Consider the following 71,422-nt stretch of genomic DNA (forward strand, 5'->3'; position numbering starts at 1 on the left):
GTGTGACGCAAAAGCCAATGCCAAATCAGCGTGAACAGTACGGGGATACTGTTCACCTATTTATAGGCACGGGTCGCAGCCCATGCAAAATTACATTAATGCCCTTTACGTTTATCAATAACTCTATGATAATTCTTCGAGGTCTAATCTGGTTTTTCATCTTTAAGTCGGTTTCCTTTTCCGTCGTTCTCCCGAAGCTCTTCTACACACAGCTTCGGCTCTGCGCCAACCTTCGTGTTCCTTGTGCTTCTTCATACTGTGGCTCTGATCCAAGTCCGAAGATACCTGTTAATGTACTTTACTCCAGAAACATTGTTAAATCATGTTTTTGAGGACCTTCGGAAGTCGAAGGCCCCCAACAGTAGCCCCTCACAATATTAATTTGTTAGAATAATAAATTCAGATTGCAAAATGGACGAAGGCTATGAGCCGAAGGTCCGAAAAAACACCTTCCTCTTGCTAGAATAGCAACAGTCATTGGCAAATGGGACCCTCCAGTCTCCGACATAATGGGTTTATAAATAGGGGCTCGCCACAATTTATTTGGCACGCTCTCCTGCTATCTGTTTTGCCTGCTCAACAAGCTTTCTGCCCACAAATATTTGGTTTTCTCCTTAGTTTTAAGCTTCGGAAATGAGAGGCAAGAATTCCGAAGAGATGTCTGAGGAGAAGAAGGTTGCTGCCGAAACGAAGCTGAGCCTTTCTGAAGAGATGCATCTGGGTTTTCTTGAGTCAATAGCGAAGACGAACACGGACAAGATTACAAGGGAGATTTTAGAAGGTTTATCTGAAGATACTGGTGATAGTGACATCTATGACGCAGATAGTGGGGGTGAAGATTCTGAAGATCGGCCATGGCGACCAAGTCATTCAGTCTTCGGGAAATCAACTATCGGGCAAAGTCACCTTGAAAACATGAGGGGGAGATATTTTCGGGATATGTCTATTGTAAGAGCAGATGCCGGGGAAAAAACTGTGCCGACTCCCGGAGATGATGAAGTCGTTATCTTCCGAAGCTTTTTGAAAGCTGGGCTACGATTCCCTATAAGCAGATTTGTGGTGGAAGTTCTGAAAATATATCAAGTTTACCTTCATCAACTTACCCCTGAAGCAATAATAAGAATGGGAATCTTCGTCTGGGTTGTGAAGAGTCAGGGCCTAGAGCCAAGTGCAAAAAGTTTTTGCAATATTCATGAGTTGTTATACGAAACGAAACCCTGGGGTAAAGAGCAATATCATAACAACTTTGGTTGCTACAGCTTCGGCGCTCGATCTGGGTCAAGCTGCCCCGTGCCCACCTTTCGTAAGAGATGGCCCGGAGAATGGATGAAAGAATGGTTCTATGTAAAAAATGATTTGAAGGTTCGAGAGGATATTAAGGATGTCATTATGTGCCCCATCTGGCAGCGCTTCGGACTCCGGAAACCGAATGTAGAAATGGATGAAGCAGCCGAAGAATGCCAACGGGCCTTCGGCGTAGTCTGCTCTTTTATTGGGACAAGGGATTTGACACAAGAACACATTGCCTTCAGAGTATGGCCTCTTGCAGATAATTGGGAAATGCCAAAAGAAACTGTTAAAGAAACTAACGAAGGTGGGCTGGTCAGGCTGAAGTATACATTCAAGTATGGAGACAAATTCGTTGAACCAGATGATGATTGGTTAAAGAGCATTGAAACTGTAAGTGATGAATTGCTTGGGGCATATTCGAAGGCCGAAGATACTGCAATGTCAGCAGCCTTCGGAGGCCGAAGAAAGAAAAGACTGAACCGAGTTTTTGATGCAATTGGGTTCGTGTACCCCTACTACCATTATCCGGTACGGGGGCAGAAAAGGAAAGGTACGGTTTCTGCGAAAGAAACTGCTTCAGCTGCTCCTAGCGAGCCAGCGCCGAAGAGAAAAAGGGTGAAAGTTCTCACACACCGGCCACGTTACATTGAACTAGCCACAGTGCCTGAATTCGGCAGTGAAACATCTTCAGCCCCCAAAGCTAAGGAATCAACTCCGCTGCCAGGAGCCAAAGAGCTGGCCGAAGTGCCAACAACAAAAGAATTGGAGGAACCAAAGACTCTGTTACCAGAAACCAAAGAGCTGGCCGAAGCGCCATCGACAGGAAAGATGGAAGAAGCAAAAGCATCAATTGAGGGAGCGAAAATATCAGAAATTTTAAGTCCTCCAGAAGAAATTAAAGCAGCAAAAATTAAAAAGGGGCCAACAGTGACCCCAAAAAGAAAAAGAATGGTTAATGTGTTAGATGTTTTGGAAACAATTAAACTTCCAAGCGCAACCCCAAAGAAGACTGCTGAAACTTCTGAGGCGCCTGCTGAAGTATCCGTTGCTGAAGCTCCGAAGCAGCAGACTGGAGTTGAAACCGGGCCTTCAGAACCGGCCAAGGTAATACCTTTGAAAGCAGAAGAAGCAAAAATTGCAGAGGCAACCAAAGAAATAAAAGTACCAGAACCAATTTTGGTTGAAGAAACTAACACTGGTGCCCCCGAAGCACCTTCCAAAATGTACGATTATATTGTACGGCATGCTTCGGGGAAGAAATTGTCCGAAGAAGAAATCTTTGAAGCTAATCACTATGCCAGAGAATTGAAATATCCGAAGGGGGCATTAGTGTTCAATGGGACAGACGAAGATGACTTCCTATACTGCCTCCCAGACAACAAAGAATTATTCGTTTGTCGGGAAATGGCTAGAAGTATGGGGTTTCCAAAGCTCGAAGCTGGATTATGTGCTATGACGAAGGAGGATCTTGCGGATAGTCTCGCGTACAATAGCCTGAAGGTATGGGAATTGGGCGTTTGGAAATTTTATAATTCGTAACTCATTCTTTTATTCTTATACCAACTTTCTTACATATAGGGTTTAATTTTAAGCAACGCATTGAGAGCACAAAAGAATGCCGAAGATGAGAGCTATGAAATTGCGTTCAACAACCTACGGTCAGAAGTTATTAAACTGAGAAACGAAGCTCTGGAAAAGGATAAAATTCTGCTTACATTGGTAGACAAGGTAAAAAAGGACGAAGCTGCCTCAAAGGTCCAGGCCGAAGCCCAAAAACGTGAGATTAAAGATCTTCAGAAACAGCTAGCTAGAGCTAAAGAAGAACGTGTGCTTGAGGAAACAAAACGAGAGCTTAGTGATCAATTGGCCAATCATTTAGAGATAAGTGTTAAGGAGCTTCGTGCATCCCAGAGAAAATGCTATGTTAAATCCATAGAATGCGTCAAAAAGATAAAATCCAACTTCGCCAGCGTTGGCGCATTCTCTAGCGAAGAGAATTTCTCAAGAGGCAATCCCGAAGGTCCAATGGAATGGATCAGTCACGAAGCTGAGGCCTTCGAGGAAATCCTGAATAGCCGTGGTGACATCTGCGCTTTTTCGGGTGCTAGAGGAGTTGCTACTGTTTTGGAGAAGAGAGGTTGTGAGCACGTAAAATCCTTAGCTCAGTCTAAAGCTGCCTTGTCCTCCGAAGACATCAAAGACCCCTCGACCGAAGCAAGCATGGTTGGCGGAAAATTCTTTACTGATATCTGGGACAACGGCGGCCGAGAAATGGCGCAAGAAATTATTCAAAAGAGTGAAAAAGGCATCCATGATGCTAGGAAAGTGACAGAAGTTGCCGAAAAAAGTACAGAGCCCGAAGGACAAATAGGTATTAATTAGTCGTTCTTATTGTGTTGTAATTTTTAATTCCAGACTTTGTTCGCGGTTTGTAATAGTAATGTAGTCGTATCTTCTCTTCCCTTAGAACCTGCTGAGGCATCTCCGGGCCCCCACCCAGAGGGGGACGATGAAATTAGAAAAATGGCCGAAGCCATTATGGACAAGGTTGTTGACCAGCTACTGAACGAAGCTGCAGAGATAGTTCTCAAGGAGAATTAAATCGTTATTGTAGAAACATTTGAAACATAACATGTGTAATATATTGTAACTTTGAATGCAATATATAGTCTATTTATAATTTAATTCTTTACGATGCATGAAACTTTGCATACATACCATTTTTTGAGCCTTCGGCGAAAAAACACCTTCCCTTCTTTTCATGCTTCGTGAAGAAAATCTTTTCTATATCACAAGAATTTGTTTACTTCTCTGAAAAAAAAACATCCAAGCTTCGTGAACTATTCTCCGAAGCCATAAAAAAGTTTTGTGTTGCCTCTCCAATGAGGCTACTCTTCATCTCGATTCGTCTTGTGCCTTAGCACGATTTTCTCTTTTCCAAAATATGTTCCGAAGATTAACACTGTATCCCCTTCTTGTTCCAGATGCAGTATGTTGTATGATGCTTATGTTATGCAAAAATGATGTGATGATGTTATGTTATGCAAAATGATTTTTGTGTCGCAGATACATATCCCTGTAATAAAGCACACACACTTTTTATATCAGCGCTGACTTTTCGCTGTATGCCTCCCTTAGGAGCTTCTTCGCCTTTTACTTTCAGCGGAATCAGCGTTTATTTTTCGCTGTAAGCCTCCCTTAGGAGCTTCTTCGCCTTTTACTTTCAGCGGAATCAGCGTTTATTTTTCGCTGTAAGCTTCCCTTAGGAGCTTCTTCGCCTTTTACTTTCAGCGGAATCAGCGTTTATTTTTCGTTGTAGGTTTAGAAAACTTACACTGCGCTCCCTTAGGAACGACTTTTTACTGTTTCGAACAATTTGTACTGTGTCCGTTAGATCAAATTTTTGATAATACAAAGGTCCTCCAAATCAGTATAAGTTCGTATGCTTCGGCAACTCAAGCCTATGGAAAAAACATATTTTTATTATGGTAAAAGACGAAAGTATTACAAGGAATTGAAATTCAATAAAAGACATTTAAACTCTTCATAATTGTTCCTTATTGACAAAAGGGTAATAGTGAATGTAGAAAATGCAAAAGAACTGTTGTTGAGGTAGGATATTTGTCAATAAATGTGCTTCGACTCTGGCACAGTGCTGTTGACTGTGCGAGCTTCGGACTCCTCTCTGAAATCCCTCTGAAGATGATTGTGCTGACTCCCTTCTGGCTGTTGTCCTCGCTAGGTCGACGGTGGCGGTGGAGGTTGCTGCCAAGATGCTTGGGGTTGGCTCGCTGAAGCAACAGAAGCTGCAGGGTGGTTGCCTACATATTCTGGAATATAAGGTGAGTGATATGAAGCAGTATGCATGACCTGCTTCGGCTGACTCTGTTGCGCTGCTGCTTCCGCTATTTCCTTCTGCTTCTGGATGGTAACATGGCACATCCTGGTAGTATGGCCCTTGTCTTCACCACAGAATAGGCAATATATTTTTCTTGGCTGGTCTCCAAACCTTCCCCCGAAGCCCCTGGCGCCTCTGCCCCTTGGCGCTGGCGGCCGAAAAGAACTCTGCTGTTGGGCCGAAGCTTGTGAAGAGTGTTGTGGCCTTTGCTGCTGGCTCCCTCGATCATCAGTTTGAGCAGAATTATGGATTGACCTAACATGCCTCGGGTGAAATCTTCCTCTGAAGCTCCTGGTCATTTCAGAGAACCTGAATGCTTCCTCCCTTCTTTGGCGGAAGTCATTGTCAGCTCGAATGTATTCGTCCATCTTCTGGAGCAGCTTCTCCAACGTTTGTGGTGGCTTCCTGGCAAAGTATTGCACTGATGGTCCCGGCCGAAGCCCCTTAATCATGGCCTCAATGACAATTTCATTGGGCACTGTTGACGCTTGTGCCCTCAGGCGCAGAAACCTCCGGACATACGCCTGAAGGTACTCTTCATGGTCCTGGGTACACTGGAAGAGAGCCTGAGTAGTGACTGGCTTCGTCTGAAACCCTTGGAAGCTAGTTATCAGCATATCCTTCAATTTCTGCCAAGAAGTGATTGTCCCTGGCCGAAGAGAAGAGTACCAAGTCTGAGCAACGCTCCTGACAGCCATGACAAAAGATTTTGCCATGACTGCAGTATTGCCACCATACGAAGATATGGTTGCTTCATAGCTCATTAGGAATTGCTTCGGGTCTGTGTGACCGTCATACATGGGGAGCTGGGGTGGCTTGTAAGACTGTGGCCATGGTGTAGCCTGCAATTCTGTTGAGAGAGGAGAAGCATCATCAAAAGCAAAGTTTCCATGATGGAAATCTTCATACCAGTCATCCTCATTGTGGAAGCCTTCCTGATGAAGCTCTCTGTGTGGAGGCCTTCGGCTTTGATCATCTTGAACAAGATGATGAACCTCTTCAGAAGCTTCGTCTATCTGTCTCTGAAGATCAGCTAGACGAGCCATCTTCTCCTTCTTGCGTTGCACCTGTTGCTGAAGGATCTCCAGGTTTTGGATCTCCTGATCCAGGTCATCCTTCGGAGGTGTTGGACTAACAGCCTTCCTCTTCTGGCTTCGGGCCTCTCTAAGAGAAAGGACATCCTGATTGGGATCTAGCGGCTGTAAAGTACCAGCCCCTGTCACTAAAGCTTTTTTCGGCGGCATGACGAAGGTGATGCTTGCCGAAGGTGTTCAAAACTCAAGAAATGGAAGTGAGTTCACCGGAGGTGGGCGCCAATGTTGGGGACTTGTTCTCAAATGCTATGAATTAAGAACAAGGCAACACAAAATGTTAAATGTTACTATCCTTCGTCCTTCGAGACATTATTTCCCTAAGGGTATAATGATTTTCGGACGAAGGTTACGAAGGACATACCTTCATCAGCATAAAATATAATAATGAAGAAGGAATCATATGAAACATATAAGATAACATAAATGGTTATGTATTATTGACAACTCATTTCTATTTTATTATGATAGAAAAAAGGAAATGATATCAAATTACAAATGTACCTTCAGTTCGTGAGAAGGTAAAAGCACAAGTGTGACGCAAAAGCCAATGCCAAATCAGCATGAACAGTACGGGGATACTGTTCACCTATTTATAGGCACGGGTCGTAGCCCATGCAAAATTACATTAATGCCCTTTACGTTTATCAATAACTCTATGATAATTCTTTGAGGTCTAATCTGGTTTTTCATCTTTAAGTCGGTTTCCTTTTCCGCCGTTCTCCCGAAGCTCTTCTACACACAGCTTCGGCTCTGCGCCAACCTTCGTGTTCCTTGTGCTTCCTCATACTGTGGCTCTGATCCAAGTCCGAAGATACCTGTTAATGTACTTTACTCCAGAAACATTGTTAAATCATGTTTTTGAGGACCTTCGGAAGCCGAAGGCCCCCAACAGAACCCGAACCGAACTCGAATACACTACCGGAATTCGGGCCTTTGCCGAGTGCCAGACTCTTTGTCGAGTGCCTTTTGTCGGGCACTCGGCAAAGAAGGCTTTGCCGAGAGCCGCACTCGGCAAAGTCCGGCTCTCGGTAACGAGCTGGTTTACCGAGTGCAGGACACTCGGCACAGGAACACACTCGGCAAAGACATGTTTGCCGAGTGTCAAACACTCGACAAAGGTGGCGCTCGACAAAGGGCCGTCAGCGGCCGTCCTAAAGCTGACGGCCGTCAGCCTTTGCCGAGGGCCGAGGATTAGCACTCGGCAAAGAGGCTTCTTTGCCGAGTGCCAAATACTTGGCACTCGGCAAAGAACTCTTTACCGAGTGTCTTCTCTAGACACTCGACAAACCATATTTTTATTTTTTACATTTTGTCCACCAAACTTTTTGTGGTATGTTCCTACACTATGTAGACCTACATGTATCATTTGTGGACAATTATAACAGAGTTTTCAATCGTTAGTAGATTTAGTTCGTTTATTTGAATTTCTTCGGAAAATTCGGATTTGAACTACAGGTCACTCGAAACTTAAAAAACCGTGCATGCAAAAATGATATCCATGTTACTTAGCATAAGTTACAACCGATTCTAGGAGCGGACCAGAAACTTCGAGCAACATGCTCACTAAACATGGCCGTGAACTTGCCATCCACATGTTTAAAAATTGTATAAAACACAAACAAAGTCAGAAAATAATGAAACTTGTCCACGTGTCATGATATCATATGTAGAGGCTGTAATAAAAATTTGAAAAAGTTTCGAGAAAAATGTGACGCACTATGTGTAGAAACCTAAGAGATCCACATTGAAACTCTATGATTTCATGTGTAGTTCTCTTAGGTTTCTACACATAGTGTCTCACAACTTTCTCCAAACATTCTAAAATTTTTATCACAGCCTCTACATATGATATCATGACACGTGGACAAGTTTCATGATTTTCTAAGTTTGTTTGTGTTTTATAAAATTTTTAAACAGCTGGATGGCAAGTTCACGGCCATGTTGAGTGAGCATGGTGCTCGAAGTTTCCGGTCCGCTCCTGAAGTCGGTCGTACCTTGTGCTAAATAGCGTGGATATTATGTTTGCACGCATGGTTTTCCAAGTTTCGAGTGACTTGCAGTTCAAATGTGAATTTTCCGAAGAAATTGAAATAAACGAACTAAATCTACTAGCTATAGAAAACACTTTTTTAATTGTCCCAAAATGGTACATGTAGGTCTACATAGTGTAGGAATATACCAAAAAAGTTTGGTTGGGAAAATAAAAAAATAGAGGTGGGCATTTTAAAACCGAAAACCGAACCTGAACCCGAACCGAACCCGAATATATAGATCGAATTGTCGGTCTATTCGGGTTTTCAGGTTCGGGTTCGGTTCCTATATGTGCTATATTTCGAGGTATGAGTTCGAGTTCGGTTCCTAACCTGTAAAACCCGAATAGACCTAATAACCCGAAATATAAAAAAACTCTTAATATGTGATGATATTATTATATGATTTATGAACTTATTAGCTAGAAATAATGATATCATCTGAACGATAGTATATATATCTTTGTATGCTAATTTTTATAGTCACTTGTTGTGGTAATAGTACTTTCAATTAATTATTCATTATATATATTTTAACAAAATATACTAGTCTCTCTACAATTCGGGTCTATTCGGTGGACCGAATAGACCGAATCGAAATTGTGAGTCTATTCAGGTTCGGTTCCTAAAATAATTTTGAAAATTTCGGTTCTCATTTTTTCAGAATCCAAAATTTCACAAACCCGAATAGACCGAACAAATTTACCCTAATAAACCGAATGCCCAGCCCTAGATATCAAAGCTAGCTTTAGCGGACAAGTACGTGCCGCTTGCTGGCTAATTAATCCATAGTGCACAACCTGTGTCTTAATTAGTGTTTCAAACAAAAAGATGCCAGTCTTGTTATGTAGTAGTGATCATGCAGCAGCATATAAAGTAATCATAATTAGTAACATCACTTAGTTGTGATTAAGTTGACTGGCAAATTGCATAGACGATAATACACTCTATGCTTTTGAGATAACCACTGTACACCAACCGACTTGTTGTTTGAAGGCTGATCTTTAACCATTACTACTGTAACTAACTGTTGTTGAATAAACTATTCATACGACTTGGAGACTTTGATGTATATTATGTTTTGTACCTATACTATTAACTACCGCAGATACGTATTTACATCTCGGTAACATCTGCCAGTCGCACAAATGCACTAAGGTGACTGACAGACTGTAGCGACCGATAGAGCGCTGCCTTGTTCTAGTCAAAATTCAAGCCTGGTGGTCTTCTCGATCCCTCTGCGCGCGCCCTGCTCTTTTATCCTGTGTGTCTCCTCCACGAGGGAAGGCGTCATGAGAGGACGACACGACGACCATGCAGTGCTGCGCAACCGCGCGCGTCTGCCTGTTCACTGAGCCCCAGGCGGCCGGTCCAAGCTATTACCACGTCGCCCCCCTCCAGGGCTGCGGGCAGCAACGTGTCGACCGGTCCGCCTCTGACGTGTCCCTCCCGTCCTCTGCATAAAAGGGTGCGGCTGGCGGGGAGCCTCAGCTTCATATCGTCGCAAGCTCTCCGTGTTTCTCTCGTTTCTTCACTGCTGCCAACTGTGCTGTGCAGTAGTTGCAAGAGCTGATTGGTAGCTAGGTACGCTAGGCAAGTAGGCATGGCTCCCAAGCGGCGCGGAAACAAGGTGGTGGGCTCCGTGGTGAAGACCAAACTAGTGCAGGAGACCGTGGAGGTCATCGTCGCCGACGACGATGGGTTGCACGCGGAGAAGCAGCAGGTCCCGGAGGCTCTGGCCCTGGCGCACCCCACCGTGGACGTCTCTGGCTCCACGGTGGTGCATGTCGTCGAGGTCACTGCCAAAAGAGGCCGTGGTGGTGGTGGTGGTGGTGGTGGTGGTGGCCGGCGCAACGAGGGGAAGCCGCCGCCGGAGGAGGATTCTGCAGCAGTACCCGTGCCGCAGAGCCAGGAGACGCAGGACCCCAACGAGGAGCTGGAGTTTGAGCTGGAGGACGAGGAGGAGAAGCAGCCGGAGACTCCGCGCGTGGCGTCGGAGAAGAGGAAGAAAGCAGCAACACCAACAAAGAAGACGAAGACGCAGCAGCCGCGGCGGCGGCGGCAGCGGCTGGGGCAGGCCAGCTCCGGAGGCGACGCCGGGATGGGCGGCGTGGGAGGGTACAGGCGGTACGTGTGGCGCGTGCTGAAGCAGGTGCACCCGGACCTGGGCGTGTCGGGGCACGCCATGCAGGTGCTGGACATGATGATGGCCGACATGTTCGAGCGCCTCGCGGAGGAGGCGGCGCGCCTGTCCAAGGCCACGGGCAGGGCGACGCTCACCTCCCGCGAGGTGCAGAGCGCCGTCAGGCTCGTGCTCCCCGGGGAGCTGGGCAGGCACGCCATCTCTGAGGGCACCAAAGCCATCTCCAAGTACATGTCCTATGCCGCCTAGGTAGCTACCGTACATGTTTTCTGTACCTTGGAAGTAGTGCGTACTGCAGCTGATGTATTTTCATGCATGCCAACTAGACTAGCTAGTAGTTACTGTACGTATGTAGTTGATAGTGTAATCAGGCCGGGTAGCAGCTAGCTAGACCAACTTAATTAGCTAATGTAGTTTGATGTACCTGTCTGTCAGTCTGTGTATGTTTCGTTGTTTTAATCGACCAACTTGTTCCGTGTCCTTTTTGTTGTCTAGTTCTGTCTACTGTTCTGTTTGTCTGATTGGATCCATCAGCCCATCCATGTACCGCCTGGCTAGCTTATCAGGTATTGCAATCCAATTCAGGAACTCACCTCTATCTCCTTTTCTCAGCTTTTTCTGTAAACAGGATCCGCACTTTTGCTACAAAACAAGTTAGATTCACTACAGTAAACTAACAAACATCCGACTGCCGCCTTATCTCCGACGGGTGTGTACGAGGCTGTCGGAGGCACTTTTGCTACAAAACAAGTTAGATTCACTACAGTAAACTAACAAACATCCGACTGCCGCCTTATCTCCGACGGCTGTGTACGAGGCCGTCGGAGATAAGGTTATGTCAGACAGCCACAACAGGCGCTCGGAAATAGTGCTTATCTCCGACGGCCTCGTACACAGCCGTCGGAGATAAGGCGTTTTAACGCGGATCCAACCCGCGCGCCGTTTCATTTTCACCCGCGCGCCGTCCGTTTCTCTGCCCGTGCGTCGCCGCCGCCCACAGACCCGTCGCCGCCACGCCCGTCGTCGACGGCTGCCGCCCCGTGCTCCGGCCGCCGGCCCGTGCGCCCGTCGCCGGCGGCTCCCCACGCCCGCTAAGTGAGTATCCTTAACAATATTGTTTATTAGAATTGTATGCATCTATTAATGTATTTGATTAGAATTGTATGTATGAATGCATTTGAAATTTGATTACGTAATTAAATTAGCTTGTTTTAGTTTATTTAGTGGTGCTTTAGATAATTTAAATTTTTAATTTCCGAGGGTAATTATTATGCCCTCGGAAATAAGGTCATTTTATATGATTTGTCATCCATACCAATGTTATTTCGTATGTAATATTGTATTGTGGTTTATTAGTTTAATTATTTAATAATGCACGATGATTATAGTTAATCATAGTGTATCGTAGTGTGAACAAACGAAACCTAGGCGTCACCCGTTTGGGCCCAACACACCTTACAAGCGACGCATGTGAGGTATGTTGGGCCAGAATTGTCCCTTTATTGGACAGCCTCGGGGTGACCGACAGAGTCCGTGTTTATGACAAAAGTATGTGCTCCTGCTTAGTTTCGGCAGCATAACCTCTCTGTTCTCCAATTGCACCATTTTTAGGCGTGCGATTGGAGAACAGCGGGGTTATGCTGCCGAAATTTCGCACGACCACATGTCTTGTCATAAACACGGCCTCGTCGGTCACTCATGGGTGGGTTTAGGACATATCCTTTCCTACAGATGTAGGGGCGTGATTTCTTCGTAAAAACGGATGGTCCGTGCATTACTTATCTAATTAAGTTAACGTCTCGTATCTAGTATGGAGGAGAATCGTCGATGGATGTATGAAGGTTGGAAGAAAAGAGGTGCTCTATCAAGTGAGTGGGTTGCCAAGACTGATGTTTTTCTCGACCATGCTTTTGCTCGGTCAGAGACTGGAACCGATGTTAGGTGCCCTTGTAGCAAGTGTCGGAACATTAATTTCCTCGACAGGAGGACTATGTCGATACATATTTGTAAGAACGGTTATATGTCAGGCTATGAGGTGTGGGTGCACCACGGTGAGGACCCACCTCCTCGTATTGTATCGGAAGTTCAGTCACATGAAGAGGAGGACTACGATAGGATGGAAGAGATGCTTGACGATGTACGCCATGAGCTTCTAACCGTCGATTCGGAGAACCCCGGTCAACCCACCGAGTTTGAGGATCCAGCTACACCTGAGGTTCAGAAGTTCTTCGAGCTCCTTAAAGCTGCCGAAGAGCCGTTGCATGAGCACACAAAAGTGACCGTCCTTGTATTTGTGACTCGACTTATGGCTATTAAGTCTAAGTTTACATTCTCAAACAACTGTTACAAGGAACTTTTGAACTTGATCAGTGATGTACTTCCGGAGAATCACAAGATGCCAAAGGACATGTATCAGTCTAAAAAGCTGTTATCTGGCCTCGGTATGGACTACGAAAAAATCGATGTCTGTGAAAATAATTGTATGCTTTTCTGGAAGGAGACCGCAGGTGAAGGTCGCCTAGAGGGGGGGTGAATAGGCGGAACCTGAAAATTAAAACTTTATCCCCCAACTAGATCCCTTGATTAGTGGTTAGAACAAGATATACAAATATCGGAGAATAGAAACTAAGTTCTTGCTTGAAAAGAGTATTGCTAAATAATGCGGAAGTGATAAATCAATACAACTAGTAAGTTATAGAATAACAAAGCAAGAAGCCTTAGATGAGAAGAGCACTAGGACAAGTTCTTTCTTGCAACGTGTTGCTTCACTAAATGGAAATTTAACTTGAAGCAAAACTGAATGATATTAGCAAATAAAGGTGCAAGAAAACTTAGAGCAAGGGAAAACAAACAAATCACAAGTAATAAAAACAATGGACACGGGTGATTTGTTTTACCGAGGTTCGGCCCTCGAAGGCCTAGTCCCCGTTGAGGAGTCCACTTAAGGACGGGTCTTTTTCAACCCTTTCCCTCTCTCCCCCGATCACACAAGGATCGGTGAGCTCTTCTTCTTCTCAAGGATCACTCTTGATCCCACAAGGACCACCACAATCTTTGGTGTCTCTTGCTAGCTTTTACAGGCATCCAAAACTTTGGAGGAAGTTCGATGGGAGTCAATACTCCACGCACAAATGAACACAAAGATGTAGCACACACTATCTCTCAATGAATCTCACAAGGCGCTAGGGCTAAACTCAATTGAGTAGCTCTCAATTGCTTGCTCTCTCTTTTGTGGCACTTGTGTTGGTTGTAGTGGACTAAATCTTGTGTATAGGATGGATCAATGAATATATGTGGTTGGGAGGGCTTGAGTATGTCAACTAGATGACTTGGAATGTTGCTTGGGCTCCCACACCTTGAAGTGGCCGGTTGGGGTGGTATTTATAGCCACCATCCAAATTTGTAGCCGTTGGAGAAGCTGCTGGCGATGGGCGCACCGGACAGTCCGGTGCACCAGCCACGTCATCCTATCCGTTGAGATTGGAGCTGGTCGACCGTTGGAGGCTTTGTCCTCATGTGGCACCGGACAGTCCGGTGCAGCACCGGACAGTCCGGTGCCCCTCTGACTTCTGCTCTGACATTCTGAATTCAACTGTACACTTTGCAGAGTCGACCGTTGCGCGCAGATGACCGTTGCTCCGCTGGTACACCGGACAGTCCGGTGTACACCGGACAGTCCGGTGAATTTTAGCGGAGCGACCTCCCACTTTCCCGAAGCTGGCCAGTTCAGAGTCGCTTCACTCTGGAGCATCGGACACTGTCCGGTGGTGCACCGGACAGTCCGGTGAATTATAGTGGGCTGCGCCTGAGAAACCCGAAGGTGAAGAGTTTGAAGGCAATCCTCCCTGGTGCACCGGACACGGTCCGGTGGTGCACCGGACACTGTCCGGTGGCACACCGGACAGTCCGGTGGTGCACCGGACACTGTCCGGTGGCACACCGGACAGTCCGGTGCGCCATACCAGGGAGCACTTCGGTTTCTCTTTGCTCCTTTCTTTTGAACCTTGTCTTGTTCTTTTTATTGGTTTTGAGTTGAATCTTTGGCACCTGTAGAACATGTAATCTAGAGCAAACTAATTAGTCCAATTGTTTGTGTTGGACATTCAACCACCAAAATCATTTAGGAAAAGGTTTAAAGCCTATTTCCCTTTCAATCTCCCCCTTTTTGGTGATTGATGCCAACACAAACCAAAGCAAATATATAAGAGAATAATTGAACTAGTTTGCATAGGATAGGTGCAAAGATTGCTTGGAATTAAACCAATATTCATTTCATAAAATATGCATGGATGCTTTTCTTTGTTTTTAACATTTTGGACCATGCTTGCACCTCAAGTTTTGTTTTTGCAAATGTTTTGGAAATTCTTTTTCAAAGTCTTTTGTAAATAGTCAAAGGTAAATGAATCATAAGATTTGGAAATTTCTCCCCCTGTTTCAAATGCTTTTCCTTTGACTAAACAAAACTCCCCCTAGATTAAATCCTCCTCTTAGAGTTCAAGAGGGTTTTAAGATATTGATTTTTGAAATACTACTTTCTCCCCCTTTTGAACACAATAAGATACCAATTTGAAATTTTCAATTGAACTCATTTTAAAATTAGGGTGGTGGTGCGGTCCTTTTGCTTTGGGCTAATACTCTCTCCCCCTTTGGCATGAATCGCCAAAAACGGAGTCATCAGAGCCCATTCTATAAGTTGTCTCCCCCTTTGGTAAATAATATATGAGTGAAAGATTATACCAATGTGGAGAGATAGTATGGAGTGATGGCGAAGGGTAGATAATACCAATAGAGTTGAGTGGAAGCCTTGTCTTCGCCGAAGACTCCATTTCCCTTTCAATCTACGACTTAGCATAGTAATATACTTGGAAACATATTAGTCGTAGTCATGGTACGGGAATAATAGGATATATGCATTTGTACCAAAATGAAAGAGATATGATCAAGAGATATGTCAATTAAGCATGATCATAGTTCTATATAATATAGATTTCTCCCCCTAAATATGTGCCTTGAGAGGAATACATATTTTGGCCTTAAATGCCAAGTGCACATAATTAGGTTAATGAGAACAAGTCTATATCATAGAGAAAGTGAAGTGCATTGTGTCATAGTATATGTGTGATGCTCAAGACAGTTTATGCACTTATGAAAGCATGTTGCAAACATTTTAAGCATTTTCCTTTAAAGATTTCAAAGAGACTTAAGGACCATCCACCTTTGGAACAAAGGTAGCTTATCCTCGTTACAAGGTTAAGCTTTAAGCTCTTTGACAATAGAACCACTTCATCTAGTTTTAGCAAAGATGCAATAATGCATGAGTGAAATTTTAAGAGGTTAAACTAGGTATGAAGCAGGGATAAATGCAAAGGACATGCTTTCTCTTCCTTTTATACAAGATATGCAAAGAGTGTATATAAGAGGAAGATTTTAGGTACATATGTAAATGATAGAAATAAGTTTTACCCGTTTTGTACCTTTACTTGTAGACGCTCTCTTCATTGTGCTTTCGTCCTTAGTCTTGTTTGCTTAAGACCTATGCTCAATGACAATGTGTGAAAATATTTTGCACAAGAGAGAGTTCTTACAACTAGTGATCCTTTTCTAAGTCATGGTTAACATATATTAAGTGGATCACAAATTGTATAAATGAATCATGAATTCTCCTTTTAACTTAGTGCATATCAAGAGAGGTATCGATTGGAGAGAATATGAGGCACTAAGTGTCATTTCATGTTATTCTATGATCAAACAAACAATGGATGCGATCAAGAGAGTAACATATTGGAATAGGAATTAAACTTAAAATAGGAGAATCCAATAAGCATGCTACTTTAGTAATGAGAGCAATAATCCTTGATAAAAGCAACATTATTTTAACAAGATGGATTGATGTGTAGTAGCATACTTCATGAGAAACACTATTCTCATGCAAGAGACTATATGAAATTACTAAGATAAAGCAATAGTCTCAACATAATCAAAATATAAGAATGAACTCCCCCTAGAGATATGCATCAAGAAATTGAAAGAATTGATTTTGATGCATTCACCTTTAAAGACACAAAGGGAGACCCATTACACACCTTGATCGAGGCTTATAAAATTTGCAATAATCAACTTAAGCCTGGTAATTCCATAATGAAAAGGATTTGGAATGCTTACAACCACACCATCGATTGTTGTGAAGACCTTATTGTCCTTGATGTTCTTCCTTTTTCATTTGAGTGTCCTCCCTTTGTAGTTGTCTCTTTTTCCTTCCAAGCTTATTGAAAATACTCAAGAGAGATGTTAATAGCGCAAGGGAGTATATGGTGAAAGATGATTACTTTAGATAATTAACATACATGATTCATCATCCACAAATCACACAGACATGAAGTAAGATCCTTAACATTTGTGCTTATTACTAAAAAGGAATATGCACTATTTAACTATTTGATCAAACATAGGATTTTGCTTGTTCATATTGAATTTTATTAATTATTACTTAAAAGCAAGTCAATATGAGAACATTTATAGCAAAGGTATGAAATAGATTCTAATGGATAAGTGCATTTATGAGAATGTGATTGAATGCACATCAAGACAAATTTAGTCCTCCAAAGAATCTATTCTTCAAGAATGATAATTTAGAGAGAATAACCATTGAAAGGAACTATATTAAAGAGATGAGTTCCCATACCTTTGCTTTTATCTTTCTTCCTTTTTGGTGAAGAGTACCCTTTGAGGCTTGTGGTTTTAACCTTGCACTTACTCTCTTGTAGATTTTCATAAGTAGACTCAAGAGAAATGTTAAAAGCAGCACAAGCACTAGTTTCCCTCTTTGTAATCATTTTGATAAGGAATGAAAAGTGGATTACTAAAGCATGGAAACTTTATAATATGAACTAGATTATTCCAATAAGTATGCTAAGTTTTAACTCATAAAACAAGCATGGTTAAATTCTTGATACTATGGGAATAAATCTAATTCATAACATGGAGAGCGATAAATGAAGAAGAATCATATCCAATTTAAGCAATAAAACATACAACATAAATTATTGGATTGATTTTTCTTGACATGATAAATTACGCATCCCCAAAGAGAAATTTATTCCTATAAGTGAGACTACTTAAATTACTTAGATAAAAACATTAGTCTCACTTTTCTAGCTATAGAGAGAATTTTCCTTTTCTAAGTGTCCTAAGTATTTGAATTCCTTACATGACACTTTATTCTTTTAAGAATATGAAATATCTCTCTATATCTAGAACAAGGCAATAATAGAATAAATAGTGTAAACCTTGCCATGGGAAATAGCAACAATTTTAAAGCATGTAGATTGTCATAATATAAGAATGAAGAATATGCAATCTACCATATGGGAGGAATTTCTTCAAAGAGTGGTGACAAATATCTTAAGTGCTTCCTTTTTCTATGTGACTACACAAGACACATGAGAAATGATAAGTTAAGACACTTGCACTTAAAAGCATAGATGTTACCATCCTTTGGCATTCCTCCATATTGTAGGCTTTGACTTTTCGGCATAGGATAATTCTTTATTTCCTACAACATCAACAACTTCCCTCGAGATGATATGAGTTTAAGGTATAATAAATTTAAAATAACCTTGGGTCAATCTTGGATATCGGTAGCTTGAGTCAACAAAAATTGAATTGACTCTCTTAAGCACCCCAAGGCTTCATACCAACTCCTTCTCCTACAAAGCTTGTCAAGCACATTTTGGTACCCATCGCTTGATGGGTCCATCACGGTTAGTCAACAAAGATCTAGGAACCCAAAAGTCCTTTGTGTTAGCATTAGGTAAACTCATTACCTTTCTAGCACAAGTTGCAATTTTGGGTTGCCTAGTTATATGAGAATTAATTGACAAGTTAGGAGTGGAATTGTTACCAATGGGACAATCCTTGCATTGATGTCCCTTCTTTCGGCATGTGTAGCATAGGCGTTTTTCAAGTTTTGAAGCTTTCTTCTTTCCTTGCTTGTTGTTTGCTACATGGTTAGTAAAAACTTTCTTTTCTAACCTTATGCCTTTTTGTTTTAAATGGGGACAAGATCTAAGCAAGTGTCCCTTTTTGGAGTATTTAAAACAAAGTCTATCATCCTTGTTAATAATCAAGCCATTTTTAATGTAGGGACATGACCTAATCAAGTGCCCCTCTTCAAAGCATTCACTACACCTCTTAATGTGAAGTGTGGCTTGATCATTACCTTGGATGTTACCTTTTGTGGAGGCGTGGTTGAGGCTTTTGGAGGAGGTGTTGAATTTCTTCTTTTGTTTCTTCCTCTTGGCATTCCTCAAATCCTTGACACTTTCTTCAAGGGATGTAGTGCATGCCACGGTTGTTCCCGTCTCAAGCTTCTTCACCATGTGATCACGGTTATCTTGAGAAGGTTGAGCAATGCACTTCCCTTTTTGTTGTGTCAAGCTCATTTTTAGCCTCTCATTTTCTTCCTTGAGCTTTTGATATGTATCATCATTTGTTCCTGCAAGTTCTAGCTCAAAAGAAGATTTGCTTGTCGACGGACAACAAGCATTAGCACATGGTAATATAGTATCAATTTGAATACATGTGCACAAGTGAGGTTGTTGGGATTTTAAATTTTCTATCACAACCTCATGAGTAATGTTTAATATGATATGATCATCTCTAAGATTTTCATGAGAGCATAGGAGCATATCATATTTTTCTTGAAAAGCTAGATCTTCAATTTTTAGCTTTTCTACTTGGTCCTTAAGCAAGGTATTCTTATTTACTAATTGAGCGATACAATGTAAAGCGTTATCTTGCTCAATTGAAATAGTTTCATACCTTTGGACCAAATCAACATGAGAGCACTTTAGCTCCTCATGTTCTTTAGTCAACTCGTCAAAGCATTGCATCTTCATGGAGAGAATACTTTCTAGCCTTTGACGAGCTTCGCCTTGCTCTCTCGCTCTTTCTAGAAGTTTGAGCATGACCGCCTTATCTTCATGGCTTAGGCGAGCGTAGAGTTGCACAAAGCTTCTTTCTTCCTCCTCATCCTTATTTGTGCTTCCGCTATCATTTTCATTAGCCACACAACATATGTGGGAATCGAAATGGGAAGACAAACCTCTTGGAGAGGTGGATTCATCGTTTGATCTCCTCCGTTCATTTTCTTCTTCTTCCTTGCATGGGTTAGTATCACAAATACCAGTAGAAGCACAAAATGAACTATCATGTTTAGACTTATTAAATTTACTTTTAATTCTAGTCCAAATATCATGCACATCACAAATGGGTTTGTCATATTTTATTATGAAGGCATGATAATCTTCTTTGCTGAGGGATTTACTTAAGATGTCATAAGCTAGATAGTTTAAGCGTATACATCTTAAATCTTTTTCGGAGGCATTTTCCCTAGCATAGTTAGGAGGAATAATACTCTTGTCTAAAATTTGTTCTAATTGTGGGTCTACCGCTCTAAAAGCATTTATCACTCTAGTAGACCATGAATCATAATTAGAACAATCCGAAAGTAATATCTCAAGAGTTACCTCCTTGTTCTCCTGGGTCTTCTTGTTCTTTTGGGATTTTCTACGAGCCATCACTTCGAGTTGTTAGACTCAAGATGAAGTGCCTAGCTCTGATACCAATTGAAAGTCGCCTAGAGGGGGGGTGAATAGGCGGAACCTGAAAATTAAAACTTTATCCCCCAACTAGATCCCTTGATTAGTGGTTAGAACAAGATATACAAATATCGGAGAATAGAAACTAAGTTCTTGCTTGAAAAGAGTATTGCTAAATAATGCGGAAGTGATAAATCAATACAACTAGTAAGTTATAGAATAACAAAGCAAGAAGCCTTAGATGAGAAGAGCACTAGGACAAGTTCTTTCTTGCAACGTGTTGCTTCACTAAATGGAAATTTAACTTGAAGCAAAACTGAATGATATTAGCAAATAAAGGTGCAAGAAAACTTAGAGCAAGGGAAAACAAACAAATCACAAGTAATAAAAACAATGGACACGGGTGATTTGTTTTACCGAGGTTCGGCCCTCGAAGGCCTAGTCCCCGTTGAGGAGTCCACTTAAGGACGGGTCTTTTTCAACCCTTTCCCTCTCTCCCCCGATCACACAAGGATCGGTGAGCTCTTCTTCTTCTCAAGGATCACTCTTGATCCCACAAGGACCACCACAATCTTTGGTGTCTCTTGCTAGCTTTTACAGGCATCCAAAACTTTGGAGGAAGTTCGATGGGAGTCAATACTCCACGCACAAATGAACACAAAGATGTAGCACACACTATCTCTCAATGAATCTCACAAGGCGCTAGGGCTAAACTCAATTGAGTAGCTCTCAATTGCTTGCTCTCTCTTTTGTGGCACTTGTGTTGGTTGTAGTGGACTAAATCTTGTGTATAGGATGGATCAATGAATATATGTGGTTGGGAGGGCTTGAGTATGTCAACTAGATGACTTGGAATGTTGCTTGGGCTCCCACACCTTGAAGTGGCCGGTTGGGGTGGTATTTATAGCCACCATCCAAATTTGTAGCCGTTGGAGAAGCTGCTGGCGATGGGCGCACCGGACAGTCCGGTGCACACCGGACATGTCCGGTGCACCAGCCACGTCATCCTATCCGTTGAGATTGGAGCTGGTCGACCGTTGGAGGCTTTGTCCTCATGTGGCACCGGACAGTCCGGTGCAGCACCGGACAGTCCGGTGCCCCTCTGACTTCTGCTCTGACATTCTGAATTCAACTGTACACTTTGCAGAGTCGACCGTTGCGCGCAGATGACCGTTGCTCCGCTGGTACACCGGACAGTCCGGTGAATTTTAGCGGAGCGACCTCCCACTTTCCCGAAGCTGGCCAGTTCAGAGTCGCTTCACTCTGGAGCACCGGACACTGTCCGGTGGTGCACCGGACAGTCCGGTGAATTATAGTGGGCTGCGCCTAAGAAACCCGAAGGTGAAGAGTTTGAAGGCAATCCTCCCTGGTGCACCGGACACGGTCCGGTGGTGCACCGGACACTGTCCGGTGGCACACCGGACAGTCCGGTGCGCCATACCAGGGAGCACTTCGGTTTCTCTTTGCTCCTTTCTTTTGAACCTTGTCTTGTTCTTTTTATTGGTTTTGAGTTGAATCTTTGGCACCTGTAGAACATGTAATCTAGAGCAAACTAATTAGTCCAATTGTTTGTGTTGGACATTCAACCACCAAAATCATTTAGGAAAAGGTTTAAAGCCTATTTCCCTTTCAGCAGGTGAGAAGAAGTGTACTGTATGTGGTGAGCGTAGATTCGTTGAGGTTGAAAACGACGATGGTTTGACCGTGACTACGAAGATTGCACGTAAGCAGCTTCGTTACATGCCTCTCATACCTCGGTTGAAACGTTTGTTCATCTCCAAGAATATAGCCAGACACATGAGGTGGCACAAAGAAGGGGTACGTGAGAATCCAAATGTCATGGTGCACCCAGCTGATACAGATGCATGGAAGGCACTAGATGCTTTTGATTCCAGCTTTGCTGATGAAGTGTGGAATGTCCGCTTCGGTTTGGCAACAGATGGTTTCTCGCCATTCAATCTAACTGCAACGTCGTACTCATGTTGGCCCGTCTTTGCTGTTCCATACAACCTTCCACCAGCTCTTTGCATGAAATATGAATTTATTTTCTTGTGTCTTATAATACCTGGTCCGGATCATCCTGGAACAAAGATCGATGTGATGATGAGACCCCTGATTGAAGAATTGAAAATTTTGTGGGAAGGAGTCGAGGCGTACGATTGTTACAAGAAACAGAAGTTCAACTTGAGAGCCGCGTTTTTATGGTCTATTCATGATTTTATGGCTTATGGTATCTTTGCTGGATGGAGTTGTCATGGGATTTTGACATGTCCTATATGCGTTGAAGACACTTTATGCTTTCGACTAAAGTTTGGTGGAAAGATATGTTACTTCGATTGCCATAGATGTTTTTTGCCAGAGGATCACCCGTTCAGGTTCGATAGGAACGCTTTTAAAAAGGACACGATTGTGACGAGGGGACCACCCAAGCGTCTAAGTGGTCCAGAGATTCTCGCGAGACTTAATGATTTGAAACTAGACGAACATGGAAATCGTTTTGAAGGTTATGGAACCGAGCATAATTGGACTCACAAATGTGGTCTATGGGAACTCCCTTATATGAAAGCCTTGATTCTAATGCATAACATTGATGTCATGCACCAGGAACAAAATATGGGTGAAAGCATTATCAGCACTTGCATGAATATCACTGACAAAACAAAAGACAACCCTAAGGCAAGGAAAGACTTGGCCTTAATCTGTAGAAGACCAACTATGGAGATAGGAGAGAATCAGAAGAAGCCACGTGCTCCTTTCAGTATTAAACCTAAAAGGAAGAAACAATTGATGAAATGGTTGAAAAACTTAAAGTTCCCAGATGGTTACGCCGCGGGCTTTAGAAGGTCTGTGAATTTGAAGACGGGCAAGTTTTCTGGGTTGAAGAGTCATGACTACCACATAATAATGGAAAGACTCCTTCCTGTTATGTTTCGTGGTTTTGTAAAAAATGATGTCTGGAAAGCATTAGCGGAGCTAAGCTACTTTTATAGACATCTTTGTGCCAAAGAAATAAAGAAAGAGATGATGGAGAAGCTTGAGCAAGAAATACCGATTTTGGTATGCAAACTTGAAAAAATATTTCCACCAGGTTTCTTCAATCCGATGCAACATCTACTTGTTCACCTACCATACGAAGCTAAGGTAGGAGGTCCTGTGCAATATAGATGGATGTATCACATCGAAAGGACACTAAAGAAGCTACGTGCAATGGTTGGTAATAAGAGACGAGTTGAAGGGTGCATCGCTGAAGAATTCAAATACAAAGAGATAGCATCGTTCACGGGCCTGTACTTTGCAGAGGAACACAATGTCAATGCCCATACATTGCAGTATCATGTCGACGAGCCCCCTATTAGTGATATTGAAATTTTTCAATGGAGGGGCAAAACTGTAGGACCCAGCACAACATACTGTTTCACCAACGACGAATGGAAGACTGCTTTACTCTACATGTATAACAACATGGAAGAGATGAGTCAGTTTCTCCTGTAAGTGTAAACTTTATTTTAGTCATTGCCGCTAGAATTTTTGTTGTGATACTAAAAGGTTTGTTTCCTTGTACTAACAGGGAATTTGATTCTCAAAATTGCATCTCTGGCTGTGAACGTGACCAGATTCGTCGAGAGGGAAAAGATGGGGGACTTAATTTCTTGTGTTGGTTTCGAGATTATGTAGATAAAAATGACAATATACACACGGACCTTCGACAATTATCCCTAGGAGCAGTAACTGGCAGACGTTATGGTCGGTATGATGTCAATGGTTTTAGATTCCGTTCCACAAGGTTCGAAGATGATCATCCTCTAGCAGCCACGACAAACTCCGGAGTTGTAACTAGAGCTGTCGATGATGAAGGGAAGGTGACTAATTATTATGGAGTCATTAATGATATAATCGAGTACAAGTTTTTTGGAGATAAACAACTCAAAGTGGTGTTCTTCGATTGTGATTGGTTTTCTCCAAATACAACGCGAGAAAATTAATATGGCATGGTGGAAGTCAAACACAACGATAGATTAAAAGGCCACGACACTATAATCCTTGCCCACCAATGCGAGCAGGTGTATTATATGACATATCCATCTAAGAAAAACGGTTTGGTTGATTGGAGGGTAGTGTACAGAGTTAATCCTCGTGAACGACTATATGCTCCTGGTGATGCTGGTTATGTTGAAAGTCAAATCGAGCAGGAAGTGGGGGCTGCTGAGATTTTCCAAGACGAAGAACTTACAAGCACGTTTAATGTACAAACTGAAATGTTGGAAGAATCTTTATTAGGCGATCAAAATGATGTAGAGGTTCCTCCAAAAAGAAAACGAGTGACGAGAAAGAAGAAAGCTACTTGGCGTCCATTAAATAGACGAAAGCAACTAGATCCTGATTTTGATTACGATTACGATTGACGAGTATGGATCATGATTTTATTGCATATTTTATTATTTTATTGTCGATTTATGTACTAACTTGTTTTTGTTAAAATAGGATGTCAAAGAAAATGAAGTCTTTAGCTCGTAGTTTGCTTGGGTCGAGGAGTAGCTCGAGGAGCAGCTCGAGGGGTGAGGATTTAGTTTTTCAGGGCACAGGTTCTACCATGAGCAGACAGAGAGCGCTGGCAGAACATTTGCCTCCACAAGATGTAAGTTAGTTGTTAAATTACATTATTTGAGTTACTTAATATTGTATGATGTAAGTTATTTGTTTCATAGGATGCTGAAATTGAGGAACCAGTGGTAGAGGATCATGCAAGAGATGATGTTGAAGATGATGGTGGAGATAATGTGGGAGATGATGCTGAAGACGACGCTGGTGGGGATTCTGGGGCTGGGGATTCTGGGGCTGGTGGAGATTCTGCAGCTGGGTCTGGAACTTCTCGAGTTAAGAGAACAAGGAAGCTGCATTTTGTTGGACCACCTCCAGAGCTTCCACCCGAATCTCGGGTTTTGATAAAGCCTAGTGGAAAGTGAGTGACATATCTTTGCTTAAATGTTATTGAAAGTTATGTTTTAATTTCTACATTGATTTCTGTTTGCAGGACTTGGATCGACGACTCGTTCACAGGCACAGGACACTACAGGCAGGTGAACATGGTTCTTGGTAATCTTGTTTGTCTGCACTGGCCTGGTCTTGTGACTTTGCCTACTGGCGAGTCTGTCCCTGCCACCACTTGGGAGCATTATCGCTATGGTGTCTGTAGAACGTTTGGCAACACACAGGCACTAGTTTGGGATGCATTCTGGGTATGACTTGTTTATACTATTTTAGTTATTCCATATATGTTTGCTTTTATGATAACACTATGTTTTTTGCAGAAACGGTACAAGTTGCCGGACGATGGATCATATGATATGAACGCTTGTTACGTGTTTGAGTATAACGCGAACGATGTCGTTGCAGATGCAATGTACTATGCACGAATTCAGGCTATAAAGGCATGGTACAGAGCAAATGCTGATGATCGACCGATGTCAAATACCAAGGCCGAGTGGTCATCAATTTACTTGACGGAGGAGCAATACCTAGAGGTAAACAGGTTGTTGCCTCTCATATCGCACGAAGCCATGTATTTGCTTGCTTTATTTAAAAAATTTCATGTAGGTGTCGGTGCCGTGGATGGCCACCCGATCAGACGGTTATCGGGCATTGTGCAGATGGTGGGCTTCCCCTGAGTTTCGTGCCATTTCCGAAAGGAACAGGGGAAACCGTGGAACTGAGTCGTTCCACAACTACGGCGGTGATGGTCATGTGCGCTTGGCTAAGCGAATGGTAAGTCACAGTTTGTCGTAACTTTGAATCACATAGAAATGTGTCATTATAACTTTTATGTACAGGAAGTCAAATCCGGCCGTACGCCCACGGATGTGGAGGTGTATATGCAAGGGCATAGGGGTTCTGATCCTCAGAATCCTGATGTGTTATGCACTCAGACGGCCACCGACCGTCTAGTGAGTTTTTGATACTCTATTATGTGTTTGATATTGTTTGCAAGGGCATAGGGGTTATGCACTTATATTTGATATTGTTTGCCTCCAGGCTTCGTATGGGCAGGAGATGGTTCAACGCCATGGGGAGGAGTACGATTGGAGGAGCCAGCCAATCGACCCTCAGGCAGCATATGCTAGCGCAGGAGGACAAGCCCATGGACGGTGAGATTATTTGATTTGGTTTTCAAAATTGTCATCATATGCTTGCGATTCAACTGAGCCATGAGTTACTATACTAAGTGCATGGTTCACTCTTGTAGGTTGGGTATTTTTGATTCTACGATTGATTCTAGAGAGCTGAGACGCCGTGGACGACAATCCACATCGTCGTCTTCACAGTCGTCCCGTTCACGATCAGCAGCCCATGAGATAGAGCTTGCAGTGTTGCGTCAACAGGCAGAGTACCATCAATCAGTCTTGAGGGAACAATTGGAGTACCAGAGGCAACAATCTGAATACCAGAGACAACAAGCCGAGTACCAGAAGAAGAGGGACGAGTATTATGCAAGCCTCCAGGCCCAAAATCAAGCTCTTCTCTCGGTAAGTTGAAGTAACATTTTGTAGCTTATTTTGCAAAACACTTGATGTGTATCTTGTTTGCTCAACAATGACTTGTATATAATTTGTAGCAACTAGCCCAACAAGCGGGCGTCCCGATGCCGACATATGGGATGCCGCCTCCGGACTTTGCACTGCCAATGCCAATGTTGGCGCCTCCACCTCCGCCTCCGCCTCCGTCACAATTCCCTATGGTATGTACACATATGCGTGTGTGACATGTTCATAGATGTCTTATGTGTTTAAATGAACAACTGAGTGGTTACTATTTCATGTGCTTGTGTTATAGGGATTTCAGACACCACCCGCTTCAGTTGCCGCACCTGGAGATGGGTCTGGTCAAGACGACACAACACATTCGTGGGTGAACAATCTTTTCAACACGCATAGTCCAACCGGAGGAGGTGGCGATGGATATGAGTGATAATGATGTAAAACACTTGTTGCAACCTTTCATGTGAAAGCCTATCCGTCGAATAATGTTCATTTTGGATTTTTGACAACTATGTTGATGTAAACACTTGTTGCAACCATTTGGAACTATGTCGTTATGTTAAATTTGTGAATGTGAATGCTTATGTGATTATATTTGTGAATGTGTATACTTATGTGAGTATATTTGTGAATGTGAATGTGTATATGTGTATGAAATCTGTTTTGTATTTGCAAATGTCAGATTTTTTAAATTTCAGAATTTTGTGCAATTTCTGAAAAATGTTATGTCCGACGGCTTAGTGTAAGCCGTCGGACATAAGGTGTATGTTATGTCCGACGGCTTAAAGCCGTCGGACATAAGTTATATGTTATGTCCGACGGCTTTAAACTGTCGGACATAACAGCAGTGGGCCCAGGCGGCGGGTAAAACGGTTACGACATCTTACCTCCGACGGTCCGATGGGGCCATCGACGGCGGCCGTTGGACATAATGCTATTTCCGACGCGTTATCCTCGACGGCTTAAAACCGTCGGAGATAGGTTAATGCCGTCGGACATAACCTATCTCCGACGGTCTGAATCTTATGTCCGACGGCTTTAGCCGTCGGAAATTCCTTCGTTTACTGTAGTGATTACAATCCAAAGTGTTAGATTGCAATCAAAGTGCCAAATATATAGTTAAAGTTATATACAACATGTTTGATTACTCAAACCTCTCATACTATCCAAAACCTAAGTCAACATAAAGTGTTCACTATAGCCATCCATGAGCTTCAACGCCATTATATATAGCCATCTATAAGCTCCTACATGTTTTCATTATAGCCACGCCCTCCAACATGTTTTCATTATAGCCACGCTCTGCGGTGGTCATAAGTCTTGTGGTTCTTGTGAGTCGTGACCTTGGCTTTAGTTGAACTAGGATCTTGAGTCTTATAACTTGAGCCATAAACCATAGAAATTTACCATAAATTTACCTCAATGGCTTCAAATCACGTCCTTATGTAGTGATCTTCAAAGCACCATAACCTACCTTAACTTGATCAACCTTGCGACCTTCTCTCTTGCTCTAGTACCTCTAAAAGATTTACTTGTCTCTGTCCTTGTGTTCGACCAGTTGACTCCAAGTTATGTATATTGAGTTTCATATGACATGTCCATCATTCAACAAGTTAATTTCATATGACATGTCCATCATTCAACTTAACTTGTGATGTCCACAATCCATATCCATCCCAACTTGCATGGACCATCACACCTATCTCCATGTGTTGAGTCTTGTAATCTTTTCACTAAGTACATGCTCAATACTTAACACCTCGGTTAGTACTTTAATTGCACTGTCATTCAAAACACTAAAACCTACAAGTGACCTTTCCAAAAGAGAACTCCAACATATATTTATTGATTGCCATGTGACAATAAGATTAGATAACTTTTGATGGCTTAAACGTCTCATGTTAGCTCCGAAAATAACCTACAATTAGGGTTAAGTATACTATTGATGGTGCTCCATATAGTTAGGGTAAGAATCTAGCTCATGCTTTGTTTGGTTGCACTTGCACTGTAAATTTCCACCCAAGACATGTGAATTTTAGGAATGATTGAAGTGTACCCAATTAGAAAAACAATATCTTAGTTGTTGTCGTACGAGGGAAAAAATCAAACATCCAGGAAATAACATCTCCCATGATACATAGCACTACTTTCACATCCATCGACAAACTTGAAACTTGAAATATCATGACCATCTATTGGTGCCTTTTTGAGGTAAACTAGTCGATTGCCCGTGCGTTGCGACGGCTTACAACAATACCCACGTAAACTATCCACCAAAAAATCTCAAGATTTTTTATTGATTGTCTCCGCTCTCCGTATAATATTTTTTTGATTTGACTAACTAATATTATTGTTTACTCCATCCAACATGTCTTGGTACAACACGACCAATGAAGTGAGCGATTAGAAGAGAGTTCACAACGACTGACTGAACGAACAGAGATTATATAATGACATAATTCCACCATACAGAGACCAAATAAGAGAAAGTTTGTGAGCTCAAGTTTCTAAAATAAGTCACATGAACTCAAACTTATAAAAAATATAGATCAAAATATGTAGTGGTTGCTAAAGTCAGGCATCAATAAAAACTGGATACGCTCCATATAAATTATGCCACTTCGTAGCAATCACTAACGTTTAAAACCAACAAATAACCTTTCATTTTACTGTTAGTGTGCCAAATCATTGTGGCTCCATCCAATTCAGGAACCTCAAACACCATGGAGTCCATTGCGCCAATGTGGTCTCAGAAACGACCTAATGCTTGCAAGAGCCAAGAACGTTGTGTCGTACTTGGGCTGTAGCCTCGGACCGTAGTGCTGACCCGGCCCGACACGATTATATTTTTTTTATTTTATAAATAAATGTATATACATATATATACATATATATACAATTTATATTCAATATTAAAAACATCTGAGCATGATGTTCTACTGGTTAGATAGCTTCACCCAGTGTATCTCGTCCTTCTACCATCAGGGCATGTGTTCGAAAATCTCACCTCCTGTTTTTTAATATTTTACGCTAATTTAATCAAATGGGTCGGACCGGCACAGTTAGTAGGCCGACATGACGTGTCTGGGTCAGAGCTGTGGTCCGCGGGCGTCTGGCCCATGCCGGGCCGCCGTTTGGCCATCTATAGGCGTGCAACGAGTTAATTTGAAATAAATGTGAGGGGTTATTTGTAAAAAGATGTCACGGGATAACCATTGAAACTGATGCTTTAAGTAGAATAGAGATACTAACGAACCACATGACATGCATGCGATGTGCAGAACCTTTGGGGGCCTGCTGTACGGGTTAGTGGACCCAAAAAGGTGCCAGATTGAGTACTAGATCTCACGTCGAAGCAATCTTTTGAGTGGCGGATGCGAGCTTGTGGGCTTTCACCTGGCAGGAGGATCGGCGGACATCTTAGGCTTACCTCAATGGAAATTAAGTGGATGAAAAGCCATCCAACCTCAAGATAAAAGCCATTGTGTCATCTTATAGTTGGTTTGCAATATCTTTATACTAGCTTGTTTTACTTGTTCATTACTTATGCTGGCGTTGTTGCTCTTGTGGAGCTAGTTAGCATGTGTAATTAACTAGTTCTCTTAGCTTGTGTAGTTAAGTATCCTTTCTTAGTATTGTGTAGCTAAGCGGTGGTATAGGTTTCTAGGTGTCCTTACATAGCCTCTAGTGAGAAGTGTTAATTAGTAATGCTCGTGGTTTGTGCGTTTTGCTTACTAGTACGTGGAGTGGCTCGCTTTATGCTTAGTTGACTAGTTGTATAGGTTTGCATGACCTTGTTAACTAGGATTGTGTATGTAAGCTTACTCTAGCTGTCACCTAATTATATCATATAGTATCCTTTATAAGGTGCTCATGATAGAGGGATGTAATCAAGAGTAGATTGTTTGGTTTAATTTCGCATTTGTTTCGATCAGTCATCACAATTAGAGTTTAGAAATGACTATTCGCCCTATCTAGTTGGCTCCTTGTTCTTAACACCATGTACTACGGTCAGACAATCATGTTCTATGAGAAAACTAAGAATGTGTTTAGTTGCGAGACAGCTGGCCAGGAACGGACATGACAAGAACGTCTTCTGGCGTCCTCTCTTGTCCCTCTAATTTTGAGGGATAACTGGGACAACAATAGAATAATCTTGTTTCATTCCTTAACACTGAACCAAACAATCTTATTTAAAGGATCATCATATCTCATTTCGTTCTGTCATGAGAAAGCTTAACTCATTTGAAGTGCTTCCGTATAAAATTGCTAACGCAATATACTCTCGGTTGAATTTTCGTGCAGAGAAAGCCAATGAGCTTAGGCTCCCTCAAATAACAACTTGATATGATAGATAAAGATTATCAGTATCCTCGTGATTGAGAGGTATGGGTATATATTACCACTCTGAGACATCAAGTTAATCTTTGAACCACCACTCTTAACTTAAATCTTATGGGAGATTAATGCTCATGAAATATATATTCCTGGAGATGGCTCTCGTTCTAATGAAAGGAAAGATATAACCAGGGGCGGACTCACCACCCAGGCACCGCAGGCGGTGGCCTGGGCTGGCTCGCCGGCTGCAATGGAGGGCAAGGCGCGTGAGCACAGTGCACGGAAGTAAGCAGCACGTGGCACGAGCACAGACGTGGGGATCACACCGTATTCTCGCCTAGGCTGTCATCAGTTCCTGGATCCGCCACTGGATATAACAATCGGACGGGTGTTGCCAAGATTGCCATGTGCATGGGAGAAATCTCCCTTACGTCTAAAAGCACATGTTCTTCTCTCCCAAAGAATCCAAAGGAGACCTAAAAGCTAGTTTGGAAACTTACCCTCTAATTTCGAAGAGTACTTGAGTTTCCCAACTAGTCTGTTACATGCTCATCATCAAATAGTTCAATCTATAAATTACTTAGTTTCTGCAGACTTCCAGAATAGATTGCAAATAGTACGGGTTATACAGCACGAAGCGATACAAAATGAACGCGAGTTACGTGAACTGACAGCAGAAAGAACTGGGACAATATGAAAGCCGCAACCCGCAAGCACAACATGTTCAACACACATGCATTTCGTGTTTAGCAGACTCTAACGAGTACAAAAGATTAGGAACTTGTGCGACCAAACCATTATTCAAATCACTCTTTTTTTTCCTTACCAAAAACAGATCCCATCACACAAGCTGTCCCCTTGTAAAACTAGAACCCTCTGCTTCAATCTCAAATCAGCTGCAAAATGCACCTGCCATTTTACAACCATTCATGCCGCAACACAAACTTGACATCCAAACTTTCATAGCACCCTGCAGGCTAGATAAGAACCACCTATGTTGTAGGGCTGTGGGATCCGGCGACAAGTCGGCCGGAGCTTCCATGCTGTTGCCCTCAACAGAATTTCTTTATTCTGCCATTCCTTTAGTTTTCAGGACACAACAAGTTTCACGTGATCGGCGGCTATTGCTTCTTTCCATCCTGCAAAATACAACCAAGCTTCACTACTGAGCTAAATATGGAAGAACCACAATAAAAATTCCTGATTAAAAAGATATGAATAATTATTTTACTCTAGTGCCAAACATAATATGCCAAAGTAATGCTGTCTACTTTTTGAATGGCATCAGTTAATTTGAGTACTTGCTTTCTTTTCCTCAGACTCTCATGTAGCATAGACAGATCGTTACTTGTATTCTTTAAAAAAAAGTAAAGAAAGAAAGAACTGCTAGGTCAAGTTAATATAGTGAAATGAACTCGCTTAAGTGGAGGAGAATTTATTGGTTAACCACGCTTCATGGAAGTTCGAAAATAATAGCGGCAAGATGTTTACTTTGAGAAAGAAAGGCTGTCGCTTCTTCACTGGAAAACGTGGTGCATTGTAAATGTTCATCCACTGCCAAATCTGCATCGCAGCAGGTTGAATAACTGATTTCATCTGTAGTAACACTGAGGCTAGAACGGTTATCACTATCAGGAACACCTTCATTTCTGTTTCCCTCATGGGTAACTTGTTGCACCACCTTGACTGATGCATGTTTCTTTGTCTTTACATTGGGAGGTACTGGGTCATTCTTGGAACCTAAGTCCAGCAAGTGTTCACTACAATCTTTAATTGCGACAATTATAGATCCTATTAGCACACGAGAGTTTTTGCTAGGACCAATGCCACGTTCATCTACATCTAACTCATGTTTTTGGCACTGTTCTTCAATCTCAGACCGTAGTTTCAATTCACAAGTTTTGTTTCTACTTGGTGCAGAACAGACATTTGGATCCTTGTAATTTGAAGGCCTTGCTAAAGCTGCATGCTTTGAAGTAACTACGGAACCAGATAAAATGCTACTTTCAGCAAGCTTCTCCGTTCTGCCTAAATGATGCCTTGAAACAACTTGTTGCCTTAATACAACACCTTTATCCATTTCAGGCCCCAAATCACAACTGATATCTTCTACTGGTAGGTCCACATTAAAATCATTGTCAGTTTCCAAAGTAATTAGTGCTGGAAATTGAAGATACTGCGATTCTTCTTGCTCAAAACAGTCAGGATCATAAATGGAATTCACACTTTGAATGGCAGTAGAACATGTCGCATCATCCATGATTTCAGGTGACTGAACTGTCGCATCCTCATCCTTGAGGTTTTTTAACCTCTGTTCTTTCTGCCTAAGTTTCTTCATCCGCTTCCTTTCCATCAGTTCGGCTTGCCTTCAAGATATAGAAGAAAATTTAAACCGATTCCACCTCAAAATTTTAAAAAATGATGGTGTATTTATACAATAATTAAGTTATCTCGACATGGTTTGCTAGCTTTTGAGTTATATAGTGCACGCATAGTGGCTAACCTTTTCTGAGCAGCTTCCTCTTCATCCTCCAGCAACTTCTGGCATCTTAATGCTTCAGCAGTCTTATCAGCACACCATGCTTCAAGCTGTTGTTCAATTTGAAGTAGCATAATAAAATTGATCAAATTTATACACAAATGGTAAATGCAAAATATCCTTTTTCACAAGAGAAGTACTATCTTACCAGCTTTTGTTCAAGCATGTAACTAGCGCACGAAACAACATTTTTCAACTCAGTTGCAATTTTTTCTACCTCTCCATCAAATAAAAACTTCTGTATACAAGCAGCTGTATTTGTGCAAAGAAATGTTTTTTCACTTGCTTCATCGAGCAAACTAAATAGTTCATCCGATGAAACAGGCAGATGCATTGAAGGCTTTGCTTGAATTAGATCCTGTAAAGAACAAAAGAAACATATGATGCTGGGTTCTAAATGCACAACATAGGTCAGGAAAAGGTAATTTAAAAACCTTACCAGAAGCTCACTGCCAGCTCTGGCATATGCAACTGGCAACGAAGCATACCCTGGTTTACACATCCATGATGACAGTGCTGTCAAAATTGATGAACCAGTTACACCCTGAAAATGTATTTACATTCCCAGTTACTGATTTGAAATGGAAACAGGTTCAAATATGTTGCATGTTATCTGGAAAATTCAAATCAACAATCTAGTAGTACAATACTTGCCTCAATAACAACACCTGTCAAGGACAAAATTTTGCTGGCATCATCCACAGTGAGCTAAAGAGAACAAAAACATTCCAAGCTATGAGCATTTTTTCAGCACATACAACAACAACAAAAACAAAGCCTAGGCGCAAAACAAAACCAAATTGTAATTTGTAATGTATAAAGGGATACTTAAATAAACAAGATAATGCACTAATCTAGATATACTTCACGAATCACGATGTAAAGATAATTCACAAAAACCAGACCAAAAGTTGTAGAAACCCATACATATCCTTTTACATGAAATGTAACAAAGAAATAACATGTACAGTTTCCTTTAAAAACTTAATAACAAATCTACAACCTTCGTGTGTCTTGGGAGGTTTGGAAGCACAAGAACTCTTGTGTTTTTGAGGGGGCTCAACCTAGCATTCTTGTCTTACTTCAAACCATTAGGAATGAGTGTGGTTTATGGTGCGCAGCGGGTGCGTCAAGCCTCATCGAGTTCCTATTGAGGTCGTTGATCCCAGTGGCGAATGTTCTGTTGGATAAGGTCATTGATCACAGCAGCTTAGGCGCTGGTGATCTTTTGGTCTAGTTCCTTCACTGTTTTGTGGCTCTAGTGGTGTTTTTAGTTTTCTGTGTTGGGCCTTTCCACAGTCTGTTGTACTATCTTTTCCTACCTTAATGAAATGACACACAACTCTGCTGTGTAGTTTAAAAAAAAGAATAACAAATCGATAACCTGTAAGCAAGTTACTTCAAATACTACATAAATACGTGATCACGGTTAAAGCAAGTTCAGGAAATTGGCAGAGTAAGAAGCAATTTGTTGAACATAACTTACTTTATTCCAGAATGCAGCGAGAAGGTCTCTATTCTTTGGAAAATCCTGCAGAGCATGAACAAATATGGCATGCCAACGTATGACAATGTGACAGAGAAGCAGATTCATAGGGAAAAATGACTATGTAAAATAAATGAAGTTCAGTATGACAACAGTCAACAAACACTTTACCACCGATTATAGTTGTATAAAGATGTTAAAACTAGTATAACTGGGAAAAAGATTAATGTTATACAGGGACTGAAGGCTTTCAATAATTCAAGATATTAATTAGCAATTTTGTGATTACTGTTAGATTGTTGTACAAACTTTCTATATATTATCAGACAGCTGAGTTCTGGATATCCCAAATTTCATATACTAAAAGTGAAAAGTCTCATTTTGAATGGTCAGGTTATATCTGATGTGGCCTCATCATAGACGTGGGTAATATCTGATGTGGCATCATCATAGACGCGGGTTATCCAACTAGTGATGTGTCTCGAACGAACAAAAAAAATGTTCTTCACACAGATAGGTAAAGGTAAATCAGCTAGTCTTTTTCTTCCCCTTGAATTAGCAGGAGAGCAGGGTATCATTGTATAGAAGGAAAGGTGGAAGAAGACTCATACAAGCCATAATTCTTACAAGGGTACTTATCATAAAAATAGAAACTACGACCAGCGACCCATAAGAATCCATAGAAATTATGGTTCAGCTAGTCTTTCAGCAACATTAGAAAAGGAAATGAACAACGATAAAAATTTTGACTCGGGAAGCAAGCCAATTCACAACTTGATGACTTGTTAAATGGATCATGCGTTATGAAAATATAAATACCCACGTCATCGCAAAAACCAGGTATGTGCTGTTGAAGCAGTTTGGTGTGATGACCAAGGTCACAGGCTCAAAAGCTCAAGGCCGACTTCCTACCTTGTTAATTTAGAAAGACATGCAGCTCACCTGCCTCACCATACTTCCCCCATCTGTCTAACTACTATGGCAAGCAAGTTGGTACAGAATTGGAAGGAAAAAGACAAGCACAAATCACATACCCTATCTATCTTGAGGGATCTACGATGAACACGTGTGTGCCTCCGGAAGTTGATTGCAGAACAGAATTCTCTGGAGCACTTGGTACACTTGTCCAACTGCACCTTAGGAGGCGAGAACAACGGCCACCCTGGAAGATCTGGAGATCAAAAGGGAAAAGAAGCATACAGGTTTAGATTGCTGAGAAGGGGAATTTCTTCTGCCTATCCAACAACACCTACTGGAGCTGCCTGCCTATATCATCACAACTGAAACGAATACCAGATTTCTGAAAAGACATACATTTCTCGGTCTCACCATTTGCCTTTGCAGCAGCCTGTGCGAGCGCAGCAACAGCGTCCGGGATTTTGAGGGGTTGGATTTGGCCGGACGTGGTGATGATATCCCTCGCGGTCTCTGCACTGTCCTTGCTGGAGAGATGGCTGGATTTCCTGGACGCGTTCATCTCCGACTGCACACAGGGGTGCGGTAAAAAAAAAATCAATCTGTCAAAGTTACTGTAGGCATCACGTATACACTTGTAATAACTGATCCAGATCCAAATTTACATCAGGGCTTGGAGCGCTCGGTTTTTCGCACAGGGGGAAAGGGAGAGAAGGGGGGCGGGCGTACCTGGTGGCGGGGTGCTCGCCTGCAGAAGCGCGGGGGGCGCTCGTCCCAGTCGTCGTCGCAAGGAAAGGAAGGCCAAAGAGGAGAGAGATGAACGGGAGAGGGAAAACAAAAGGAGATAGTGAACAATAATGCCGATTGTTCAGGCGTGCAGGGCGCTTTTTCATCCACCGTCCTTCCTGATCGGACGAGCGAATGAAGACGAGGGGCGAGGGTTGTGTTGTCTCCTCCCCTCTCTTTCAACAGACCACATAGGCCCACAAAATGTACTAGCACACCTTTCCAGTCGATCGCGGGAACAGTGACCAGCAAGATCTGCGGCAGGCCGCGTGCCCCGCTGCCAAAGTGTTCGACGAAATCCCTCGCCGCGCACCAACACTAATCCTTCCCCCTCATCGATCTCCAGCCGCGGTTAATTGCATCTGATCTCCACTCGGCTCACGTCGCTGGCGCTACGCCCTTTTCGGATGTGTGGCAGCTGCCTCACCATGCTTCGCTTGGTTCTGCTGCATGCGCGCCGCCTTGCCATGGCTCATGCACTGAGGTGCTCCAAAGGTTTATATATATTTCTGTTCTACAGTCCTCTTCCTGCTCCCTCAATCCATGGATTGAATTGCCACTGATTTAATGGTACTTAGCTGATGAAACTTGATTCCAAATTTACTGCTGCTTTTTTTGGCTGAAATCTGGAATATGTGTCTGCTGAAAGCATCTAAAGGCCGTTTGGTTTTAGTAATTAATATCATAAGATTATGTTAACCAATGTGTGTTTTGCAGCTATACGATAAATTAAATAATAATAATAATAATATATGATAAATGGGTTTAAAAGATTTTAATGTCTTTGTTGATCAAAGTCAATGAACGGTTTTAAAAATAATAATTGAAAAGGTCAAAGATCAACTAGTTTTAAGTGATAATGAAGATGTTAGACATTTATTTTCTTTTAATTGTACTATAAAGAGGGGGCATGAGATGGATAACCTGATCTAATCAAGTCTAGATAGGTGTAGTAGTGCACATTTGTGAAAACTAGTGTTAGATAACCCAAGATAGCCAATACGACGTTTAGAGGAGAAATCAAATCAAAAAATAGATGAAAAGCACACAAATTGGACAATTTCAACGAATACAACACCAGATAGAAAATGTGCTCCGTACTGAATCTAAAACTCGCCAAAGTGTCTGGTGTGCACCTGATATATGACACCAAACATAGCACCTAAAGTGCTTGCAATCAATCCTTTTGCACATATAAAGTCATCAGTGTGTCCAGTGATGCACATGATAGAACACCCAGAGGCCATGTAAACTGTGTATTTGACCCCAAGTATTCACCTGACATGTCTAGTGTATCACCCAATGTGGCACTGGACATGATACTCAGAGAGCATGTTTAACGTGTCTATATTTGTGTTGCACTCGCCATACATGTTCGTGTTGCATCGGTGTTGTGGCACTGTATACTAGACATAGTAACGACTAGTTTTAGAACTAGTTGTTAGAGAGGCATCAATTTGTCTGATGCAAAGGGAATGTTGGCATCGGACATGTCTGGTGCCACGGAAATCATGAGTGGTGTTCCAAAGCTAGTTTGACTTTTTAGAGCTATTTATACCCTTCATATCAACATTATGAGGCATTTGTCCCTTCTAATAGAATAAGTAGCCTTTTAAGAGAAAGGAAGACCCTTCGCATCGTGAGGAGATTTGAGAAGTGCTAATCTTACGGCAGCAATCTTATTAGTGAATAGAGAGAGAATTGTGTGCATCCACCACACACATTAGCTTTGTCTTGGTCAAGTGAAAATCTAGTGCTCGTTACTCTTGATGATCGACATCATTTAGATAGCTTAGTGGTGATTGAAGTGCAGTCATCACCCGAAGAATTTGTGGGTGACCCCAACTTGAGTGTTGCACGAACTAAGTGAGAACGATACCTTGCGCGGATACTGCAACGAGAACTAGTGAAGAATGTTGACTCTTTAATACCTCAACAAAAACTTAAGATGTCTTATGAACCCTTGCTTTACTTTCTGCTATTACATTTAAGCAATTTACTTTGAATATTTACATCAAGTATTGCCATGTATAAGGTTTGAATTGGTATACTAGGCTCTTTGTGAACACTTTAGTCATTGGAGTGAGGTTGAGCTTGTTTTTAAGATTTAATTATTGCAAGAATTTTTTAGAGAATACCAGTTCATCCACCTCACCTTGTCCATTTTCACAGTTTTTTTCTTTTGAAAAAAAAAAACTCTTCGCTGATGATTGACACTTCTTTCTCACACCATTAATTCAAGGAACATGCATCAGCAGTACCGTTTCGTGTAATAAATCTTGAACAAAACGTGCATAGTCAGATTTATATTACCGTCTACCAATATACACATAATATTTCTGCATCCTGCAAGGGACACTGAACATGAGTAGGTGCAGATTTCCCAAAAAATAACCGTGCACCATCATCATCTTGGCTAACCAATTGCTGCTTCATATGTAGCATGATTTCTGTCTGCTCCATCTCTTGTTTCTCTACTGTACTACCCCTGAATACTTATATTCTAGTAATGCACATCAATTCTTAGATTTTTGCTTATCTATATCTAATCACAAGAAGAATCACTAGCTACCCCTACTGTGTTTCATGGCATCTGCAGGCTACAGCAAGGCATGTACTGGGAGGTGCATACATACAGTAAATTCAGCTGGCATGGGAATTCCATTTCCAGGATTTACTAGCTGGGTTTACCATAGCCCGTAGGATGTCGAGCGATCTCCACTCGGCATCGGACGTGATCGCCGGTCGCCGCCTCCTCTCCAGGCTGCAGCACCTGAGCGCCAGCTTCATGAGCTTCTCGGCCTGCACCTCCGGCCAGGGCCCGGCGGACGCGTCCAGCACGCTGTGCACGGCGTCCATCTTCACCGCCTCGCGCGCCTGCTCCGCGACGTTGAGATCCAGCAGCCCCGTGAGCATCTGCAGAATCACCATGCCGAACGCGTACACGTCCGACTCCGTTGTGAGCTCGCCGGTCATGAAGAACACGGGGTCCATGTACCCCGCCGTGCCCATCGGGTTCGTGCGGCGGCCGATGGTCTCCTCCTCCAGCGGTTTCACGTGCACCGCCCGCGCCGTCCCGAAGTCTCCCAGCCGGCTCGCGTTGCCGGCGTCCAGGAGGATGTTGGTCAGCTTCACGTCGGCGTGGATGATGGCGTGGGGCCGCCTGGAGTGGAGGTACGCCAGCGCAGAGCGCAGCTCGCCGAGGATCCTGACGCGGTCCTTCCACAGGAGGCCCTTGGAGAGCCTGTCCTTGAGCGTGCCGTTGGGGAGGTGCTCGTACACCAGGCCGCACGACTCCGGGCACACGCCAATCAGCCTCACGATGTGTGGGTGCTCCAATTTGCTCAGCACCACCACCTGAGGATCAGAGCACCCCCAGTGCGATTATGGTATGCCATTTACGCCTTTTAACTCTACTTCTTATTAATATATATATTTTAAGAATTACCTCTTGCTGATACTCTGAGAAACCTTGTCTACCACGAGGCTTCAGCAGCTTAATAGCCACTGATGTGCTGCCCACTTTTCCCTTGTAGACTGGGCCATAACCTCCTCCTCCGATGAAATTTCTTGAGTGGAAGTTGTCGGTCGCCTTTTCGATTTGCGACATCGAGAATTGTTCAATGTTCTCTGGAATCTGCAGCTCTGGATATCTAGGCTCTGATAGACTCTTTCGCTTCAGTGACGCAGCCATTTGTCTAGGTGACAAGCTCCTCTCGTCGTGATTACGCTCCTCTCCTTGCAGCTGTTTCAGTTTCTTTTGCAGCCGGTCTATTTCCTCCTGATCAAACAAAACAAGAGTTGCTGAACACCCATGCTTATATGATGCACTAGGTGATTTTTATTTTCTTTTTATCGTCAGCGTTAAGTAGATCCAATACTTTAGTGCTATCATGTGAGTATGTGACCGACATTTTAATCCATATAATCTGTATCACTTATTTCTCTGAACCCTGCCACCTGATCTTCTCTTACCTATCGCAAGTTGAAACCATCTGTGTTTGTAGTTAACTAAGGCCTTGTTCGTTTGTATCGGATTGCACCTGGAATCGTTCCAGCTAATCAAAAATTATATAAATTAGAGAAACAATCCGGTTAGGAATCGTTCCGACCCACCAATCCGTAACAACCGAACAGGCCCTAAGGCTTATGGCTCTGTGTTTAGGAGTAGAATCTGAGGAAGGTTGTACCCTTACCATGATTTTTTCAGCCTTGTCAGCTATGTTTCTGAAATTCTGTATCTCATCAGACTGATCAGCATTCTCTTGAAAAAAGTTTTCCATGTCTTCAGAAGTGACTGATTCCTCTGTGCCTTGTTCAGTCAATGTTTCATCTTCCTGCACATCATGGTGGACGCAATCAATCTATTGCACCTACACTGGTGGGCACAAGTTAAAGACTCCCTGTCAAGGGCGTCGGGCCCTAGTGACGCCGGACCTCAACTACGAAGTTCGTAGTCTCAGAAGAAGGAGATTAGATTTGGTAATTCTTCCCTTTTTCATAGGGTTTTTTAATTTGGTGCCCTTAGTTTTGGTGGTATGCTCACTTATACCCTTAGTCGTGTTTTTTTGCTCAGTTGTGTCCTTCTGTTCTATAGCACTGGAAGAGCACAGCTGGACAAAAAACACGACTAAAGGTATAAGTGAGCACACCACCAAAACTGAGGGTTACAAGAGCCCAAGGCTCCAACCACTCTTCCTAAACTTAAGGAGATAAATACGAAACTAATCTACTCCTAAACTTAAGGAGATAAGAAACTAATCTTTTCTTTCCTAATTTGAGCCCGCTGCACTCTGTGGCGCGGCGCACGTCTCGGGCCCGACGGCGCCTGGTACGTGCACCCCCACATGACACTCCCAAACATACTTAAGTACACAGTGAACTTAAATGTCTCTTTTTTTCTAAAAGAAGAGATTTTGAATGCACATATCCTGGAAATTTACCCTAAAGATATGACTCTCAGAAAGTATATGTACCGTTACTAATTGATCAGAATCATTCATTTCAGCCGACTCCTCATCCATGGTTTCGTCTACCTGTAATAAATTAAAATATGACAGTACAGCAGAATTAGAACTAATTTTGAAGTATGGCCACAAACTTGTTGGTAGAAATGGTGATTGTTTTAGTGGATGTCAATTGTTCACTGGAAATTTACTTACAAGATCACTTCGTGGTGTCACGTAGCCGTCAGATTCCTCACCTAGCTCATGTATAGATGCCAAAATACCTGAGCTCCCCCCTCCATATCCTATATTTTCACTATATTCCAGGTGATCATTGCTGTATTCAAATAGTTGTATTCATCAAGTCATTTCCAGATTTTGTCCGGAGGTTAATGAAAGTAGATCATCGGTAATTAACATCGCAGATCTCTAGTATACCTGGTGGAGATGTGTTTGCCGTTGAGTACCAGCCAAACCTGACAGCACTGGCGAACCACAACTTGCCTTGACATGTTCCTGCACAAGTTACTTTAGTTTTTCATTCTAGAGTACACCATTAGTTTTATCCTTGTACAACTTATACATAGAGCAGCAAATCTGAAGAGATGCTTCATTTTATTTTCAGAATGTGATGTTTGATGTGTAGATTCAGTTCTGACCTTGAACCGATGACTATTCTTTTAATTTTGAGCTTCTTTATGAGGTTCACAACACCGGCAACAGTGTCATCATGTGTAAGGTAATGTGCACTAACCTGCAATAACACATACTTGTTTACAAGGCATGCGTGTTCCCTGCAATTAAACAACTATATTTATCCTTCGTTTTAGGAGGCAGTTGCAATATTAATTTCAATTTATGGTACTGCTAATGTAGATTAAAATTGCAGATGTGATTCAAATAGTGTATCAAAGAGGAATGTCTAATTGCCATTTTCTTCTTGGCTCAGACCATTTCTTTTAAACAAACTCAGATAACTTTTTTAGTTGTTCATGTTGCCTGACTTTTCCTCTTTCCTCTCTCGTGGACAGACCTGGGCCTTCTTAGCCTTCATTTAGCCCTTCTTTTATTTCTCACAAAGACCTTTTTTTTTGCTTTTCTTTATTAAAACAAATATTAACCACTTGGGGTTTTCCCCTACTATTTTTTTGCTAAAAATAAGGTGTAGATCATTTCTTTTTTTCATTTGCATGAAGGGCCACATGCATATTTACTGGTCTTAGCAGTTTAGCCTCCTACTTAGCATGAAGCCTCTAACTATCTGATTATTAGGATTCTTTTACCATATAACCACAAATAAGCACTGCATAATCTGATGAGGCCTATTAATCTGAAGTAACTCAAATATAAGGATAAATAGCATTACCTTTCTCGTCCCGCACATTTTTTTGTACTGTGATAACATATTGACCATTACTTTCATTTCTCTGCCTCTATGCATCTCCTTCTCCTTCTCATCAGCGAACTTGTATAGCACTTTGCCACCCACTGCAGTTGTTGGATATGAGAGAATGGTTATTGGCACAACTAATGACAACAATGATTGCCTCTACCCTGCCAATGCTTATGGTCATCGAGCATAGCCATTAAATTGCTTGTGTACTTATGCTTGTGCTCCTATACCCTAAGTTATGATGATCATTAACTAGGCAATCTCTGTGCCCATAGGCTGGTAGTCTCTTAAGGTGAGATGGCTATCGTTCATCTTCGTCTATCAACTAATACTAGTCTGTAATCCTTGTAGTATCGGATTCGAGGGCCATGCCACTTTAAATTCAGCACAACAGAAAAAAAATCGGATGTTGATTTGTCTGAAGGATTATAAAGATCTTACTGAAAGGCATCCACTTGGAGGGCCAGTGAACATGGACAAGAACGATGGTGGCCCTGGGGAAATTGGCGGCGGCCCACAGTATGTTGGCTTTCTCCTTTCTTGAGTTCTTCCCAACTGCGATATGGACCTCTTCCTCGTCCATGTTTCTCGGCTCGCTTCCTACATGTGCTATCATGAATCAAGCTAAGATCCTGCTATGCCTTCGCAATCTGCTTCGGTGGAGCACGCATGGCCTGAACAGCAGAACAGGGGAAAGTGAGGTGGTTACCTTTTTTTCTCCTCTGGCGCCACTTTACATCAACGCTATGGTATTTGCATCGGTATCGGCGTCGCCCTTGTGCCTTTTGCAGCTTATTATTCTTCCTAGGGAGGTTAGCTGAGAGATAGCTAATAAGTGACAACAAGAGGCTGGAAGCGTGGCTTCGGATCTGGTCGACTTGTACTTATGCTGGTGTGCTGCGTAGTATAGGTACAGCATCATCCAGCACGTCAGGTCAGTGTCAGACTACGGGCCCGGAGTGTATGATTCGATTAGAGAAGTCGCTGGCGGCTTCAGTTTAAGGTAACATTTTTTTCAGAGAGAGAGATCAGGTTCCCAATGGTTTGTAGTGTTCTGTTCCAGTAATCAAATTCTCTGGAGTAATCTCACCATCGTTATCTACGATTTGCAGTAAGAGAAGCTTCTAATTCAGCTTTGGGAGTCGGTAGAGGATGCCTGGCAACTGACTTTCGATGCTTGCCGATGAGGTTTTTCCCATTAGAATATCAGCTGGGAGTTTATCGCATCTCCCTGGCCGGCAAGCTAGGCAGCCGTGTTTTGTTTCCACAGCTTCAAAGCGGGTTGCTTTCGAGCTGCCCCACGAAACATCCAATGTATATGTCCATATGGCATGACAGCCTTGGATCCTGGCGCGCCGGTGAATGGCGATTGGACCTTCGGCATCGGCACGACGCCTGTCGCAGCAAGCATTCATTCATGCTGTCAAAGCTGTCAGCGTTCACGCAGAGACATCTGCTTCAAGTTTATCAACATGGGATTCAAGAGCATATACCGGTATCATTCTTCGAGCTGGCAGCTGGCTGACGTGAAGACTGAGGCCGAAACTTCTGTCCCGTCCCGGTGCGCACCTGACCTGCAGAAGAGGCTGTGCTGTACGTGAGATAGGTAGAGGGGTCGACGATGACTCGATGAGACAGACGGCTAGAAATCTGGAACGCAAGGCACGACGGAGTACTGGCTTCAGAGGATCCATCCTTCCCCCAGTTGCTTTCGCCCGTCGCCATGCAGCTCCAATTTCCTTCTTGTAAGTTTCTTCTGAGCAGATTGCTACTGGCAGCTTGGTCAGTCGTCCGCGACAGTGACACACCGTGCCTTTTCGAATTTCTTGTGATTTTGCACAGAGGGTGAGACTTTGACAAACCTGGGCACTGGACACGGCTTTCAAACCAAGATCTTTTTTTTTTTGCCTGTCTCACTCGTCTCAGTGACGTTCATTCACCTAAAAGCAGTCAACGAGGCAAGCATACAGCATTACTTATGTATGGAAGTTGGAAGGCCATTCTGATGATTCCATTATTACCTCAGGTACTTGTTGAAACTTTTTTGTAACTTTCAGATCAGACAGTGTATTCTGAACAGTTACAAAGTTCTAATTTTCCCGAATTCATAATACCGATATTAATGGCTGCAAGATTTGACACCGTGAATTATATACCAATATTCACACAAGCAGTATGCACGCCCAGTTAGCTGTTACTCAGGACTCACCACAAGGATCACACCTATGTAATGACCAAAGCAGCTTTCATTCTGTAAAATCCTGGCCGATGTTAAGCATGTCGCTAATGGAGGAGCTGGCACCTTGTTTATTATTTTTACTTACATGTTTGTTGTTATGGTGGGTAAAACATATGAAAGCAGCCCAAGCATCCTATAGGCCAGGCCACGCCACGCCAGGAGTAGATGGACAAGGAGGCGTTTGTTAGATTAGATATTAAAGGAGAGATATTAGGAGTTTGTTAGAGGATAAGTAGGGGTGGCAATAGATTGAGTGCGTCTGTATAGGACTTGTCACACCCGGTTTTAGAAGGCAAACCGAATGCGACATAAGTGGTATCAAAGCCGTGCTGACTGTAGGACCGCTAACCTAGAGTAGAATGGTCGTTCTAAGGATTATAGACCTCTGTCTCTGCCTTGACTTTGATATCTCTTCAAAAGTTGGTCATACCGACCAAACCTATGTTCTACTATATATTATACCTTGCTAAAAAAATTGTGTTTCATTCTGATCCTTCATTTACTTATTACTTGCTGGTCATATTAATTCTGTTCTCACCCTTTTGCTTGCGATGTCTTTTGTAGATGGCTCGACTTAGACACACTGCACGAAAGTCAGTCATCCCCTTCTTACCCTTCCGCCTTGCTGAGCGTCCGCTTCGCCGTCCCGTGGCCGGACAGTCCAGCCACTTGGAGAGACTACACCACCGCCTGCGTGAGGAGCAGGAACGTCGACGACAGGAGCAGCAGAGCTCTTCTTTATCGCTCCACCAGGAGATAGAGTCTGTGAGGAGCTGCTCCCCTGTGCTTCCTCTGGAGCCGCCCCCTGCACCACCCCTGGGCGCCCCAGCTTCTGGAGTAGCTGCTGGAGGAGACCCAGACGACGGAGATGGCGACGACAGCTCGAGCCACGACACCGACTTCTCTGCTAACCCTGAGCCGGAAGGATGGGTTGCTCGACCCATCACTCGCGACGCTGCTCGCGGGTGTCACTTCCACGATGCGCTCGACACCCTGCTACGTCGGGCATTTGACCGGCATACTTGGTCCGTCGAGTATCGCTGTGTGGTCTACCAGCATAGTCGCGGGGTCTACCCGGACCGCTGGGAGGCAACTTGCTTGGTGCGCTGCCCGGAGAACAGTCTCCAGGGTGCGGAGGCCTGTTCAGAGCACTATTCTATCTCTGAACGGGACTCAGCTGAGGCAGCCATGCAGGACGCTGCACGGCGTGCGCTTTCGCACTACTGCTCGGTTTTCGGTGGGGCAGCTGACGGTCTTGACCTGAAGTATTACCCCCGCCGTCCATCTGGCAGCACAGGAGGCGTGATTGTCTCACCTGTCGGTGAGGGCAATCCTAGGTTGAGCAGCACAGTCAACCTAGCCGCCGTGCTAAACACGGAGCTGGACCATGCATTAGACGAGCTGAGTAGGGCTCGTGCTGAGATCGCCCTGCTGCGGGCTGAGCGCGCGGAACGTCGTTATTTGGATGGTGGTTCCCCCGCTCCCGTTGGGACTCAGCACCCGTACCGCTCACCTCAGCGTGGACACCAGTCTTATGGCAATCCCGCCTGCAAGACCAAGATAACTCTAGAACCATAGATCGTTAGAGTTGGATCTTGTAATTAATACGAAAAATATACGTAGAAGCTTCAGTCTTAGCGTTAGTCTCAGTCTTAGTTTGTCTTAGTTAGACAGGGTAGTTTGCTATATCCTGTGCATTTATGTTTGTCATGATGAACTATGATTGGTTTGGATCTTTGTAATGATTGTCACCAGAGTGTGGGTATCCCCTGCATTTTGGTTTACATACTATGTTAATAAAGTTAGTTATATAGTTGGGAAACCTTTTATTCCACTTTCCTCTTTATCTGAGAAGCTGTGTGGTCTGTGTTGGAGATCAGTGAAGATGCTCACCTGCTCAGTGCTGTTGAAGAATTCTATTCTCTTTTCTCATGCTGCAAGATCTGCCAGATCAGTTCTGATGTGTGGTTGCATTCTGCAGATGTCAGAGAACAGGCGCAGAGGAGGAAGGCGTGCTCAGCAGGAGCAAGCCGCTCAACAGGATGAGGCGCCCCAGCAGCAGCTGCCGCCCCCGCCCCCGATGTCGATCGAGCAGATGTTTCTGATGCAGACTCAGGCAGTTCAAGCCATCGGTCAGACTCTGGCCGCCATTCAGCAGCAGCAACAGCAGCAAGCACCACCCCAGCCTCAGATGCCTCAGATGCCCAGAGACAAGCGTGCTGAATTCATGAGAGGTCATCCACCAACGTTCGCTCACTCTTCTGACCCCATGGATGCTGAAGATTGGCTGCGCACTGTGGAGCGGGAGTTGCATACCGCTCAGTGTGATGACAGGGAGAAAGTCTTGTATGGTCCCCGTCTGTTGAGAGGAGCAGCCCAATCATGGTGGGAGTCTTACCTCGCCACCCATGCCAACCCCGACACCATCACCTGGGAAGAATTCAGGGGTAGCTTTCGTCAGTACCACGTGCCTGCAGGTCTGATGACAGTGAAGAAGGAGGAGTTCCTGACCCTCAAGCAAGGGCCATTGTCTGTCAGTGAGTACCGAGACAGGTTTCTGCAATTGTCTCGCTATGCTCCTGAAGATGTCAACACTGACGCCAAGCGACAATACCGTTTTCTGAGAGGCTTGGTTGACCCTCTGCAGTACCAACTGATGAATCACACCTTCCTAACATTCCAGCACCTGATTGATAGAGCGATCATGACAGAAAGGAAGCGTAAGGAGATGGAAGATCGTAAGCGCAAGATCAGTGGACCGCAGTCTGGAAACAGCAGTCGTCCTCGTTTCTCAGGCAATCAACCTCAGCAGTTCAGGCAGAATCAGCGTCCACCTCAGCAGCATCAGCAGTCTCAAAGGCAGTATCCTCAGCATCAGTACCAGAACCGTCAGAGCAATCAGTCAGGAGGTCAGTTTCAAAGGCAGAATCAGCAAGCACCTCGTCTTCCTGCCCCAGCAAATCAGCAGAACAGTCAGGCAGCACCAGCTCAGGTTGGAAACAGGGCGTGTTTCCACTGTGGAGAGCAAGGCCATTGGGTGATGCAATGTCCGAAGAAGGCAGCCCAGCAGCAGTCAGGCCCCAATGCCCCAGCGAAGCAGAATGTGCCTCAGCCTGGATCAGGCAATCGCTCTCAGCCGCGCTATAATCATGGAAGGCTGAACCATTTGGAGGCTGAAGCAGTTCAGGAGACCCCCGGCATGATAGTAGGTATGTTCCCAGTCGACTCCCATATTGCAGAAGTGTTATTTGATACTGGAGCAACGCATTCTTTCATTACTGCATCATGGGTAGAAGCACATAATCTTCCAATTTCTACCATGTCAACCCCCATTCAAATTGACTCAGCCGGTGGTAGAATTCGAGCCGATAGCATTTGTTTGAATATAAGTGTGAAAATAAGGGGGATAGCGTTTCCCGCCAACCTTATAGTAATGGGTACTCAGGGAATAAATGTCATCCTAGGGATGAATTGGCTAGATAAGTATCAGGCAGTTATCAGTTGTGATAAAAGGACAATAAAGTTGGTGTCCCCACTAGGAGAGGAAGTGGTGACCGAGTTAGTCCCGCCTGAGCCAAAGAAAGGAAGTTGTTATCAGATGGCTGTCGATAGCAGTGAAGCAGATCCAATTGAGAGTATCAAGGTTGTGTCTGAATTCCCAGATGTGTTTCCAAAGGATTTACCGGGTATGCCACCAGAGCGGAAAGTTGAGTTTGCCATAGAGCTTCTTCCTGGAACCGCCCCTATCTTTAAGAGAGCTTACAGAATATCCGGACCAGAGTTGGACGAACTTAAGAAGCAAATTGATGAGCTGTCAGAGAAAGGTTACATTCGGCCAAGCACCTTGCCTTGGGCCGCCCCTGTCCTATTTGTGGAGAAGAAAGATGGCACCAAAAGGATGTGTATTGACTACCGAGCTTTGAATGAGGTCACGATCAAGAACAAGTATCCTTTGCCCAGAATAGAAGATCTGTTCGACCAGTTGAGAGGAGCTAGTGTGTTCTCCAAGATTGATCTGAGGTCAGGTTATCATCAGCTCAGGATCCGACCTTCGGACATTCCGAAGACGGCATTCATTTCCAAGTATGGGTTGTATGAGTTCACCGTGATGTCTTTTGGTTTGACCAACGCGCCAGCATTCTTTATGAACTTGATGAACAGTGTATTCATGGATTACCTTGATAAGTTTGTGGTGGTATTCATTGATGATATTCTGGTTTATTCTCAAAGCGAAGAAGAGCATGCAGATCATTTGAGGATGGTGTTGCAGAGATTGCGAGAGCACCAGTTGTATGCAAAGTTGAGTAAATGTGAGTTCTGGATCAGTGAAGTCCTGTTCTTGGGTCACATAATCAACAAAGAAGGATTGGCTGTGGATCCGAAGAAAGTGGCAGACATTTTGAACTGGAAAGCGCCAACAGATGCTAGAGGAATCAAGAGTTTCATTGGAATGGCCGGATATTATCGGCGATTCATTGAAGGGTTTTCGAAGATTGCGAAACCAATGACAGCGTTGCTAGGCAACAAAGTTGAGTTCAAATGGACCCAGAAATGTCAAGAGGCCTTTGAAGCGCTGAAAGAGAAGTTGACTACAGCGCATGTCCTAGTCTTGCCTGATGTGCACAAGCCCTTCTCGGTGTATTGCGATGCTTGTTACACAGGTTTGGGATGTGTGTTGATGCAAGAGGGAAGAGTTGTGGCTTACTCGTCCCGACAGTTGAAGGTTCATGAGAAGAATTACCCAATCCATGATCTAGAGTTGGCAGCAGTGGTTCACGCACCGAAGACATGGAGGCACTATCTGTATGGACAGAAATGCGATGTTTACACAGATCACAAGAGTCTGAAGTACATATTCACTCAGACAGAGCTGAACATGAGGCAACGAAGATGGTTAGAGCTGATCAAAGACTATGAGTTGGAGATTCATTACCATCCAGGCAAAGCAAACGTAGTGGCAGATGCTTTGAGCAGAAAGAGTCAAGTCAATCTGATGGTCGCTCGCCCGATGCCTTATGAGTTGGCCAAGGAGTTCGACAGGTTGAGTCTCGGGTTTCTGAACAATTCGCGAGGAGTCACAGTTGAATTGGAACCTACTTTGGAGCGAGAAATCAAAGAAGCGCAGAAGAATGATGAAAAGATCAGTGAGATCCGGCGACTGATTCTAGATGGCAGAGGCAAAGATTTTCGAGAAGATGCAGAAGGCGTGATATGGTTCAAAGACCGCTTGTGTGTTCCCAATGTCCAGTCCATTCGGGAGTTGATTCTCAAGGAAGCTCATGAGACGGCTTATTCGATTCACCCTGGTAGTGAGAAGATGTATCAGGATCTGAAGAAGAAATTCTGGTGGTACGGAATGAAGAGAGAAATCGCAGAGCATGTGGCTATGTGCGATAGTTGTCGAAGAATTAAGGCAGAACACCAGAGACCTGCTGGATTGTTGCAACCGTTGCAGATCCCTCAGTGGAAATGGGATGAAATCGGTATGGATTTCATAGTCGGATTGCCTCGCACTCGAGCCGGCTACGATTCCATTTGGGTAGTAGTGGACCGTTTGACCAAGTCAGCCCACTTCATACCTGTCAAGACCAGCTACAACAGTGCAGTATTGGCAGAGTTGTACATGTCTCGGATCGTTTGTCTTCATGGTGTGCCAAAGAAGATAGTGTCAGACAGAGGAACGCAGTTCACCTCTCATTTCTGGCAGCAGTTGCATGAAGCCTTGGGCACGCATCTGAATTTCAGTTCAGCTTATCACCCGCAGACAGATGGCCAGACCGAAAGAACCAATCAAATTCTTGAAGACATGTTGAGAGCCTGTGCGTTGCAAGATCAGTCCGGATGGTACAAGCGATTGCCTTATGCAGAGTTTTCCTATAACAACAGTTACCAGGCCAGTTTGAAGATGTCACCGTTTCAAGCGCTTTATGGAAGGAGTTGTAGAACTCCGTTGCAATGGGATCGGCCTGGAGAAAAGCAAGTGTTTGGGCCAGACATTTTGCTCGAAGCCGAAGAGAACATCAAGATGGTTCGAGAGAATCTGAAGATAGCGCAATCGAGGCAGCGAAGCTATGCAGACACAAGAAGAAGAGAGCTGAGTTTCGAAGTCGGAGACTTTGTCTATCTGAAAGTGTCACCGATCAGAGGAGTCAGGAGATTCGGAGTGAAAGGCAAGCTAGCACCCCGCTACATTGGTCCGTATCAGATTCTTGCAAGACGAGGAGAAGTGGCCTATCAGCTCAGTTTGCCCGAGAATTTGTCTGCTGTGCATGATGTCTTTCATGTGTCTCAGTTGAAGAAGTGCTTGCGTGTGCCAGAAGAGCAGTTGCCAGTGGAAGGTCTTGAGGTCCAGGAGGACTTGACCTATGTTGAGAAGCCAGCTCAGATCCTTGAGATTGCAGACAGAGTCACCCGAAGGAAGACCATCAGAATGTGCAAGGTCAGATGGAATCACCACTCTGAGGAAGAAGCAACCTGGGAGCGTGAAGATGATCTGATGGCCAAGTACCCAGAGCTCTTTGCTAGCCAGCCCTGAATCTCGAGGGCGAGATTCTTTTAAGGGGGATAGGTTTGTAACGCCCCGAATTTTGCAGTTGAATTTTTTCTTTTCTTTACTCGCCAAAATTCGGGCGTTACCTTTTCTTTTTCTTTTTCCCTTCGCTAAACCTTGACCTTTTCCAAAGTTCTAGCGGGATTCGATTTGGATTTCCCGTGTAAGAAAAACCCTAAATACTTTATGTTGTTTGATGCACCATGCCGAACCTTGCATTTCTTTTGATTGCTTTGAAAGTGCAAATGCATTCATGTAGAAAGATCGAATTTCGAAAATGAGGAGAAGATCTTTTCTTTCTTTTTCTCTCTCTTTCTCTCTCCTCTTTTTCTCTCTCTCCCGCGCCGTGGGCCGACCCCGGCCGGCCCAGCCGCCCCTGGCGCCCCCCCTTGGGCCCAATAGGCCCATGCCGCCCCCCACCTCCCCTTTTTCCCCAAACCCTCTCCCTCTCCCTCTCATTTTCCCTCATTCTCTCCCTAGCCGCCGCCCCTACCCGCCCCCTGCCCTAGCGCCGCCCTGCCCTAAGCCGCCGCCGCCCCCTGCCGGCCGCCCCTCGCCGTCGCTCCCCAACGCCGGTGAGCCCCCCCCCCTTCTCCCTCCTCCCTCCCTCTCCCTTTCCCCCCCCCCCCCCTCCTCTCTCCCTGGCCGCCCAGCCGTCCGGCCGCCTGGCCGCCCTGGCCGCGCGCCCGCCTGGCCGTCCGGCCGCCTGGCCCCCTGGCCGCCTGGCCGCCCTGGCCGCGCGCCCGCCTGGCCCTGGCCGCGCCCCCTGGCCGCTCGGCCGGCTCGGCCGCCCTGGCCAGCCCGGCCGCCCCCTCCCCCGCGCGCTCGCCTGGCCCCTGGCCGCGCCCCCTGCGCAGGGCCGGTTCAACCGCCCCTAGGGCCGGTTCAACCGCCCCCCCTCTGTTTTTTTATTTTTTTTTATTTTATTTTATTTACTTTCTGTGATCATAGCTATTTTATTTTAGGTAGGCTAATCATTGTTCATGCCATTGAAATAGGGAGCTTAATTTAAAATTTCGTTATGCTAGTTGATTCATGTAGTTAATTGTTTACCTCGTGCAATGTTGATCAACTTAAAATGATTAGGTTTCCATTAGTGTATATGTAGCAGAATTCTTTTGTTAAGAACCAGTTGTAATTGATCGTTAGTGCATAAGATTTAACCCCCTGCGAGACCCTTTCCCGTTTCTTTCTAACCATAACAAATGCGATATCGAATGTCATACTTGATGCATATTCACTTTATTTGTCATCTTGTATGGTGTACTGTTCTTTTGTATTAAATATGTGGATGGATGTATGTATGTTTGCAATCGCATAGAGAACGATCCGGTCGAAGAGCCCGAGGAGCTCGCAGGAGAAGCCCCTGAGCAGCAGTCGTTTGGTGGAGGCAAGTGTCCTTTGACCTATCTCTGTCCTAATCATTCTTTAATTCACCTCCCGCATTACACCTTTATACCTAAGGATTGACTAGCTTTTTGTTATCCATGTCCTTGTTTACCTATTTGGGTCGGATTATTACTGCTTAGTTTGATGCTATTGCTCAACTTTAATCAATGAACATGATGTGGTTATCTATGATACGCTGTTTTCCCGTTCTTATTTATGATTATACTTGTGGCATTTAAGGGGACTCGAGCGGTTTCTCGAGTGCCTCTCCGTAAGGACCTGTTCAATGGATGACCGCCCGGGAAAACAGTGCAACCATGAGGGTGGAATGGGATGCCCTTAGCTGAATAATTAGAGGATCCGGGGTGTAGTTCGCTTCGCCGTCGTGCCGTCAATGGGGCTCGGTGTATGCGGCTCGCTCTGCCAAGGTTGATTTGTCCCTTGGGGAGGAGTGCGGTACATTTAGGAAACCTAACGGGTGGCTACAGCCCCGGGGAATCTTTGTAAAGGCTTCGTAGTGAATCCTTGGCCATTCACCTCGGGAGTGAATAAGGGTCTTGCAAGCCCGGGCCAGAGAGGGAATCACGGCTTGTGGGTAAAGTGCACAACCTCTGCAGAGTGTTATGAAACTGATATATCAGCCGTGCTCGCGGTTATGAGCGGCCAAGGGAGCTCCAGAGATTAGTGATACTTGATCAGAGATACTTTGGTACAGGTGACAATGAGATTGATGGTTCTGATTACGATTATGGTATTGGTAAGTGGTATTCTTTCCGTTTGGAAAGGATACATTGGGCTAATAACTTGGGTTAATGTTAAAACCTGGCTTTCTACTAGTAAGTAATAACCTGACCAACTAAAAGCAACTGCTTGACTTATCCCCACATAAAGCTAGTCCACTACAGCCAAACAGGATACTTGCTGAGTATGTTGATGTGTACTCACCCTTGCTCTACACACCAAACCCCCCCAGGTTGTCAGCATTGCAACCACTGCTCAGGCGAAGATGAAGTTGTGGAAGGAGACTTCCAGGAGTTCCAAGACTACGACGAGTTCTAGGTGTGGGTTAGCGGCAACCCCCCAGTCGGCTGCCTGTGAAGGCCGCGTTATCTACGTTTCTTTTCCGCACTTTGATTTATTGTAAGAACTATATGGACGTCTCAGACGTACGATATAATCGACTATTATTTCCCTTTTAATACTATTTTGAGCACTGTGTGATGATGTCCATGTTATGTAACTGCTGTGTACGTGAATAACTGATCCTGGCACGTACATGGTTCGCATTCGGTTTGCCTTCTAAAACCGGGTGTGACAGGACTATACAAAGTCCTTAGTTTGTACCTAGGAGTTCAACAAAGATCAATCTAAAGAAGAGTATTGTTCCTTGCCCACGTTCTGTCTCTCGGCTCCCTCTCGCCCTCCATCCTCCATGCCTCGCCCTGCTACCCACCATTCATATAACCTAAGAAGTTAAGATCATTCCAATCTGGTATCGGTTATGTCAGGTTCCAATGAAGAAGAGAGCACGGCAGCCGCTGCCCTCCAGCCGTCCCTGGCATCCATCGCTGCAACACTGGGTGAGGTTCAACGTCAGCTCGACGACTTTGCCCAGCAGATGTCATCCATCTCCTCTCGCATTGCGGCCATCGAAGCATGTCCATCTCCATCCACGCCAGCCATCCCGCAGGACCTTCCCTAAGGCCTGCCGGGCTACGATGGCATTCCCAAGGGACCAGTGAATACCGATCCTTTGCCAGCCGCGGCACATCTCAGTTCCACCGCCCCCTTCCATTCCATCGCTTACCCCTTCCCCATTCCCCATCACCACATCCATCCTTTCCTCCGCCACCACCAGAGTATCCAGGAGTACCATTTTCGCAACCAGCGGCAAGTGTTCCACGCTTTCATCGACCGAAATTTTCATTGTTTGATGGTAAAGAAGACCCCATTGGATGGATCAACAGATGCGGGCAGTTCTTTGAAGGTCAGCGCACACCGGAAGAAGGGAAGGTGTGGCTTGCCTCATATCACATGACGAGAGTCGCTCGAACTTGGTATTGTCAACTCTAGCGCAACGAGCCACCACTATCATTGAATTCCTTCAAGGAGTTCTGTCAGCAACAATTTGGTCCTCCTCTGTGCAGCAACCCCCTCGGAGAATTGGCCCGGCTTCCCTTCCCGGCAACCATAGAAGACTACAAGGAGAAGTTTTGGGACCTTCTTGCCCACACGACACCCCTCACTCAAGAACAAAAGGTCCAGCTATTCACTGCAGGCCTCCCAGAACGCATCAAAATTGATGTCGAGCTCATGGCTCCACGGGACCTTAATCATGCACTAAGCTTGATGCGGGCATATGAAAGGCATTCTCAAGTGCTAGATGGCCACGCCACAATAGCACCCACTAAGGCAGTGAGGTCACCCAACGACCGTCAGTTCCAATCCCAGTAACACAGCCAACAGTACCAGCCACAACCAACGCAACACCGTAGCGACCATTCAAGAAGCTCACACCTGGAGAGATGGCAGAACGCCGAAAGAAAGGGCTTTGTTACAGCTGTGATGAACAATATGTTCGCGGCCATCGATGTCCTTGCTTATTCTATTTGGAAGTAACTGACTTCGAAAAGGATGTCTCCATAGAGGAAGTTGCTGAAGAGTCAGAATCAGTTATCTCTCTACATGCTTTGATAGGCATCAGATTAGAGGACACCATGCAAATTCAAGTACAAATGAAAGGCAAAGTGCTCACTGCATTACTAGATACAGGCTCAACACATAATTTTGTCAAACTCAACACTGTCTTGTCACTGCGCTTGGAAGTCTGCTCAAGCCGAGGTCGGGTAGCCATAACAATTTGTAACACTCCAAAATCGTATCTTGGTGAATTAAAAAAATTCCCTAAATAATTAAAACTTCAAGCATATTATAACAAAGTTATGAATTGAGACTATCTTCCCTACAATTTAATAAATAGTAAATATAAAATGTTGGTTATATACTTAAACTATAATAAATAGGATAATGAGTTATTCTATATAAATTACTCCTATTGGGTTATATAACTATGTGAATTCCATGCTTATTAAATTTCATGCATACAAATACTTATTTGAGCAAAGTAAATAAGTGTAAAATATTTGCATTCGTGTTGGTGTTTTGGTTGTGCATATAAATATGGTTTCAAAATTTAAAATCAGATTTAAATTGGAATAATTAAATCTGGAAATAAAAAATAGCAAATAAAAGGCTTACCTAATTGGCCACTTAAAGAACACCGCCCACGTGAGTTTTTCCTCCTATTTTTTTATTCCACTTGCCGGATCTTGCATCACTGTTACATCATACATGACATCAGTTATCCCTTGCTATTCGTAACAAACTAACCACCGTAGTTATTGTGACTGCCCGGCCAAACTTCTCACCTGTGCAACGGATTTGGTTTCGAGTTTGTTAGAGTTCCTAATAGATAGGATAGAATTGTGACAGATAAGTACCAGATTAGATCTATCATGTAACAGATTTGGTTTTAAGTTTGTTAGAGTTCCTAATATATAGGATACGGTTGTAAGGGATAAGTACCAGATTAGATCTATCATGTAACTACTCACCTCCCAGCCTATATAAATACATACCACCATAACACCTCAAGCCATCAATCATAGACTCATCTCCTCCATAGCCTCGCAGCAACACCGTCGCCATCCAAGCTACAACAGCACGCCGCCGGTTAAGCTCGCAGCCATAAGTCGCTATGACCAGCTTGTAAAAGTTTGACTTCCGCCCAAACTCTAGCGACAACTCCGGGAAGGAATTTCTCTCCATCGTTCATCTTCCGGGGTAACCCAGAACATCACCATGACCAGCTCGGCGAGAGCTTCGTCACCGCACTTCCGGTTCATCGATCAGATCTCCAGTTCATAATAAAAAAACCGAGATGACCAGCAACAACGAGGGAGTGAAGATCTTGATTGGAAGGTAAGTTAGTGGTAGGTTAACGGTCTCACAAAAATAGGATTGACGCCTAATAGATAACCACCACCATAGGTTTTTTTACATGCAAGGCTGTCATGCAGCATGAATTTAACAGTATGTACAATTATGATAAGTTGGCAACAACTAGGTAATGCATTTATAAAACAAACCTTTTCCACCTTTAACGAACTCAATTAACCAACCAGATTGCGTCATGTCACCTATTTCTATGCAGCCGTACTAATTTAATAAAAATGTGATATCTTCTAGGTCAAATAATCTGTTTTAATCTGTTCAAGTTGTATTAGGTTCTGCGTACGTAGTAATAACATTATTTTAATTATGTGGCATGGTTTAATTAATTAATAATTAATTAATTACTTATTTAATTAATGTTAATTAGCTAGATAATCTAGTTAATCTAATTTATAGTGCTAACCTACGCATTTTATAATAATTGTTAATGATTAATACTAACTCAGATATTTTAATTTAATCTCTGCTTAGTTTAAATGCAATATCTATTAGATCCCATTTATTAGATTTATTCACCTAAAAATATTGTTTTACCCATAACTTCTTCGTTTTAACTCCGATTTTAATGGTTCGCGAACCTACGATCTCGTAGTGGCGTGTAGAATATTTTTATGCTGCTTGTTTATATGCTTTCTTGTAATGTTATCATATCCATTATTTGTTTGATTGTATGTATTGCTACGAGTAGATGTGAGTTGACGAGGAACCCGGCGCCGAACTTTTGGGTCAGCATCTCGACAACAGGTTATCGCAAGTATAAGGCAAGTTGTGCCCTTGATCACTCTTCTTTACCAAATAATGTTCTCGGTTAATCACTGTGACATACTTAGGTTAATTTGATGTGACCCAATAGGTTTCCCTAGTTTTGTTTACCCCACACATTGCAAACAAATGAACTATTGGGTAGACTTGCTATTGCTCTACCTGGTTTTGGGATTAATGTTATATCTGAATTATAATCATGTTCCAATATTGCTATTGATTTAATTATGATCATGATAAGGCTATTGTGTCAATTGGAACATGGAGCTTTACTTGAGATAACAGTGCTACCACAAGGGTGGAATGGGGCACCCTTGGCCAAGTAATTAGGAAAGCTAGGGAGAGATTACCTTACCCGAAAGGGGCAAGCGGGGAGGCGTCGCTGCAGAGTATAAGGAGGTCCTCGGGTCGGACTGTCTGTAAAGCTTTTCGGACGAGGGATTCCTATGCTTCCTTCTTCCTGAATTCGTAGTGGGTTTTCTCAAACTAGTGGAACTTTAGAAAGGCCTCGCAGTGGATCCCTAGTCATTCACCTTAGAAGTGTCTAAGGGTCTAGCTTAACCTGGCTAATCGGGAAACATATTTTGTGGGTAAAGATGTGCAACCTCTGCAGAGTGTAAAACTGGTATATCAGTCGTGCTCACGATCAAGAGCAACTCAGGACTCTCGCATGATTAACTTATGGAACTAAACTTAATCTACCATATGCATTGAATTGTGGGTTTTATTATTAATTATGATCTCTTATTTAATTGGGTTGGTATATACTTATACTTAGTAACTGCTAATAAATTTTTGATTAACTTTAAAAGCAATGCTCAACTTTAACCATCTTCTTTGGTAAGCCTTACACTTCACATGAGCCCCCACCGTAAGTGAGCTCATGAGCATTATTCCCCACGACTTGTTGAGCGATGAACGTATGTGAGCTCACCCTTGTTGTACTCACATCCCCCAGGTCAAGGACAGGTACCAAAAGATGAGGAGCATGAAGGATGTCGCGATGAGTTCGTGAGAGGTCTAGGTCGTCGTCTCTCAGTCAAATATGGTTGCTGGATCACTGTCTTTATATGATGTAACTATTTAGCTATTTTGTACAGAACTCCTATTATATAGTAAAAATGTGACATTCGTTTCTGTACCATGAGTCATCATATGTGTGAGACTTGATCCTAGCACACATTTGATTCGCGCCCGGGTTTGGCCCTCAAATCCGAGTGTGACACAAATGGCGACAAGATCGACTGTCATGGCCTTGCCAACAGTCTATCTGTGGGTCCATATATCTTCACCATGGATGCTTATGCTATTCCACTGGATTCCTTTGACATCATCCTAGGGGTTGAGTTCCTACGCACTCTCGGTACCATCCTTTGGGACTTAGCCAACATAGCATGGCATTATGGAAGAATGGTCACCAAGTACTGTGGAAAGGGTTGAGTTCTACTCGCAGCGATATGCACATGCCACTTTTAGCGCGTGTTTCAACAGCAAACTCGACACCAATGATGGACTCCCTACTCCAACAATTTAATGATGTCTTTCATCCCCAGCTGGCCTCCCTCGAGCACGACCATGCGATCACCGCATCCACCTGATGTCGGGCACAACACCAGTGGTTGTATGTCCTTATAGATACCCTCAGCTGTAGAAGGATGAACTGGAGACGTAGTGTGCAGCCTTGCTGAAACAGGGAACAATCCGACAGAGTACATCATCCTTCTCATCTCTAGTCCTATTGGTTAATAAGGCAAACAACTGTTGGCGCTTCTACATTGACTACAGAGCTCTTAATGAGTGCACAGTGAAGGACAAGTACCCCATACCAGTAGTTGATGAACTCCTGGACGAACTCAAAAGGGCCAAGTTCTTCACCAAACTCGACTTGCGCTCAGGATACCGTCAAGTACAAGTTCATTCAGAGGATATTCATAAGACAACCTTTTGAACACACCACGACCATTTTGAATCCCTTGTCATGCCATTTGGGTTGTCCAATGCGCCAACAACCTTCCAGACACCTATGAGTGAAGTTCTGGGGCCTTACCTCCGTCGTTATGTGTTGGTATTTTTTATGATATCCTCATCTATAGTGCATCCTGGCCTCAGCACCTTTGGCATGTCAAGATAGTACTAGAAACATTGTGCAATAACCATCTTTTTGTCAAACAATCCAAGTGTTCCCTTGGAGCCACCTTAGTTGCTTACTTAGGTCATCCGATTTCCGCAAAAGTGGTAGCTGTTGGGCACTTGTTCTCAAATGCTATGAATCAAGAACAAGGCAACACAAAGTGTTAAATGTTAAAGTCCTTCGTCCTTCGAAGCATTATTTCCCTTAGAATATAACGATCTTCGGACGAAGGTCATGAAGGACATACCTTCATCATCACAGTTATAAGATAATGAAAGATGAAACATATAAAACATGAAAGATTATATGAACATACATATAATGTTATTCATATATTATCATTATATAAACTTGAACATTAAATATAATATTTAATTACATTTATACCTTCGGCTTGACAGAAGGCAAAGATCCAAGTGTGACACGCAGGCCATTACAGGATAGCGTCCCCAGTATGGGGGTACTGTTCATCTATTTATAGGCACAGGGCACAGCCTGTGAGATATTACATTCATGCCCTTTACAAAAGAATACGATTATGACACAGACTCTCATGGATCAATCGGTCATTTCATCTTTAAGTCGGTGCAATCCTTCGTCTTGAGACATGCCACTATGTCGAAGCTTTATGGATGATAGCTTCGGCACTACTTTTGAGAGGATCTGCCGAAGGTGTTTCTTCTTACAGGATCTTCGGCGACGAAGCATACCCCCAACAGTAGCCCCTTCGCGGTGCTAGATCATTTTTCGTAACGAGCTTGATCCGTGAAAAAGTCTCCTAGGCTTCGGAGAGCCGAAGATCCAAAAAATACCTTCCCTGAGCTCGTTGCCGAGAAACGATCACAATATTCCGAGCGTGAAATGGTCCCACCATGCAACGGGTACGCGCGTCCTGGCGATTCACCTTCTCGGGTTCTGTGGCCCACCATTCAGTGGGTGCGGGCGACTGTTCGTCCGGTGCGGAAGACTTGACGATTCACCTTCCCACCTGCGGCACTATATAAACAGACGGGTAGGTGTGAAGTTACCACAGCATTCATTGCTATTGCACTGTTTTGCTGCCAAAAAATTGACCATAGCCGAAGCTTGTTCATCGCACTCAACCGAAGTACCGCTGTTGGTTTTGCTTCGTCACAAGAGGAAGAGCTTCGGGAAAATAAAAAAAAGTCAACAACTTCATCAAAAAAATTGTGTGGAATTCATCATCAAATGGAAAGGGTACACTCCACTGCCAGGGTTACACGTGACGGAGAAGAAGCCGAAGCTGCTGAAACCGCTCCGATTTCCGAAGTGATGAAATGGTCGGGGCTGGTAGTGCCAGAGGATGTTTCTAACGAAGGTGCACCAGCCACTGAAGCTGAGCAGGTTGGTGCTGAGGAAGGTGAATCTGAAGATGATTACAGTGCCCTGCCATCTAAACCCAGCCACTTGGAGTTTGGGAGTTCCACTGTTACCGAAGATGATATGCCTAAGTTGATGAAGTTAGGCTATTTCAGTGAAGCCAAAAAGAAGCTGATTCGCTTTGGCGGAGAGGAAATTACTCCGAAGCCAGAAAAGGATGAGGTGGTAGTCTTTAAAAGCTTCTTTAAAGCAGGATTAAGATTTCCTTTGAATGAGATGATTGCGGATGTTTTGGAGAAGTTTGGGATTTATCTTCATCAACTAACTCCTAACGCCATTGTTAGACTTAGCGTCTACATCTGGGCTCTCCGAAGCCCGGGGCAGAACCGCTTGCCGAAGGCTTCTGCCGGGCACATGAGCTTCATTATCAGACAAAAGCTAGAGAAGATGAGCTGCACGAGAACTTCGGCTGCTACAATTTTGCTTATCGCAAAGATGCGAAGTCTCCAGTTATCAGCTATCGTACCAAATGGCCAGCTGGCTGGAAGACTGAATGGTTTTATGTCAAAGTTGATGAGAAAAAGGAGAAGCTGGTTCAAAGCCCATTAGAATTAATCTTCGGAGAGACTAGGCCCCGGTGCGACATGAAACTGAAGAGTCCATGCGAAGTTGCACTGGGTGAATTTCGAGTTATTGCGGAGCACATTGGCACTAGGGATCTGGTGCAAGAATTCTTAGCTTTTAGAGCATTCCCAACTTTGAAAGAATGGGACATGCCGAAGCTCAAAGGGGAAAAGAAAGAGAAGGAACTTGTTCGATTGCCCTATTACTATAAATTCAAGAAACACTTCAAAGAACCTTGTCAAGAATGGTTATACACGATTGAAGTTATGTGCAATGAGATCCTTGGCAACTATTCTAAAAAAGAAGATCAATTAATGACTGCAGCCTTCGGCACTCGACCGAAACGAAGGTTGAACCGGGTGATGGATGCCCTGAATTTTGAGTATCCTGACTATAAGCGACTGGACAGAGGTGCCGAAGGACAAAAAAGAAAAAGAGTTGCTAGCGTCCTGGATAAAGAAGCTGCTAAATTGGTGAAGAAGGATGAAGAAACTTTGAAGAAAAGAAAATTAAGTCCTGAGCCGAAGATAGCTGCTTCGAAGAAAAGGAAAGTCGCGGCTTTAAAGCGAAAAACGACTGATATTGAGGATGAAACTCCTCCAACACCTCCTGCTGCCGATGTGGAAGAAATTTTAAAGGTAATGACTGAATCTTTACCTGTCAAGCTAAGTCCACTAGGGCCACATCTGACGATGCTTTTTCAGAAGGAAAAGGAGCCTTCGGTAGCGAAGAAGCCAGATGAGCCGAAAAACGAAGTATTATTCATGTAGTTGAAGTTATCGAGCAGACACCGCCGCTGGCATCGGCGTCAAAGACTCCAGCTATTGAGAGCACTGCTGCTGCCAAAGCTGCACCCACCGAAGTAGAAAGTGCCGAAGCTGAAACCGCTGAAGATGTAAATCTAGAGGCCACACTCTCTGAAATTGATACCGTGCTTCTGGATGCGGCCGCGGAAGAAGCTGCTGCAGCCGCTGAAGAGATCCTGGGCACAGTGGCTGGAAAAGGAAAGGAGAAAGCTGAGGATACTTCGGAAGAAGAGGACTTCAATTTTCAAGATATACTTGGGCAAGAATTGTCAAAGACTGAAAAAGAAGAACTGAAAGAGTATGCTATATCTTGCGGGTACAGACCAGGTGCGTTACTCTTCGGGGGAGTCAACGAAGAAAGCTTAGGATGCCTTCGGGACCACACTGGGGCGAAGGTTGTCGGCACTCTATCGAAGAGTGTTGGCCTCCCGAAGGTTGAAGCAGACCTCAGCAGGTACCGGTGGCAGCATATCGCTGGTAGCCTATTTTATGCTAACTTTAAGGTAAAATTATTAACTTTTTATTGCTTTGATATGAAGATTGTTTTCTAATGAAGCTTATTTTATTAGAGCTTACTGCTGAGCAAAGTCCTGAGGATGCAACAAGACCTCGAGGACAAAAAGAATGAAATTATAATTGAGGGTCTGGAGAAGAAGATTAAAGACCATGAGGCTACCCTGGAGAAAAAAGACTTCGTACTTCAAACCATGGAAGGTTCACTGGCGGAGGCCCAGGCCGAAATTGCTAGATTGAATAGTGAACTCTCTATGGAAAAGAAAAATTTTGAAGCCAAACTCGAAGCTGAAGTTGAGAAAAATTCAAACTTGCGGAAATCACTGAAAGAACTTCAAGAAAAATGCGTAGACTTCGGCAACCAGTGCCTGCAGCGGCTAAAGCAGGTTTTCAACTCGGTTGGAGTCAGCGCTGAGAAATTCACTCCTTCGGTTGAAAACCTGCCAGAAACCTTCGAACACATTGAGGGCGAAGTTGATGCACTCGACGAAGTTATAGCTGGACACGCCGATTTCTGCGCTCTGCTAGCTTCTCGGGGCACAACTGTTGCCTTTATGAAATCTGGCTGTACACATGGAAAAATTGCCAACAAACCAAATTTTAGCTTATCACCGGCAGATTTAATTGATATCCCCAGCCTAGCTCGGAGTATAGAAAATAGATTCATAACTCAAATTTGGGTAAAAGGCGGGCGAAAAATGGCTGGCGACGAAGCTCGAAGCCACCTTAAGCCGCTAAAAAAATTTGTGCCTGTTACTTTACCTTCTCCTTGAACTCTGCACTTCTCTCATAACGTTTTAATATGTACAGGATGATGATGCTGAGGAACAATGAGCCGAAGCTTGACAAGTGATCCGAAGCTCAGATGATCCGAAGCTCAATGATGTCAAAGCTGGAGACCTTGCTGAAAAAATTCTAGAGAAAATCTTGTAATATCGTTGTAAAAATTTTTGTAATTTAAGAATCAAATACTAATTTCTGTAAATTTTTGCATACCTTGTAATATATTTTTACCTTTTCGTCCATGTATGAACTGCTTTGATGTGGACGAAACTAGTATTTTTTGAGCCGAAGGCAAAAACACCTTCACTTCTTTTCGTACACAACGAAGCATAAAACTGCTTCTTTTTCTTTTTGCCGAAGCCTTATCTTTATAGCCGAAGCATCTGCCTGTGTCTGTATTTTATGATGATGATGATCCTATGTATGTCTAAATGAATATTTATGAATGCAAATGTATGATGTAATGTGTCGTGCAAATGAATGCCCAAACACACACATCCGAAGCTTCATCCACAACCTTCATTCCCTAAGGAATGACTGAAATCTCTTTGCCGTTTATTTTTCGGCTGCACCGTTTATTTTTCGGTGTAAGTTCTACATTCCCTAAGGAACGTCTTTTGAACTTCTTCGCCTTCTATTTCGGCGGTATTCGCATTGACTTTTCGTGCTTCGCCTTATATTTCGGCGGTATCAGCGTTGACTTTTTGCTGTAAGCTCTGCATTCCCTTGGGAACGACTTTTGAGCAGAAAACTTACGCTGCGCTCCCTTAGGAACGGCTTTTGTAGCTTCGTCGTTCTCTGCATCCCCTTAGGGACGACTTTCGAGCTTCTCCCTGTTTTTTCCTTTTTCCCTGCACTCGATGGTGCATGCTCAGTTTTTATATTTACATATTTGGGGGATTTTGCTCTCGTAGAGCTGAATAAGAAAAAGAGAAATTACATGCTATGGCCCCATTAAAAACCTTTCTCCCCCTTTAGAAAGGAAAAGGGTGCCATAGGAAAAATAAAAAGATTACATCAAACTAGACATAATATCGCCGAAGCTCATCTGCATTCAAAGATCTAGGAATGTCGTTGCTGTCCATATCCTTCAATCTGTAAGAACCGGGTCTTGACGAAGATACTACCAGAAAAGGTCCTTCCCACTTCAGCTGTAGCTTGCCTAATGTATCTTGGGTTGGCCACTCTCCGAAGTACCAAATGGCCTGGCTTAATGTTCTTTAGCTGAACTTTTCTGTCACATCATTTTATTGTTTCGGCTTGATATTTATTGATATTCTCCACGTCCTAAAGCCTGATCCCTTCTATAGCATCTTTTGCCACAGAATAATCAGCTTTGTCCTCTGCCGAAGCCACTGTTCTTATTGATCCTGCCTTAGCTTCTTCTGGGGTTATTGCTTCGTCACCAAACAATAGTTTGAATGGTGTAAAACCTGTTGACCTTGATATTGTTGTGTTGTGGCTCCACACCACTTTGATCAATTCATCTGGTCACTTTCCTCTGGGCTGATTGAAGATTAACTTCATTATTCCCGTTATTATAATGCCATTAGCTCTTTCAACAAGTCCATTTGACTCCGGATGTTTGACCGATGCAAAATGAATCTTCGTGCCAATTTGTTCACAGAATTCCTTGAAAGCTTCAGCATCGAACTATGTTCCGTTGTCTATAGTAATAGCCTTCGGCACTCTAAAGCGACAAACAATGTTTTGCCAGAAGAATTTTTGGACGGTGACCGAAGTTATTGTGGCTAAAGGCTTCGCCTCAATCCACTTGGAAAAATACTCTACCGCCACCACAACATATTTTAGATTTCCTTGTGCTGGTGGAAGTGGGCCTAGCAAATCGAGGCCCCACCTTTGCAACGGCCAAGTGGGCTGTATTAACTGAGTGAGAGATGAAGGTTGCTTCTGGTCTCTTGCACATTTTTGACAGCCTTCACATTTTTGGACTAATTCTGCTGCATCCGAAGCTGCCTTCGGCCAGTAAAATCCTTATCGAAAAACTTTTCCCAACAAGGGCCTAGATCCAATGTGAGATCCACACAGACCTGCATGTATCTCTTTCATTAATTCCATACCTTCAGTTCTTGATAAACACTTGAGGAGTGGTGAACAAACTCCATGTTTATACAATTCCCCTTCTATTATCACATATGGTCTTGTTCTTGCCTCCATTCTCTTGTTATAAGCTTTGTCACATGAAAGACAATTGCCTTGGAAGAAATATATTATTTCAGTTCTCCAGTCTTCGCTGTGTACTGGAGAAATAGTAAGCACTGCTCTTTCCATGAGCTCAACCGAAGGTGCTTTTATTGTTTCAAAAAATACTTCCAAGGGTAGGGGGAGCCCCTGAGTCCCTGATTTGGCTAGCAAATCTGCATGCTCATTTTCACCTCTTGGAATATTCTTGACAGAAAAACCTTCGAAGGAAGCTTCCAACCTTCGAACTGTATCTAGATATCTTTCAAGCTTCGGATCTCGTGCCTTGCTACTTTTGTCCACGTGGCCAGCAATAACTTGAGAATCAGTCTTTAGGATGGCCCTTCTTATTCCCATTGCCCTTAGTTTCCGAAGCCCCAATAGAAGTGCTTCGTACTCAGCAATATTATTTGTGCAACTAAAATCCAGTTTGACTGCATAACATGTTTTAACTTTTGAAGGTGCCACAAGGAACGCAACTGCTCCTGCACCGAAGGCTCTCCAAGAACCATCGCAAAACACTGTCCAAGCTTCGACATCTTTGCTTGTCCCCTCTTCGTGAGACCTTGGTGTCCAATCAGCGATGAAATCTGTTAGCGCTTGGGATTGAATTGAAGATCTATGCACGTAGTCAATAGTGAATTCATTAAGCTCTGCGGCCCACTTTCCAATCCTTCCAGTAGCTTCTTTATTCCTCATGATATCCTTCAAGGGCTGTGATGAAGGAACAATTATGTGATATGCTTGAAAATAATGCCGAAGCTTTCTGGACGCCATTAACACAGCATACAACACCTTCTCCAATTCTGTATAGTTTTTCTTTGATAAACTCAAAACTTCGGAGACAAAGTATACTGGGACTTGTTTTTTAGCTTGTCCTTCAAGCTTCTCTTGTACAAGCGCCGCACTCACTGCAGAGTGCGAAGCTGCCACATACAATAGCAATGGAGCCCCTAACACGGGTGGAGTTAATGTTGTTAAATCAATTAGGTATTGCTTCAGCTCTTCGAAAGCTTTCTGTTGAGTTGGGCCCCATTGAAAAACTTCAGCTGATTTTAGTACTTCAAAGAATGGTAAATTTCTTTCTGCCGATCTAGATATAAATCGATTCAAAGATGCCAGTCTCCCTGTCAGCCGTTGGGCCCCCTTCTTTGTGCTTGGCGGCTCCATTCGAAGGATAGCTTCGATCTTGCTTGGGTTGACTTCGATCCCCTTCGTTGAAACTAGACAACCAAGGAACTTGCCCTTCTTCACTCCGAAGACACATTTTTCTAGATTTAATTTCAGGCCAACTTGCCTAAAATTAGCAAATGTTTCCTGCAAATCAGTAATATGGTTCTTGCTTCGTGCTCTTCACTATAATATCATCAACATATGTTAGTACATTTCTGCCTATCTGAGAATGAAGAACCTTGGCTGTCATCCTACTGAAGCTTCCTCCAGCATTCTTGAGCCCCTTAGGCATCCGAAGATAACAATATGTACCACTGGGGGTTATGAAGCTGGTCTTTGGCTCATCTTCCTTCTTCATCCAGATTTGGTGGTAGCCTGAATAACAATCTAGTAGACTCATGAGCTCTGACGAAGCTACTGCATCTACTAAAGAATCTATTCTTGATAATGGGAACTCATCCTTTGGACAAGCCTTGTTCAGATCAGTAAAATCAATGCACATTCTCCATTTACCATTGGCCTTCTTCACCATAACAGTGTTGGCTAGCCATTCTGGGTATTTTACTTCTCTGATGACACCAGCACTGATAAGTCTTTTTACTTTGTTCCGAGCACCTTCGGCTTTATCGTCAGACATTTTCCAAAGCTTTTGCTTCCTGGGTCTGAAGGATGGATCGACATTGAGTGAATGTTTAATGACGTCCCTGTTGACACCACAGAGATCGTTGGCTGACCATGCAAAAACATCTTTGTTGTTGAATAAAAACCTTATCAAGGTTTTCTCCTGCTCTTCAGATAATTGGGACCCCAGCAATACCTTCTCCTCTGCTATGTCTTCACATAGAAGCATGGGCTTCGGCTGATCAACCGAAGCAGCCTTCTCTCTTCTGTACTTATACTGTTCACAAGCTTCGGCTCCATCTATATTGTGGATTGCTTTTGAGTCTGTCCAATTTCCTTCAGCCTTTCTGGCAGCTTCCTGACTTCCATGAATAGCAATAGGCCCTTGATCTGAAGGTATCTTCATGCATAGATATGCTGGATGAAGAATTGCTTCGAATGCGTTGAGTGTTCCACGACCAATGATTGCATTGTAGGGGTATTCCATGTCAATAATATCAAACACAACTTGTTCAGTTCTTGTATTGTGGACAAATCCGAAGGTCACTGGCATCGTGATCTTGCCAAGTGCTACAATCTGCCTTCCCCCGAAACCACAAAGAGGGTGTGTAGCATCATGGATCTTATCCTATGGCTCTTGCATCTGTCTGAAGGCCTTAGCAAATATGATATCCGTTGCACTACCTGTATCAACCAGAACATTGTGGACTAGAAATCCCTTGATGACACAAGATATAACCATAGCATCATTGTGAGGGTAGTCCTTGAGCTGAAGGTCCTCTTGGGAGAAGGTAATTGGGATGTGGGACCATTTTGACTTGATGAAGGGTCCCTGCACCCCAACATGTTGTACCCTTCTATGGGCCTCCTTCTTCTGCTTCTTGTTCGCTGGCTCTGAGCATGAACCGCCTGTTATCGGGAGCACCAGCTTCGTAGCCGAAGCAGCTTCAGCTTGATTGTTGAACAAAGCCATCAGCTCAAAAAGTGGAAGTGAGTTCATCGGAGGTGGGCGCCAATGTTGGGCACTTGTTCTCAAATGCTATGAATCAAGAACAAGGCAACAAAAAGTGTTAAATGTTAAAGTCCTTCGTCCTTCGAAGCATTATTTCCCTTAGGATATAACGATCTTCGGACGAAGGTCATGAAGGACATACCTTCATCATCACGGTTATAAGATAATGAAAGATGAAACATATAAAACATGAAAGATTATATGAACAGACATATAATGTTATTCATATATTATCATTATATAAACTTCAACATTAAATATAATATTTAATTATATTTATACCTTCGGCTTGACAGAAGGCAAAGATCCAAGTGTGACACGCGGGCCATTACAGGATAGCGTCCCCAGTACGGGGGTACTATTCATCTATTTATAGGCATAGGGCACAACCTGTGAGATATTACATTCATGCCCTTTACAAAAGAATACGATTATGACACAGACTCTCATGGATCAATCGGTCATTTCATCTTTAAGTCGGTGCAATCCTTCGTCTTGAGACATGCCACTATGCCAAAGCTTTATGTATGATAGCTTCAGCACTGCTTTTGAGAGGATCTGCCGAAGGTGTTTCTTCTTACAGGATCTTCGGCGACGAAGCATACCCCCAACAGTAGCCATGGACAATAGCAAAGTGGAAGCGGTCTCCTCATGGCCGGTTCCCCAATCACCACGTGGATTACGTGGCTTCTTTGGATTGGCAGGCTACTACAGGAAGTTCATCAAAATAATTGGGTCTATTGCAGCACCATTAACAACATTCCTAAAGAAAGTGGGTTTCAAGTGGGGCTCAGCTACTGACACAGCATTCCAGGAACTCAAAAGGCTCTTTCCACAACACCAGTGTTGCAGCAGCCCAACTTTAATCAAATGTTCATTGTTGATTACGATGCTTCTGGTTCTGGATTTGGGGCAGCCCTACATCAAGGATCTAGCGCCCTGGCATTCTTCTGTAGGTCGTTTGCAGCCCATCATGTCAAGCTCGCTGCTTATGTACGTGAACTCATTGGACTCGTTTAGGTAGTTCGTCACTGGCGACCATATCTTTGGGGTCATCGAGTCACAGTGCGTACATATCACTTCAGTCTAAAGTTCATGCTCAATCAGAGGTTATCAACAGTGCCCCAACATTAGTGGACCAGCAAACTGTTTGTGTTTGACTTTACCGTGGAATACAAAGCAAGCCGATTCAACACAGTGGCAGATGCTTTGTCACGACAAGAGACTCCTAACGGCATGATCGCCACTTTGTCCAGCCCCACCTTCCAACTATATGAAGAGTTACGTCAGGAGTGCACCTCTAACCAAAATTTTCAGAGCATCTGTAACCAGATCAAGGATGGCACCCTCACTGAACCATGGCGGATGGTAGATGGGCTCATTCTGCATGTCCGACAAATCTTTGTACCGACTAATTCATCTCTACTGACGGCCATTCTCAGCATAGCCGACTCAGCTTGTCATGGTGGAATCCAGAAAACATTACACCGACTTTGCGCCGATTTTTTTGTTTCCAAAGATTGAGCCTTGGTACGGGATTGGGTCCGAGCATGTTCAGTGTACCAACAAAACAAAACTGAAGCTCTCCACCCAGTTGGGCTGCTACAACCTCTTGAGGTACCCTCCCAGATTTGGTCATACATATCCATGGACTTCATAGAAGGGCTCCCCAAGGTGCATGGCAAGTCAGTCATCTTGACAATAGTAGATCGGTTTTCCAAATATTCGCACTTCATTGCCTTAAGCCACCCTTATACAACAACAAGTGTAGCCCGAGCTTTCTTTGAAGGAGTGGTTCACCTTCATGGTTTTCCCCAGTCAATTGTCAGTGAGGCGACCCCGTCTTCACTGGGAACATTTGGTGAGAACTATTCAAACTATCTGGTGTAAAACTTCGGATGAGCACAACCTTCCATCCACAAACAGATGGCTAATCCGAATTGGTTAATAAAACCATCACAATGTACCTCAAGTACATCATAGGAGACCATCCACGGTCATGGGTTGAGTGGCTACCACGGGCAGAATACTGCAATAACATAGCTTATCACTCAGCGTTGCACACTACCCTATTTTGAGTAGTATATGGCATAGATCCTCCATTGCTTACCTACCAGTCGGGCATAGCAGCAAACCAGACAATTGATGAAATGCTTAGTGAACGTGATCTATTCCTCAGTGAAGTCCGAAACAGGCTGCTGCAAGCACAAGAACATGCTCAACGTTTCTATGATGCACGACACCAAGACTTGGTGTTCGCATTTGACAATTG

The 71,422-nt window shown here is 43.6% G+C and overlaps 3 protein-coding genes and 2 long non-coding RNA genes across 7 annotated transcripts; 3 read left to right on the forward strand and 2 right to left on the reverse strand.

Moving 5' to 3' along the window:
• The first annotated feature begins 9,813 nt into the window (after window positions 1-9,813).
• LOC103647254 (histone H2B.5) lies at window positions 9,814-10,936 on the forward strand. The gene has a single exon (XM_008671809.2). It carries the CDS (start codon window positions 9,916-9,918, stop codon window positions 10,702-10,704), a length of 789 nt encoding a protein of 262 aa, XP_008670031.1. The 5' UTR covers window positions 9,814-9,915; the 3' UTR covers window positions 10,705-10,936.
• A 15,728-nt stretch (window positions 10,937-26,664) lies between these two features.
• LOC118476381 (uncharacterized) lies at window positions 26,665-27,219 on the forward strand. Its single transcript, XR_004856360.1, has 2 exons — window positions 26,665-26,787; window positions 26,883-27,219. It is a non-coding gene; the product is annotated as an uncharacterized lncRNA (long non-coding RNA).
• Window positions 27,220-31,501: 4,282 nt separating this feature from the next.
• On the reverse strand, window positions 31,502-37,132 carry LOC100381642 (C2H2-like zinc finger protein). Of its 2 annotated transcripts, none has more exons than XM_008670055.4 (10): window positions 36,595-37,132; window positions 36,265-36,433; window positions 35,985-36,121; window positions 34,951-34,995; window positions 34,119-34,172; window positions 33,904-34,008; window positions 33,613-33,822; window positions 33,429-33,514; window positions 32,417-33,291; window positions 31,502-32,064 (listed from the first exon to the last, which is right to left on the reverse strand). In XM_008670055.4, the coding sequence occupies exons 2-10, from the start codon at window positions 36,425-36,427 to the stop codon at window positions 32,015-32,017; spliced, it is 1,725 nt and encodes a 574-aa protein (XP_008668277.1). In that variant the 5' UTR covers window positions 36,428-36,433; window positions 36,595-37,132; the 3' UTR covers window positions 31,502-32,014. The 2 variants fall into 2 exon arrangements, with proteins under 2 accessions (XP_008668277.1, NP_001167928.1); NM_001174457.1 differs by having other exon boundaries at window positions 31,636-32,064; window positions 36,280-36,433; window positions 36,595-36,849.
• A 1,766-nt stretch (window positions 37,133-38,898) lies between these two features.
• On the reverse strand, window positions 38,899-43,865 carry LOC100280107 (uncharacterized). 2 transcript variants are annotated; one of them, XM_008669628.4, is made up of 10 exons: window positions 43,700-43,865; window positions 43,432-43,599; window positions 42,964-43,085; window positions 42,257-42,351; window positions 42,036-42,113; window positions 41,814-41,934; window positions 41,628-41,687; window positions 40,848-40,988; window positions 40,100-40,432; window positions 38,899-40,008 (listed from the first exon to the last, which is right to left on the reverse strand). In XM_008669628.4, exons 2-10 carry the CDS (start codon window positions 43,571-43,573, stop codon window positions 39,295-39,297), a joined length of 1,806 nt encoding a protein of 601 aa, XP_008667850.1. In that variant the 5' UTR covers window positions 43,574-43,599; window positions 43,700-43,865; the 3' UTR covers window positions 38,899-39,294. The 2 variants fall into 2 exon arrangements, with proteins under 2 accessions (XP_008667850.1, NP_001347951.1); NM_001361022.1 differs by having other exon boundaries at window positions 38,990-40,008; window positions 43,432-43,590; window positions 43,700-43,845.
• On the forward strand, window positions 43,701-45,109 carry LOC103647255 (uncharacterized). The gene is made up of 2 exons (XR_004856361.1): window positions 43,701-43,993; window positions 44,103-45,109. It is a non-coding gene; the product is annotated as an uncharacterized lncRNA (long non-coding RNA).
• Window positions 45,110-71,422: the final 26,313 nt, after the last annotated feature.

This window comes from Zea mays, chromosome 2 (genome assembly GCF_902167145.1).
Source record: "Zea mays cultivar B73 chromosome 2, Zm-B73-REFERENCE-NAM-5.0, whole genome shotgun sequence".
Classification (NCBI taxonomy): domain Eukaryota; kingdom Viridiplantae; phylum Streptophyta; class Magnoliopsida; order Poales; family Poaceae; genus Zea; species Zea mays.

What these genes read in the sequence shown, in the direction of transcription:
- LOC100280107 (XM_008669628.4), bottom strand. Translation starts at nt 43,573, where the DNA reads ATGGACGAGGAAGAGGTCCATATCGCAGTTGGGAAGAACTCAAGAAAG. An exon ending in AGAATAGTCATCGGTTCAAG is followed by an intron (nt 42,114 to 42,256) that starts GTCAGAACTGAA and finishes TAACTTGTGCAG; the next exon opens with GAACATGTCAAGGCAAGTTG. An exon ending in GGCAAACACATCTCCACCAG is followed by an intron (nt 41,935 to 42,035) that starts GTATACTAGAGA and finishes ATTTGAATACAG; the next exon opens with CAATGATCACCTGGAATATA.
- LOC100381642 (XM_008670055.4), bottom strand. Translation starts at nt 36,427, where the DNA reads ATGAACGCGTCCAGGAAATCCAGCCATCTCTCCAGCAAGGACAGTGCA. An exon ending in GATCCCTCAAGATAGATAGG is followed by an intron (nt 34,996 to 35,984) that starts GTATGTGATTTG and finishes CATGCTCTGCAG; the next exon opens with GATTTTCCAAAGAATAGAGA. An exon ending in TGACAGGTGTTGTTATTGAG is followed by an intron (nt 34,009 to 34,118) that starts GCAAGTATTGTA and finishes ATACATTTTCAG; the next exon opens with GGTGTAACTGGTTCATCAAT.
- LOC103647254 (XM_008671809.2), top strand. Translation starts at nt 9,916, where the DNA reads ATGGCTCCCAAGCGGCGCGGAAACAAGGTGGTGGGCTCCGTGGTGAAG.